Genomic DNA, 72,089 nt, shown 5'->3' with positions numbered 1-72,089 from the left:
GTAGGTCCTAATCCAATCTGACTGGTGTCCTTATAAGAAGAAGAAATTTGGGGTGGGGGTGGTGACTCATGTCTGTAATCCCAACACTTTGGGAGGCTGAGGTAGGAGGATTGCTTGAGGGCAGGAGTTTGAGACCTGCCTGGGCAACATAGTGAGACCCCCATCTCTATAAAAAATACACAAATTAGCTGGGCATGGTAGTGTACACCTGAGGAACCTGAGTGGGAAGAATTACTTGCGGCCTGGAGGTTGAGGCTGCAGTGAGCCATGATCGCACCACTGCACTCCAGCCTGGGCAAGCAAAGCAAGGCCCCAACTCAAAAAAAAAAAAAAAAATAATTTTAAAAAAGAGGAAATTTGGACAGATAATTAGGCACTAAGGATGTACATACACGGAAGAAAGACCACTTGGGGACACAGTGAGAAGGCTGGTCTCTGCAAGCCAAGAAGAGAGGCCTCAGAAGAAAACAAACCTGCTGACTCCTTGGACTTTTCAGCCTCCAGAACTGTGAGAAAATAAATTTCTGTTGTTGAAGCCACCCAGTTTGTGGTATTTCGTGATAGCAGTTCTTGCAAACTAATATGGTGGGTAATCATATTTCAACCTTGGGAAGATTTAGATTTAGGAGTAGAAATGTTTAAGAGGATATTATCTACAGTATTAATATTTTGTATTAATGTGTACATTACTTACTGTAAGTAGTTGTAATGTTTAAGAGAATTTGGTCTGTTGAAACTAGAGATCAGTCTTGTGTTTCCTAAACACCAAAGGGAGTAAGTGACTTACATTCTAAGTCAGATTCTTACTAAGATCTCTTTTTTTTTTTTTTTTTTTTTTTTTTTGAGGCAGAGTCTTGCTGTCGCCCAGGCTGGAGTGCAGTGGCGCAATCTCGGCTCACTGCAGGCTCCGCCCCCCGGGGTTCACGCCATTCTCCTGCCTCAGCCTCCCGAGTAGCTGGGACTACAGGCGCCCGCCATCTCGCCCGGCTAATTTTTTGTATTTTTAGTAGAGACGGGGTTTCACTGTGTTAGCCAGGATGGTCTCGATCTCCTGACCTCGTGATCCGCCCGCCTCGGCCTCCCAAAGTGCTGGGATTACAGGCGTGAGCCACCGCGCCCGGCACTAAGATCTCTTAAGAACTTAAAAATCACCATATTTATGTGTTTGATCTACTAGATTTGTATGCATTATTTAGGTTCCCAGGAAAGTTTTGACATTAAATTGAATAATTATTGATATTAAGAAAATAAATTATGTTAAATTTATAAATGCACCTTAAGAGGTTTTAAGGAGTTTATCTAATAGCATTTGTTAATAGAACCAAACAATATTTAAGCCTTCAAGTGGTTTTAAAATTTGCTATATTTCTGAAAGAACAACAAGAATTCTCAGTTGAACTTAAATCTTCAGGTAAACGAAGTTTTTTTTTTTGAGATGGAGTCTCGCTCGCTCTGTCACCCAGGCTGGGGTGCAGTGGGGTGATCTTGGTTCACTGCAACCTCTAACTCCCAGGTTCAAGCAATTCTCCTGCCTCAGCCTCCTGAGTAGCTGGGATTACAGGCGTGCGCCACCATGCCCAGCTAATTTTTGTATTTTTAGTAGAGACGGGGTTTCACCATGTTGGCCAAGCTGGTCTCGAACTCCTGACCTTGTGATCCACCCGCCTTGGCCTCCCAAAGTACTGGAATTACAGGCATGAGCCACCACATCTGGCAGTAAATGAAGTTTTTAAGTTGTAACTTTAGTAAACTAAATATTAATTTTTAAAGCTAAGTAACCTCTGAATAACCTTTTTTGATGAATAAAAGCCAACCTCAAGGGCATCAAAAGAGTCATCTATGTTTATATTTGAACTCTGTAACTTTTGAATAATGTGCAAAGCATGACCTCTGGGATCCGAGTGACCAGGTGTAATGGGGTTAAGTTGAATTCAAAGCTTGAACATGTAGCCTTCTTGTTTTCTGTAACTACTCTCTTCTTGTCCAGAAAGCCCCGTTTCCTCTGATGGGGAGATAGGGTGATGAAGTGAAGGTAGGTCACCAAACATAAACTTTCCAAGTAAAGGTAGCCAGAGTCTACTTTGGGGTTAACCTAATCTCTTTTGGGGAAATGCTCAGCGTTTTAGGCATTTTCTTCTCTCCTCTTCCCTTAGCCAAGATGGCCTCCGGGAGAGGGAAAGTTTATGCACTCACGTGGCATTGGTGGGGTTGTGGCTGGTTCACAGTGGGCTTTTGTTTGGCTCAGTGGGCACTTGCTGGGCTTTGGTTGCAGTATTTTGTCCCACTGAAACCAGGGCATTGGTCTCTGATGTCATCGCCTCCTCTTGACCTCCAGTGGCATTGTTGCATTGCCTCGGAGCTCTGCAGGCTGACTAGACCTTTTGAACTTTCCAGTTTTATCCAAAGCACACAGGAGGCCCCTACAAAAGAACACTTCCCAGGAAACCTTTGTCTCAGGAAATCTTTCCACGGTCTGCCTCTGAACTACTCTCTGTCCTGTCCTCTACTCCAGACTTTTCCCTTGTGACTAAGTTCTTGTCTCCTTGGACTAGGTCCTTTGTATCAGACAGAAAGCTGCCCTTATGTGGGTGGGGGCATAAGTCTCTCTTTGGTTCCACCCTATAACCCTGGGCCAGCTCTTCTTATTCTTAAGCAGAGTCCTGGATCTCGAGACCCTAGCCTGAACCTGTACCCCATCCCCATAATTTGAGTAGGTGAAGCAAAAATGAACCTGTACCCCATCCCCGTAATTTGAGTAGGTGAAGCAAAAATGATCAAATCTGGCCAGGCATGGTGGCTCATCCGTGTAATCCCAGCACTTTGGGAGGCTGAGGTGGGAGAACTGCTTGAGCCCAGGAGTCTGAGACCAGCCTAGGCAACATAGTGAGACTTTGTTTCCACAGAGAAACAACCCAATCTGTGAATGCCAAGATTGCTTAAGAATTCACAAATAGCATTTGAAAAAGATGTAGTTAGAATTGTTAGGAACATAAAAGTTATAGGATACTAATTCCTTTAAAATAAAATTGCAGGCCCCGGCGCGGTGGATCACGCCTGTAATCTCAGCACTTTGGGAGGCCGAGGCGGGCGGATCACAAGGTCAGGAGATCGAGACCATCCTGGCTAACACAGTGAAACCCCGTCTCTACTACAAATACAAAAAATTAGCCGGGCGTGGTGGCAGGCGCCAGTAGTCCCACCTACTCGGGAGGCAGAGGCAGGAGAATGGCTTGAACCCGGGAGGTGGAGCTTTCAGTGAGCCGAGATCGCACCACTACACTCCATCCTGGGTGACAGAATGAGACTCTGTCTCAAAAATAAACAAATAAATAAAATAAAATAAAATAAAAATGCAAAATTTCTTCCTAATTAACTTTTTTCTAACACTTAGGTTTGAGATAATTAGAAGAAAAGTTTACATATAGATTAGCGTCACTATTAGCCAAATAGTGCCTTTATAAAAATTACACAGAGGCCTTTTTCTCTGGTAGTGAGGTGGGGTGTGGCATACGGTCCTAAGCAGGACTCACAGCTTGTCAAGGCAAGAGGAGCACAGACTGGATTTTGGTCCCTACTCACCCGTCAGGTGGTTGCTTTTTGGTAATAAACATCCTGCCCAACCATACGAAGTGGCCTGATATAGATGATATTTATTAACTACATGACCTTGGGCAAACATCTCAGTCCTTAGAACTTTAGATGCCTCATATAACAAGTGAGAGGGGCTGACCTCTGAGGTCCTTTTTATCTACAAATACTATGCTCTACGGCATCAGTAATTTTTTTTTTTTTTTTTTAACTAAATGAGAGTCTTCACAGAAAGTAGAGGAAGTAAGTACCAAATGCTGACCACAAGAAGGAACTAGTCTGAGAAGTAGAAGTGACAGAAACCCATGGGAAAAAGTGATCAGGTTATTCTAGGGTTCATGATAGGGAGAGCTGGACATCATTAGATACATATCTGAGACTTTGGTAAGACACATCTAAAAATTTTTCCTAAATAATAAGATTCCCTGGACAGAGACTCCCAAAGGGAAGATGACAAGTGTTTGGGAGAAGTGCTGCAAAATGAAATCTCTATCTTCCAAACAGGATGATGTGGAACAGGAAAAAAAGGGGGAGAGTTATTTGAAGAGAGACACACTTGGCCAGGCGTACTGGTTCAGGGCACTTTGGGAGGCCAAGACAGGTGGATCACTTGAAGCCAGGAGTTTGAGACCAGCCTGGCCAATATGGTGAAACCCCATCTCTACAAAAACTAAAAATAAAATAAAATTAAAAAAATAGCTGGATGCTAATGCTTTGAGATGACAGACTTCTGGAACTGTGGATGTAAAGCCCGTAAACCTTAACATTAGTGTGTTCAGTTCCATGACATTTCATTAGCTTATGGCTTCTGCTCCAGAAACTCCCACCATTTTCCCATTGATAAGGGAGAGGAAGGGGGCAGTAAGAGATTATTTAAAAATAGTTGTGAAACTACCAAGGTCTGTGGTTGAGGGTTGGTTTTCTAACCAACCTTTGTCTAGTCTAGTCTAACCTTTGACTACAGACATCATATAAGGAACATGGTTGCCTCAGATCCAGAAGATATCAGGAAGGGCTGATTTGTCCAACACTATTTGACCAAACTGATTGCAACAGGATGTGGACGTGTTTTGCTATGAGTGTGTCCTAAAACATTGGAAAGAAACCCCACATCCTGTCACCCTCCCTGAGGGCAAGGACACTTAGAGTGGAGAAATCTGAGGTTTAACCTGTGCTGGGGATGATGACTGATACAACAAAGGATATAGGACGTCACCTAATGGATTTCAAAGATTGCTGATGTAAGATACACCAAGAACAAATGTTGGTGTCCTGGTAATAGAGCAGGGGACCCCTCGTGAGACCTGTCTTTGATCTTGGGAACACAAATCTTACATCATATTTGTGACTGTGAAGGCAAAAGAAATCTTCAATGATGAGGTCTGGAAATTCTGAATAGTCTATGCAAAGTATTAGAATTTCACAAGAGAAGACTTTGCTCAGAAGAGAAAAATGAGCAGGCACCAAGTGGTAATTCACAGAAGTGTCATTCCCATGCTCTTAACTCTCAAGTGTGTTTTGAGATCAGGAAACATGGAGTCCTTATTCTCACTGTGTCCCCTGATTTGAAGACGGTGATTAATTAAGATGTCATTCATGACATGGTGAACCATCTTGAGATATTTTAATATCCTGCCATCATGGGAAACCAGACCTACCTCTGGACTAATTATTGGGAGGGGATTGTGGGAAAGAATAATGACTGGGAAATAGAAATCTTTAAGATGCTCTTGAGCAGAACAAATTTCTCCTCCAATAAAGATGTCCATGTATTTGTATTTGGCATGGATAATACCATAAATTCTGTAACCCCAATTCTTCAGTATTAGCTCTTTGTGAAAACCTTCTTGGAAACAAGGTGATTTCACTAGATTGTGTTTGGGGGCTATAATTTTATGATCCTATGAAAGATCGTCCCCTACTTTGTTTGCCACTTCTGCCAATAAGACCTCTATGTCCTGTCTGCTCTCTTGTTCCCCCAAATAAAGCTGGGATTTCTGTACCATTAACTATCTGCCCAGCATATAAACCTTTAAGTAAGAAAGAAAGCTTCCTCTTCCAAAAAAAAAAAAAAAAAAAAAAAAAACACACACAAACAAAAGAAAATCTGAACTAGGAATAGGAATAGAGAGCTTTGGGACTTCTTGAGTACAATGACTAATAAAATATAAACATACTTGCTGTCTCCAGGGGGTTTATAATTAAAATCATAATGTATACTGACATTGTTTATCAGGCTAAAGACTATACTACTGGCAGGAATAGAATACTCTTTTCTTTTTTTGAAAATTATAAGTACTGAAAAATTTAACCAATCTTTATGTTCTAGTTACTACTTCTAATGAAGAACTGACAATTGTACATTAATTTAATAGTAATTTTAAGCATTGGATATGTTGATTTGTAATTATCAGGAGAGATTGAGATCGAGCATTTATGTTGGTATCTACATTACCAGAAATGATACAAAAATAGGGCTTTAATAAAATGAAGAAACTTTTTTTATTTATATGCACCTAACACAAACTGAGATCAGTATGTGCAACTTATGTCTCTGCCAAATTTATCCTCCTTCCAGCCCTACCTTGGAGAGGGGTAATCATCTAAAATTAAACTATTTGCAGACAATTTTTCTTGGAAATGTAATGCTAACAGAGGCAATTATTTTTCTTTAGGCTATAAAAAAACAACTTTTTATTTATTTATTTTTTTATTTTAAAAAATAATAGAGTGGCAGGGTCTTGCTGTGTTGCCCAGGGTGGGCTTGAATTCCTGGGCTCAAGTGATCCTCCCACTTTGGTCTCCCAAAGTGCTGAGATTACAGGCATTACTGGCCTAGAAAAGCAAATTCTGAAGAAGTACAATAAGACAAATTCCTTGCCAGCAACTAAATTTTAGAAAATATAGTTTTTAATCTCAGGTAGCTTGGGATGGCAGAAACAAACTGCCTTACTGTCTTTTCTTGAAATATACACTAAGAAACCTATATTCATAAGAAGAACTCTTTTAAAAGGGATAACATTTCATAAAAACTTTATTATTGAGTTACATTTAACATATGAGCTATAGTATTTTTCTAGAATTTTATATTTGTTTTTATTTTCTTCAGTTTCTTGGTTTTTGTTTTTGTTTTGTTTTAGTTTTTGGTTTGTTTGTTTTTTGTTTTTTTGTTTTTTTTGAGACAGGGTCTCACTCACTCTGTCACCCAGGCTGGAGTGCAGTGGCATGATCTCGGCTCACTGTACTCTCAATCTCCGGGGCACAAGCAATACTCAGCCTCTTGAGTAGTTGGGACTACAGGCACATGCCCCCACTCCTGGCTAATTTTTGTATTTTTGTAAAGATAGGATTTTGCCATGTTGCCCAGGCTGGTCTCAAATTTCTGAGCTCAAACAATCCTCCTGCCTTGGCCTGCCAAAATGCTGGGATTCCAGGCATAAGCCACCATACCCAGGCTATTTTTTATTTTCTTGAATATTAAAGGCATTCCATGACTATTGAAGTCAACTAGTTTAAGTCTAATGACCTGATTAAACTTAAATATTCACCAAAGTAAAAACAATTATTATTACCAAGATAACACCAATCTTTAAAAATCATTCCAAAAAATTAAAGGATCCACATAGCATCCCTGAAGGGACTATATTCAGCATGAGAGATGAAGTAGGGAATGTCAGGCCTCTGAGCCTAAGCTAAGCCATCATATCCCCAGTGACCTGCACGTATACATCCAGATGGCTGGTTCCTGCCTTAACCGATGACATTCCACCACCAAAGAAGTGAAAATGGCCTGTTCTTGCCTTAACTGATGACATTACCTTGTGAAATTCCTTCTCCTTGCTCATCCTGGCTCAAAAGCTCCCCTGCTGAGCACCTTGTGACCCCCCCACACCTGCCCACCAGAGAACAACCACCCTTTTTCCTTTACCTACCCAAATCTTGTAAAATGGCCCCACCCCTATCTCCCTTTGCTGACTCTCTTTTTGGACTCAGCCTGCCTGCACCCAGGTGAAATAAACAGCCTTGTTGCTCACACAAAGCCTGTTTGGTGGTCTCTTCACAGGGATGCAGTTAAATTTGGTGCTGTGACTCGGATCAGGGGACCTCCCTTGGGAGATCAATCCCCTGTCCTCCTGCTCTTTGCTCCATGAGAAAGATCCACCTACAACCTCTGGTCCTCAGACCGACCAGCCCAAGGAACATCTCACCAATTTTAAATCTGGTAAGTGGCCTCTTTTTACTCTCTTCTCCAACCTCCCTCACTATCCCTCAACCTCTTTCTCCTTTCAATCTTGGCGCCATCTTTCAATCTCTCCCTTCTCTTAATTTCAGTTCCTTTCCTTTTCTGGTAGAGACAACTCAGAAGATGCATTTTATCCGTGAATTGAAAACTCCAGCGCCGGTCACGGACTCGGGAAGGTAGCCTTCCCTTGGTGTTTAATCATTGTGGGGACATCTGCCTGATTATTCACCCATGTTTCAGAGGTGTCTGACCACGTGGGGATGCCTGCCTTGGTCCTTCACCCTTAGTGGCAAGTACCGCTTTTTTGGGGGGCAAGAACCCCCCAACCCCTTCTCTCCGTGTCTCTACCCCTTCTCTGCTTTTCTTGGGGGCATGAACCTCCCGACCCCCTTCTCTCTGTGTCTCTACCCTTTCTCCACTTTCCTGGAGGGCAAGCATCCCCCACCCCATCTCTCCATGTCTCTACTCTCTCTTTTCTCTGGGCTTGCCTCCTTCACTATGGGCAAACTTCCACCCTCCATTCCTCCCTCTACTCCCTTAGCCTGTGTTCTCAAAACTTAAAACCTCTTCAAATCACACCTGACCTAAAGCCTAAGCACCTTATTTTCTTCTACAATGCCGCCTGACCCCAATACAAACTCGACAATGGTTCCAAATAGCCAGAAAATGGCACTTTCGATTTTTCCATCCTACAAGATCTAAGTAATTCTTGTCGTAAAATAGGCAAATGGTCTGAGGTGCCTGATGTCCAGGCATTCTTTTACACATGAGTCCCTCCATAGTCTCTGTTCCCAATGCAACTCATCCCAAATCTTCCTTCTTTCCCTCCTGCCTGTCCCCTCAGTCCCAACTCCAAGCTTTGCTGAGTCTTTCCTCTTTCCAATCTTCCTTTTCTACAGACCCATCTGACCTCTCCCCTTCTCCCCAGGCTGTTCCTTGCCAGGCTGAGCTAGGTCCCAATTCTTCCTCAGCCTCCGATCCTCTACCTTATAATCCTTTTATCATCTCCCCTCCTCACACCTGGTTCGGCTTACAGTTTCGTTCCGCAACTAGCCCTCCCCCACTTGCCCAGCAATTTCCTCTTAAAAAGGTGGCTGGAACTAAAGGCATAGTCAAGGTTAATGCTCCTTTTTCTTTATCCAATCTTTCCCAAATCAGTTAGGGTTTAGGCTCTTTCATCAGATATAAAAACCCATCCCAGTTCATGGCTTGTTTGGTAGCAACCCTGAGATGCTTTACAGCCCTAGACTCTGAAAGGTCAGAAGGCCGTCTTATTCTCAATATGCATTTTATTTTATTACGCAATCTCCCAACATTAAATAAAGCTCTAAAAATTAAATTCTGGCCCTAAAACCCCACAACAGGACTTAAGTAACCTCACCTTCAAGGTGTACAATAATAGACTAGAGGCAGCCAACTAGCAATGTATTTCTGAGTTGCAATTCCTTGCCTCCACTGTGAGACAAACCCCAGCCACATCTCCAGCACACAAGAACTCCAAATACCTAAACCGCAGTGGCCAGGCATTCCTCCAGGCCTGCCTCCCCCAGGAGCTTGCTACAAGTACCGGAAATCTGGCCACTGGGCCAAGGAATGCCTGCAACCCAGGATTCCTCCTAAGCCATGTCCCATCTGTGCAGGACCCCACTGAAAATTGGACTGTTCAACTTACCTGGCAGCCACTCCCAGAGCCCCTGAAACTCTGGCCCAAGGCTCTCTGACCGACTTCTTCCCAGATCTCCTCGGCTTAGCAAGTGAAGACTAATGCTGCCCGATCACCTCGGAAGCCCCCTAGACTATCACGGATGCCGATCTTCAGGTAACTCTCACAGTGGAGAGTAAGTCTGTCCCCTTCTTAATCAATATGGAGGCTACCCACTCCACATTACCTTCTTTACAAGGGCCTGTTTCCCTTGCCTCCATAACTGTTGTAGGTATTGACGGCCAGGCTTCTAAACCTCTTAAAACTCCCCAACTCTGGTGCCAACTTGGATAACATTCTTTTAAGCATTCCTTTTTAGTTATCCCCACCTGCCCAGTTCCCTTCTCAGGCTGAGACACTTTAACTAAATTATCTGCTTCCCTGACTATTCCTAGGCTACAGCCACACCTCATTGCTGCCTTTTCCCCCAATTCAAAGCCTCCTTCACATCCTCCCCTTATATCTCCCCACCTTAACCCACAAGTATAGGATACCTCTACTCCCTCCTTAGTGACCGATCATGCGCCCCTTACCATCTCATTAAAACCTAATCACCCTTATCCCACTCAATGCCAATATCCCATCCCACAGCATGCTTTAAAAGGATTAAAGCCTGATATCATTTGCCTGTTACAGCACGGCCTTTTAAAGCCTATAAACTCTCCTTACAATTCCCCCATTTTACCTGTCCTAAAACCAGACAAGCCTTACAGGTTAGTTCAGGATCTGTGCCTTATCAACCAAATTGTTTTTGCCTATCCACCCCATGGTACCAAACCCATATACTCTCCTATCCTCAGTGTCTCCCTCCACAACCCATTTTTCTGTTCTGGATCTCAAACATGCTTTCTTACTATTCCTTTGCACCCTTCATCCCAGCCTCTCTTTGCTTTCACTTGGACTGACCCTGACACCCATCAGGCTCAGCAAATCGCCTGGGCTGTACTGCTGCAAGGCTTCACAGACAGCCCCCATTACTTCAGTCAAGCCCAAATTTCTCCCTCATCTGTTACCTATCTCAGCATAATTCTCCTAAAAACACACGTGCGCTCCCTGCTGATTGTGTCCGACTAGTCTCCCAAACCCCAATCCCTTCTACAAAACAACAACTCCTTTCCTTCCTAGGCATGATTAGTGCGGTCAGAATTCTTACACAAGAGCCAGGACCATGCCCTGTAGGCTTTCTGTCCAAACAACTTGACCTTACTGTTTTAGCCTAGCCCTCATGTCTGTGTCAGCGGCTGCTGCTGCCTTAATACTTTTAGAGGCCCTCAACATCACAAACTATGCTCAGCTCACTCTGTACAGTTCTCATAACTTCCAAAATCTATTTTCTTCCTCATACCTGCTGCATATACTTTCTGCTCCCTGGCTCCTTCAGCTATACTCACTCTTTGTTGTTGAGTCTCCCACAATTACCATTGTTCCTGGCCTGGACTTCAATCCAAGCTTCCACATCATTCTGGATACCACACCTGACCCTCATGACTGTATCTCTCTGAGGCAACTGACATTCACCCCATTTCCCCATATTTCCTTCTTCCCTGTTCCTCACCCTGATCACATTTAGTTTATTGATGGTAGTTCACCAGGCCTAATTGCCACACACCAACAAAGGCAGGCTATGCTATAATACAAGCCACCAGCCCACCTCTTAGAACCTCTAATTTCCTTTCCATCGTGGAAACCTATCCTCAAGGAAATAACTTCTCAGTGTTCCATCTGCTATTCTACTACTCCTCAGGGATTATTCAGGCCCCCTCCCTTCCCTACACATCAAGCTCGGTGATTTGCCCCCGCCCAGGACTGGCAACTCTGAATCCCTCTTGGAGTGGATAGATGATCTTTGCTGGCAGGGGACTCTCCAATAATTTTGCCCTGATGAAGTTCTATTCTTTACTTTTATACTCACTCTTATTCTCATTCCCATTCTTATGCCACCCTCTACCTCTCCCCAGCTATCTCCACCACACTATCAACCTTACTCATTCTCTCCTAGCTGTTTCTAATCCCTCCTTAGTGAACAACCGCTGGCTTTGCATTTCCCTTTCTTCCAGCACCTACACAGCTCTCCCCACCTTACATACAGACTAGGCAACATCTCCTGTCTCCCTACACCTCTGAACTTCAACAGCCCTCACCTTTACCCTCCTGAAGAACTCATTTACTTTCTAGACAGGTCCAGCAAAACCTCCCCAGACACTTCACATCAGCAAGCTGCTCTCTCCTCCACACTCACTTAAAAAACCTTTCTCCTTATATCAACTCTACTCCCCCCATATTTGGACCTCTCACAACACCAGCTACTATTCCTGTGGCCGCTCCTTTATGTATCTCTTGGCAAAGACCCACTGGAATTCCCCTAGGTAACCTTTCACCTTCTCAATGTTCCTTTACTCTTCATCTCCAAAGCCCAACTACACAAATCACCGAAACAATTGGAGACTTCCAGTTCAGTATTACAGACAAGCCTTCTATCAATACTGGCAAACTTAAAAACATTAGCAGTAATTATTGCTTAGGAAGACACTTACCCTGTATTTCACTCCATCCTTGCCTACCTTCCCCTTGCTCATCAGACTCTCCTCCCAGGCCCTCTTCTTGTTTACTTATACCCAGCCCCGAAAATAACAGTGAAAGTTTGCTCATAGACACTCAACGTTTTCTCATACACCATGAAAATTGAACCTCCCCCTCTACACAGTTACCTCATCAGTCCCCATTACAATCTCTGACGGCTGCCGCCCTAGCTGGATCCCTAGGAGTCTGGGTACAAGACACTCCTTTCAGCACTGCTTCTCATCTTTTTACTTTGCATCTCCAGTTTTGCCTCGCACAAGGTCTCTTCTTCCTCTGTGGATCCTCTACCTACATGTGTCTACCTGCTAATTGGACAGGCACATGCACACTAGTTTTCCTTACTCCCAAAATTCAATTTGCGAATAGGACTGAAGAGCTCCCTGTTCCCCTCATGACACCGACATGACAAAAAAGAGTTATTCCACTAATTCCCTTGCTTGTCGGTTTAGGACTTTCTGCCTCCACTATTGCTCTCAGTACTGGAATAGCAGGCATTTCAACCTCTATCATGACCTTCCAAAGCCTCTCTAATGACTTCTCTGCTAGCATCACAGACATATCACAAACTTTATCAGTCCTCCAGGCCTAAGTTGACTCTTCCGCTGCAGTTGTCCTCCAAAACCGCCGAGGCCTTGACTTACTCACTGCTGAAAAAGATTCTGTATATTCTTAAATGAAGGGTATTGTTTTTACCTAAATCAATCTGGCCTGGTGTATGACAACATAAAAAAACTCAAGGATAGAGCCCAAAAACTTCCCAACCAAGCAAGTAATTATGCCGAACCCCGTTGGGCACTCTCTAAATAGATGTCCTAGGTCCTCCCAATTCTTAGTCCTTTAATATCTGATTTTCTCCTTCTCTTATTCCGTTTAGTTTTTCAATTCATACAAAACCGTATCCAGGCCATCACCAATAATTCTACATGACAAATGTTTCTTCTAACAACCCCACAATATCTTCCTTTACCACAAAATCTTCCTTCAGCTTAATCTCTCCCACTCTAGTTTCCTACGCCACCCCAATCCCGCTCAAAGCAGCCCTGAGAAACATCGCCCATCATCTCTCCATACCATCCCCCAAAATTTTCACCACCCCAACACTTTACCACTATTTAGTTTCATTTTTCTTATTAATATGAGAAGACAGGAATGTCAGGCCTCTGAGCCCAAGCTAAGCCATCATATCCCCAGTGACCTGCATGTGTACATCCAGATGGCCTGTTCCTACCTTAACTGATGACATTCCACCACAAAAGAAGTGAAAATGGCCTGTTCTTGCCTTAACTGATGACATTACCTTGTGAAATTCCTTCTCCTGGCTCATCCTGGCTCAAAAGCTCCCCTGCTGAGCACCTTGTGACCCCCACCCCTGCCCGCCAGAGAACAACCCCCCTTTTTCCTTTACCTACCTAAATCTTATAAAATGGCCCCACCCCATCTCCCTTCACTGACTCTCTTTTCAGACTCAGCCCGCTTGCACCCAGGTGAAATAAAGAGCTTTGTTGCTCACACAAAGCCTGTTTGGTGGTCTCTTCACACGGACGCGCGTGAAAGGGAATTTGTCACAGAACATTCAGCAGACAGACTTAAAGAGGGAATTTTAAACTAGCTTTCAGAACCTAGGCTCAGACGCAGTACTCAAGTGAAGTCCTGCTGCAGATGACAACTGCAAAAGAAAATGAACATTGATTTTCTCCAAGTTAGACTCATTTATTTAGCTGTTACTCATAAAGTAGAAGCCAGGTAAGCTGTAGTGTTGATGCATACATAATTTGCAAAGAGTTGATAAATTCGGACAACAGCAGTGGGACTGCTTTATAGTTTCAAAAGCCTCTTAACATCTTCTCTGTTTTGAGTGCATCGTCTTCTCTAAGATGAATTATCTTCAGACCAAATTATATAAGTCAATCTGCAATGGAACAAGCTGGAGGAGATTTAGATTCACTATCTAAAGAAAAGCGTTCATTTGTTTAAAAGAAATACTTTAAACTGAGGGAATTCATCACCACTAGACCAGTCCTACCAGAAATGTTTGAGAGTCCTTCATCTAGAAGTGAAATTGTCAGGCCTCTGAGCCCAAGCTAAGCCATCATATCCCCTGTGACCTGCACATATACATTCAGATGGCCTGAAGCAACAGAAGATCCACAAAAGAAGTGAAAATGCCCTGTTCCTGCCTTAACTGATGACATTCCACCATTGTGATTTGTTCCTGCCCCACCTTAACTGAAGGATTAACCTTGTGAAATTCCTCCTCCTGGCTCAGAACCTCCCCCACTGAGCACCTTGTGACTCCCGCCCCTGCCCTAAGAGAAAAACCCCCTTTGACTGTAATTTTCCACTACCCACCCAAATACTATAAAACAGCCCCACCCCATCTCCCTTCGCTGACTCTCTTTTCGGACTCAGCCTGCCTGCACCCAGGTGAAATAAACAGCCTTGTTGCTCACCCAAAGCCTGTTTGGTGGTCTCTTCACATGGACGCACATGACAGAAAGGATGATGTCTACCATCAAGAAAACAGATAAGAGTGTAAAACTCACTGGCATAACAGATACATAAATGAGAAAGACAAAGGAATCAAATGTTACCACCACAGAAAACCACCAAACCACAATGATAAATAATGAAAGAGACAAAAGATCAATGAAACGAAAAGTTGGTTCTTTGCAAAGAAAAACAAAATTGATAAACTGCTAGTAAGAATAACCAAAAAAAGAAGAGATAAGATCCAAATAAACATAATCAGAAATGAAAAAGGAGACATGACAACAGACACCACAGAAATGCAAAAGGTCATCAGCGAGAATTATGAACAACTATATGCTCAAAAACTAGGAAACCCAGAGGGAATTGATTAAATACCAGGAAACATACTACCTTCTAAGATTGAACCAGGAAGAAACAGAAAACCTGAACAGACCAATAATGAGATTACATCAGTAATAAAAAGTCTCCCCACAAAGAACTGGATCACTTTACTGCTGAATTCTATCAAGCTTATAAAGAACTAACACTAATTCCTCTCAAATCATTCCAAAATATTTAAGAGGAGGGAAATCTTTCTAACTCATTCTGTAAGGCCAGCATTACCTGATACTAAAACCAGACAAGGACACAACAAAAAAAACTACAAGAGAAAAATATCTCTCAGGAACATAGATGTAAAAATCCTCATCAATATACTAGCAAACTAGATCTAACAACACATCAAAAATATAATACACCATGATCAAGTGGGATTTATCCCAGGAATGCAAAAAATGGTTCCACATATGCAAATCAATAAATGTGATACATTAACCAAAGGAAGGACAAAAACCATATGATCATCTCAATAAACAGAGAAAAACATTTGATAAAATTTAACATCCTTCATGATAAAAACTCTCAAAAAGTTAGGCATAAAAGAAACATACCTCAAAATAACAAAAGCCATATATGACAAACCCACAGCTAACATCATACCACCTGGGGAAAAGCTGAAAGCCTTTCCTCTAAGAACTGGAATAAGAAAATGATGCTCACCTTTACTATTCTTATTCAACATAGTGCTGGAAGTCCTAGCCTGATCGATTAGGAAAGAGGAAGAAATAAAGGCATAATCCAAGTTGGAAAAGAAGTGAAAGTGTCCTTCTTTACAGATTACATGATTTTATACCTAGAAAAACCTAAAGACTCTACCAAAAAACTCTTACAAATGATAAATAAATCCAGTAAAGTCGAAGGATACAAAAACCAATATAGAAAAATCAGTAGTGTTTCTATATAACAAGGATGAACTAACTAAAAAATCAAGAAAGCAATCCCGCATTTCCACCCACTTCCCCACCCAGTGCCACTCTGGCTACCCTGCACTCGCTCTGAGCTCCAGGCTCCTGCTAAGTTAGCGTCACCATGGTCTCCCTTTAGCCGCTCTCATGATTATCTACCCTGGCATCATCAGCCACAATAGTTCTCTAACATGTATAAGATTTGGGAGATTGCAGACAGGCTTGCCTGGAGGTGGAGGGAAAGATGGTAAGTAGGACGGAGGGTAACACTGATGACTTGTTCATTGGTGGAAATGCCTCTGCTGAAGGCGCCTAGGGCAAAGGTACCTAAAGCACAGTAATCACTGGGTGTTGATATTGTCAGGAATCTCACTTACAGGAAACCAGCTTCACAAAAGAAGCCTACAAGAAGTATATCAAAGATTACATGAAATCAATCAAAGGCAAGTTTGGAGAATAGAGACCAGAAAGAGTAAAACGTTCTGTGACAGAGGCTACAGAACCAATCAAGCACACCCTTGCTAATTTCAAAAACTCCAATTCTTTATTGGTGAAAACATGAATCCAGATGGCATGGTTGCCCTGCTGAACTACCATGAGAATGGTATGACTCCATATATGATTTTCTTTAAGGATGATTTAGAAATGGAAAAAAAATGGTAACAAAGTTGGCAATTACTTTGGATCTATCACCTGTCATCATAACTGGCTGCTGCTTGTCATCCATACAATACCAGTAATTGAGATGGATGGGGCTGATATAATCTTGAGCTCTTCATTTATTTTGACTCTGATTTATTTGGAGTGAAGGCAGTTTTTAAGAAAACTATGTAAGGTTGTCTAAAAATAAAATGTATTTAAACTAAAAAAAAAAAGAAAGCAATTCCACTTATAATAGCTAAAGAAAGAAATAAATAACTTACCTAGGAATAAATTTAACTGAGGTGAAAGACTTCTATAAGGAAAACTGTAAAATACTGATGAAATTGAAGAGGACACAAAAACAGAACAACATACCATGCTCATGGATCAGAAGAATTAATATTGTTAAAATGACCATACTACCAAAGCAATCTATAGATTCAATGCAATTCCTATTGAAATACCACTGACAGTCTTTTCAGAAATAGAAAAAAAAAATCCCTAAAATTGGTATGGAACCACAAAAGACTCTGAATAGCCAAAGCAATACTGAACAAAAACCAAGCTGGAGGCATCACACTACCTGACTTCAAAACACACTACAAAGCTATGGCAGCCAAAACAACATGCTATTGGTATACACATAGACATATAGAGCAATGGATCAGAATAGAGAACCCAGAAATACATCAATGTATTTACAGCAAACTGATTTTGACAAAGGCACCAAGGACATACACTGGGAAAGGGATACTCTCTTCGATAAATGATACTGAGAAAACTGGATAGTCATATGCATAAGAATGAAACTAGACTCCTATCTCTCACTACTTATAAAAATCAACTCGAAATGCAATAGACTTAAGCATAAGATCTGAAACACAAAACTACTAGAATAAAACATAGGAAGAATGCTTTGGGACATTGGCCTAGGCAAAGATTTTATGGCTAAGACTTTAAAAACATAAGAAACAAACAAAAAAAATAGACAAATGAGACTATATTAAACTAAAAAGCTTCTGCACTGCAAATGAAACAATCAACAGAGTGAAAAGACAGAGTGAAGAGACAACCTGTAGAATATGAGAATTATCTGTGAACTATTCATACATCAAGAGACTAATATCCAGAATATATAAGGAACTCAAACAACTCAACAGCAAAAATAAAATAAAACAAAAATACCCTCAAATAATCCTGTTAAAAAGCGGGCATAGGATCTGAATGGACATTTATCAAAAGGAGACATCCAAGCTGGGCACAGTGGCTCACATCTATAATCCCAGCACTTTGGGAGGCCAAAGCAGGAGGATTGCTTGGGCCCAGGAGTTCAAGACCAGCCTGGGCAACATAGTGAGACCCTGTCTCTACCAAAAAAAAAAAAAAAAAAGGCATGGTGGCATGGCCTGTGGTCCCAGCTATTTGGGAGGATGAGGTGGGAAGATCACTTGACGTGGTGCATGCCTGTGGTCCCAGCTACTTAGGAGGCTAACCCTGGGAGATCAAGGCTGCAGTGAGCAGTGATCATGCCGCTGCACTCCAGTCTGGGTGACAGAGTGAGACCCTGTCTCAAAAAAAAGAAGACATACAAATGGCCAACAGGTATTTGAAAAAAATGTTGAACGTCACTAATCATCAGGGAAATGCAAATCAAAGCCATGAGATAACATCTCACCCCAATTAGAATGGCTATTATAAAAAAGCAAAAAAAAAAAAAAAAAAATGCTGGTGAGGATGTGGAGAACCAATCAAGCACACCCTTGCTAATTTCAAAAAACAAAAATAAAAAACTCCAATTCTTTATTGGTGAAAATATGAGAAGATGAATTATCTTCTCACTGTTGGTGAGAAGACAATTTGTTACAGCCATTATGTAAAACAGTATGGCAGTTTCGCAAAAAACTAAAACTAGAACTACTATTTGATACAGCAATCAGACTACTGGGTATTTATCCAAAGGAAAGGAAATCAGTATATACAAGGGATATCTGTACCTTTGTTTTTTTGCATCATTATTCACAATAACCAAGATATGGAATCAACCTCACTATCCATCAATTGATAAACGGATAGGGAAAATGTGGTATATACGTGTGTATATATATATATATATGTATATATATAATGTGTATATATATGTGTGTATATATATATACACAATGAAATACTATTTGGTCATTAAAAAAAAACGGAAATCCCATCATCCACAGCAAAAAGAATAGAACTGAAGGTCATTATGTTAAATAAATTATAAGCCAAACACAGAAAGATAAATATCACATGTTCTCATTCATATGTGGGAATAAAAAAGGTGATTCATGAAGGTAGACAGCAGAATGACAGTTACTGAAGGCTGGGGAGGGTAGTGGGTAGGGAGATGAAGAGGATTTGATTAATGGGTACAAACATACAGCTAGACAGAAGGAATAAGTTCTAGTATTTGACAGCAGAGTAAAGTTACTACAGTTAACAATAACTTATATATTTCAAAATATCTAGAAGAGAATATTTGAAATATTCCCAACACAAAGAAATGATAAATGTTTGAAGTGACGGATATCCTAATACCCTGATTTGATCATTATACCTTGTATGCATGTATCAAAATATCACGCATTTGTATAATTATTATGTATCAATGACAAAATTCCTGAAATCCTAAAAAAAAAGTCCTTTAAAGAGCCAGTGAGGGTAAAGGATAAGACCAAGGTCTAACTCAAGCAACAGAAGATAGTTACAGAATTATTGTGCATCATTCTGGAGAAGAAGCCAAGTTTTTCCTAAGAGGGAAAAGAGGTGGAAAAGGAGGGAAGAGAAAAAGTTGGATAAGAAGAGAAGCAAGCAAGAGGATAGAATGCAGGACCAATCCAGTGGCTATGATCTGAATGTGTGTCCCAAAATCATATGTTGAAACTTAGTCACCAATATATAATATCAAGGGGTGTGTTCTTCAGGAAGTGATTAAGTCATGAGGGCTTTTTTCTTGTGAATGGGATTTATACCTTATAAAAAAGGCTTCGCACAGTATTTGCCCCTTTTGCCCTTCTGCCTTCCACCATGTGAAGACACAGTATTCAAGCTCCATCTTGGAAGCTGAGACTGAACCCTCATTAGACACAGAAGCTGCTGGTGCTTTGATCTTGGACTTCCCAGTTTCCAGAGCCGTCAGTATTGAATGCATGTTGTTACAAATTACCCAGTCTCAGGTGTTTTGTTAGCAGCAGAAACAGACTAAGACATCAGCCCCTAACATTTATGAGTTTTGGCCTGTTCATACTGGCTCAGGAGAGCCAATTGGGTCAATTCCACGTTCAATGACATCATGTGGATAGTGTGAAATCACCGATGGGTATTTATAATGTGTAAATTGACAAATGCTATAAATCAGGGCTCACCAATGCCGTCTTTCCTCTGGGAGCCTGTTTCCCTCAACACCTCTAGGTCTGGGGCAAGAAGCCAACATAACATTGGTCTGAATATTTATTTATTTATTTTGAGACAAGAGTCTTGCTTTGGACCTAGAAGCCAACATAACATTGGTCTGAATATTTATTTATTTATTTAGAGACAAGAGTCTAGCTTTGTCACCCAGGCTGGAGTGCAGTGGCGCAATCTTGGCTCACTACAACCTCTGCCTCCTGGGTTCAAGTGATTCTCCTGCCTCAGCCTCCCAAGTAGCTGGGATTACAGGTGCCCACCACCATGCCCAGCTAATTTTTTTTTTTTTTTGGTATTTTTAGTAGAGACAGGGTTTCACTATGTTGGCCAGACTGGTCTCTTGACCTTAAGTGACTTGTCTGCCTCGGCCTCCCAAAGTGCTGGGATTACAGGTGTGAGCTACGGTGCCCAGCCAGGTCTAAATATTTGTAACAAACTGTTAAATAAAATATGTTCTACCCTCACATCTTGACAAATATACTTTTATAATGACCTGGAAGGCCAGGTTCCTATTTAGAATTCTCAGACTCCTTGGGGTCTCCAGATTATGGAGACAGCTGGCTCCCTGGCTGCCCATCCCTGGTCTGAGGGCAGTTCCTCTTTTATTTCTACCTATGCCCCATCCTACACTGCAAAGGGCTTTGTGGACACATGTGTGGACACCTGATGCTGCATAGCTAAGCTCTAACCACACGCACTTCATAAAATGTGTCCCTTGGGCAGCCTTAGCCACTAGGGTTGTGTACTCCAGCTGTGTAGTCTGCCCTTAAGAGGACTTAATCAGGAAAGAGGATGTACTGGCCCTGTAAATAGGCTCCAAGTGGTTTGGACAGATAATTCTGCAGTCTAAGGCACCCAGACGTAGATGAATAGTATTCCATTGTATAGATCACTTTGGGTAATATGGACATTTTAACAACTTTAATCCTTCCAGTCCATGAGCATGAGCTATCTTTCCATTTATTTGTGTCTTCTTCTATTTTTCTAATGAATTTTTTACAGTTTTCAGTGTACTGATTTTTGTTGTTGATTTTGGATCCTACAACTTTACTATATTTGTTTATCTTAACAGTTTTTTGGTGGAGTCCCTGGGGTTTTCTATACATAAGGACATGTTATCTGCAAACAGATGTAATTTAACTTCTCCCTTTCCTATTTGGGGGATGTCTTTTATTTCTTTCTCTTGCCTAATTGCTGTAGCTGGGATTTCTTATACTATGTTGAATAGAGGTCGCAAGAATGGACATCTTTGTGTTGTTCTGATCTTAGAAGAAAGGCTTTCCATTTTCACTGTAGTGTATAATATTAGCTTTGAACAAAATCTGCATTTTAAAATATCTGTTAGATTCTTACTGGGAGATGTTGAAGGCCTCTAAATGTAAGAGGTAGGGTAGGGCTTTGTGTTGCTCTTCCCCCCAAACTCACTAAATGTTGGCATGTTACCCTGGTATCCAGCCCTAGATGGAATTCTGCTACCTCTGTCATCATTAGCAAGCAGGCATGCTCTTCTTACAAGCTCAGCTCAGTCCCTTAGGCACTGTATTGGTTGAGATAAGGAAAAGCTGCTGTAATAATAATACAGTGGTTTAAAGCAACAGTCCGAGGTGAATGTTCCAAGGTGGCAGGTGATCTGCTTCATGAGCCACTCAGGGGCTCAGGTTCCTTCCAACATGATTCTGCACTACTTTCTGGGCCTTTTGTTGTCTGCATAGCAAAGTTCTAGCCAACCAAATGGCAAGAAGGGAACAAGAATTCAGAAGAGGCATATTCATGTTCTTAAGGTGTAGACCCAGAAATCTAGGTATACATTCTTCTACTCACATGCCATCAGGTGAAACTTAGCCACATGACCACAGCTATCTGTTGGGTGAGCCGGATGGGTGGTGTAGCCAAGCACTTAGGAAGAAGAGGAGAATGGACTATTTGGTAGAAAACCGGTTGTCTCCACCATTGACACACTGCCAAGTATCTTGCAGGAAAGAATTAATCAAGGCAGATGCAATAATATTCTAGAGGCAAGTTAAGCTCACTTACTATTCAGAATAGGTAGCAGAATCTTCAGGTCCAAATCAGAGCCTGAGCCACAAAGACCACTCTGAAAAATATAGATAGGCTGCTGGGCTCATAAATTTTATGCACTCCTATACATATAAGGACACAGATTCTTCTACAGTATTGCTAATTAATCCACATATTTTATTTTATTTTTATTTATTTATTTTTTTGAGACGGAGTCTTTCTCCATCGCCCAGGCTGGAGTCCAGTGGCGTGATCTCAGCTCATTTCAACCTCTGCCTCCCGGGTTCACACCATTCTCCTGTCTCAGCCTCCCGAGTAGTTGGGATTACAGGCACCTGCCACCACATCCAGCTAATTTTTTGTATTTTTAGTAGAGGCGGGGTTTCACTGTGTTAGCCAGGATGGTCTCGATCTCCTGACCTCGTGATCTGCCTGCCTCGGCCTCCCAAAGTGCTGGGATTACAAGCGTGAGCCACTGCACCCAGCCTCACACATTTTATTTTTTTAAGTTTATTTTATTTTTTTAAAGATGAGGTCTTGCTATGTTACCCAGGCAGGATTCAAACTTCTGGGCTTGGCTGGGCATGGTGGTTCATTCCTATAATCCCAGTGTTTTGGGAGGCCAAGGCAGGAGGATCGCTTGAGGCCAGGAGTTTGAGACCAGCCTGGGCAACATAGCAAGACACCTTCTCTACAAAACAAAAACAAAACCAAACAGACAAAAACCTCCTGTGCTCAAGGAATCCTCCCACCTCAGACTCCTGATTAGGATCACACACACATGCCACTGTACCTGGCTAATTCACATATTTTAAACACCACACATTTTGCCAACTAAAAACTATTTCTATCATTTTAAAAGTATATTAACAACTAATACATTGAGATGGCAACAGTCAAACCACTTGTAATAGGTCCTCTGGAATGTGGAGACCTGAGAAAAACATTTCAAACCTATCCTGGAGAGTATATTCCTGATTAGGGCACTTCAAATGCTAAATTCCTATTTCTAGATTAAAAGTAACAAACACGTATATATCACATTGTCCAGGCCCTTGATACATATTGAAAACATTCACACCACACACACACACTCACATACACATGCACACACACAAACACATGTGTGTGCACACACACACACATGCACACAGGAAATACAGAAAACTATGCACGAAAATAGAGATGATTATTATCAGGTAGGGTCTATTTTGTGCAGGTATAAACATATAAATATTCCCAGAGGAATTTCATAATTCAGGATTTCATGAAGATGACAAAAGAAGTAAAGAATGACTGCATCTATTCTGAACTTTACCCAATTCTGGAGTCCTGATGTCAGTCACTACTTCTTACTTTCTAAGGCACTGATGGTAACAATTAACTTCTGTGGCCAAGGGACTATTTCCAGGATGGCCTGGATCCTCTTTTTGCCATCCCACACTGCTCTCACACCACACTGTTTGAGATGTCTACTTCCTGCATCTGGGCCCTTAGTATAAATGAAAGTAGTTCTTCCTTGCTTTGGCCCTGGCTCAAAATATAGCCCTCAACTACTGAGTCTTTAGCAATTCCTTTGCATCTGATTGCAGATGCAATTGAAAATTGCAACATAACTGCAATTGCCTTGCCTGTGAAAAGGCAGTATAACTGATGGTTGAAAGCAAAGATTCTTTCAGTTCCCTCATCTGAATAATGAGTTGGCAGATGTAAAGTGCTTAGGACAGCACCTGGCATGTAGTAAGTAGCACTCTATGGGTGCTAGCTGTTATTATTTCTCTATTATCTGTTTCTCCTGACAGACCTGTAAATAGTGGAACTTTGAATCTTCTTCATTTTATTTTATTGTTTTAATTAATTAATTAATTAATTTTTTTAAAGACAGAGTCTCACTCTGTTGTCCAGGTTGGAGTATAGTGAAGCAATCATAGCTCACTGTAACCTCAAACACCTGAGCTCAAGCAATCTTCCTGCTTCAGCCTCCCGAGTAGCTAGGACTACAGGCATGCATCGCCTCACCCAGAGAATTTTTAAATTTTTGTAGAAATGAGGTCTTGCTATGTTGTCCAGGTTGGTCTTGAACCCCTGACTGCAACGGATCATCTTGCCTTGGCCTCCCAAAGCTCTGGCATTACAGGTGTGAGCCACTGTGCCTGGCCTCCACTTTATTTTAAGAAGGAAACCACAGGTAAATACTCTTACACTTTATCACTCTTGACACTACCCTTCCACTAGGTAACCGCAGGAACAGGGTCAGATGGCTGCTGGGGTTGTTTTGAAACTTACATGATTAAGCCTGTGATGCCAGGATAAAAAAAAATTACTTTTCTCTTGCCTTTTATCTGTTGTCTGTCTTTTAGACATTTAACTATCAGTCTTCCTACATAAAGGAATAAATGGGTTAAAAAAAAAAAGTTTTTCCCATTCCAAGATGGCCAAATAGGAAAAGCTCTGGCCTGCAGCTCACAGTGTGATTGATGCAGAAGACGGGTGATTTCTGCATTTCCAACTGAGCTTCCACTGGTGATACCCAGGGAAACAGGGTCTGGAGTGGACCTCCAGCAAACTCCAACAGACCTGCAGCTGAGGGACCTGACTGTTAGAAGGAAAACTAACAAACAGAAAGGAATGGCATCAACATCAACAAAAAGGACATCCACACCAAAATCCCATCTGTAGGTCACCAACACCAAAGACCAAAGGTGGATAAAACCACAAAAATGGGGAGAAACCAGAGCAGAAAAGCTGCAAATTCTAAAAACCAGAGCACCTCTTCTCCTCCAAAGGATTGCCGCTCCTCGCCAACAACGGAACAAAGCGGGACAGTGAATGACTTTGACGAGTTGACAGAAGTAGGCTTCAGAAGGTCAGTAATAACAAACTTCTCCAAGCTAAAGGAAGATGTTTGAACTCATCGCAAGGAAGCTAAAAACCTTGAAAAAAGATTAGAAGAATGGCTAACTAGAATAAACAGTGTAGAGAAGAACTTAAATGACCTGATGGAGCTGAAAACCATGGCATGAGAACTATGTGATGCATGAACGAGCTTCAGTAGCCAATTTGATCAAGTGGAAGAAAGGGTATCAGTGATTGAAGTTTAAATTAATGAAATAAAGTGAGAGGAGAAGTTTAGAGAAAAAAGAGTAAAAAGAAATGAACAAAGCCTCCAAGAAATATGGGACTATGTGTAAAGACCAAATCTACGTTTGATTGGTGTACCTGAAAGTGACAGGGAAAATGGAGCCAAGCTGGAAAACACTCTTCAGGATATTATCCAGGAGAACTTCCCCAACCTAGCAAGGCAGGCCAACATTCAAATGCAGGAAATACAGACAACACCACAAACATACTCTTTGAGAAGAGCAACCCTAAGACACAAAATTGTCAGATTCACCAAAGTTGAAATGAAGGAAAAAATGTTAAGGGCAGCCAGAGAGAAAAGTCGAGTTACCCACAAAGGGAAGACCATCAGACTAACAGTGGATCTCTTGGCAGAAACTCTACAAGCCAGAAGAGAGTGGGGGCCAATATTCAACATTCTTAAAGAAAAGAATTTTCAACCCAGAATTTGACATCCAGCCAAACTAAGCTTCATAAGTGAAGGAGAAATAAAATCCTTTACAGACAAGCAAATGCTGAGAGATTTTGTAACCACCAGGCCTGCCTTACAAGAGCTCCTGAAGGAAGCACTAAACCTGGAAAGGAACAACCGGTACCAGCCACTGCAAAAACATGCCAAATTGTAAAGACCATTGATGCTAGGAAGAAATTGCATCAACTAACAGGCAAAATAACCAGCTAACATCATAATGACAGGATCAAATTCACACATGACAATATTAACCTTAAATGTAAATAGGCTAAATGCCCCAATTAAAAGACACAGACTGGCAAATTGGATAGAGTCAAGACCCATCAGTGTGCTGTATTCAGGAGACCCATCTCACGTGCAGAGACACACATAGGCTCAAAATAAAAGGATGGAGGAAGATCTACCAAGCAAATGGAAAGCAAAAAAAAGCAGTGGTTGCAATCCTAGTCTCTGATAAAACAGACTTTAAACCAACAAAGATCAAATGAGACAAAGAAGGCCATTACATAATGGTAAAGGGATCAATTCAACAAGAAGTGCTAACTATCCTAAATATATATATGCACCCAGTACAGAAGCACCCAGATTCATAAAGCAAGTCCTTAAAGACCTACAAAGAGACTTAGACTCCCACACAATAATAATGGGAGACTTTAACACCCCACTGTCAATACTAGACAGATCAGAGAGACAGAAGGTTAACAATGATATCCAGGACTTGAACTCAGCTCTGCACCAAGAGGACCTAATAGACATCTACAGAACTCTCCACCCCAAATCAACAGAATATACATTCTTCTCAGCACCACATTGCACTTATTCCAAAATTGACCACATAGTTGGAAGTAAAGCTCTCCTCAGCAAATATAAAGGAACAGAAATCACAACAAACTGTCTGTCAGACTACAGTGCAATCAAATTAGAACTCTGGGTTAAGAAACTCACTCAAAACCACACAACTACATGGAAACAGAACAACTTACTCCTGAATGACTACTGGGTAAATAACAAAATGAAGGCAGAAATAAAGATGTTCTTTGAAACCAACGAGAACAAAGACACAACGTACCAGAATCTCTGGTACACATTTAAAGCGGTGTGTAGAGGGAAATTTACAGCACTAAATGCCCACAAGAGAGAGCAGGAAAGATCTAAAATCAACACCCTAACATCACAATTAAAAGAACTAGAGAAGCAAGAGCAAACAAATTCAAAAGCTAGCAGAAGGCAAGAAATAACTAAGATCAGAGCAGAACTGAAGGAGACAGAGACACAAAAACCCTTCAAAAAATCAGTGAATCCAGAAGCTGGTTTTTAGAAAAGATCAACAAAATTAATAGACCACTAGCAATACTAATAAAGAAGAAAAGAGAGAAGAATCAAATAGATGCAATAAAAATGATAAAGGAGATATCACCACCAATCCCATAGAAATACAAACTACCATCGGAGAATACTATAAACACCTCTATGCAAATAAACTAGAAAATCTAGAGGAAATGGATAAATTCCTGGACACATACACCCTCCCAAGACTAAACTAGGAAGAAGTTCAATCTCTGAATAGACAAATAACAGGCTCTGAAACTGAGGCAATAATTAATAGCCTACCAACCAAAAAAAGTCCAGGACCAGACGGATTCACAGCCGAATTCTACCAGAGGTACAAAGAGGAGGTGGTACCATTCCTTCTGAAACTATTCCAATCAATAGAAAAAGAGGGAATCCTCCCTAACTCATTTTATGAGGCCGGCATCATCCTGATACCAAAGCCTGGCAGAGACACAACAAAATAAAAGAATTTTAGACCCATATCCCTGATGAACATCGATGTGAAATCCTCAATAAAATACTGGCAAACTGAATCCAGCAGCACATCAAAAAGCTTATCCACCATGATCAAGTTGGCTTCATCCCTGGGATGCAAGGCTGGTTCAACATATGCAAATCAATAAATGTAATCCATCACATAAACAAAACAAACAACAAAAACCACATGATTTTCTCAACAGATGCAGAAAAGCCTTCGACAAAATTCAACAGCCCTTCATGCTAAAAACTCTCAATAAACTAGGTATTGATGGGACATATCTTAAAATAATAAGAGCTATTTATGACAAACCCACAGCCAATATCATACTGAATGGGCAAAAACTGGAAGCATTCCCTTTGAAAACCGGCACAAGACAAGATGCCCTCTCTCACCACTCCTATTCAACATAGTGTTGGAAGTTCTGTCCAGGGCAATCAGGCAGGAGAAAGAAATGAAGGGTATTCAATTAGGAAAAGAGGAAGTCAAATTGTCCCTGTTTGCAGATGACATGATTGTATAATTAGAAAACCCCATCCTCTCAGCCCCAAATCTCCTTAAACTGATAAGCAACTTCAGCAAAGTCTCAGGATACAAAATCAATGTGCAAATATCACAAGCATTCATATACACCAATAACAAACAGCAAAATCGTGAGTGAACTCCCATTCACAATTGCTACAAAGAGAATAAAATTCCTAGGAATCCAACTTACAAGGGATGTGAAGGACCTCTTCAAGGAGAACTACAAGCCACTGCTCAACATAATAAAGGAGGACACAAACAAATGGAAAAACATATAGGAAGAATCAATATCGTGAAAATGGCCATACTGACCAAGGTAATTTATGGATTCAAGGCCATCTTCATCAAGCTACCAATGACTTTCTTCACAGAATTGGAAAAAACTACTTCAAAGTTGATATGGAACCAAAAAAGAGCCCGCATTGCCAAGACAATCCTAAGCAAAAAGAGCAAAGTTGGAGGCATCACACTACCTGACTTCAAACTATACTACAAGGCTATGGTAGCCAAAACAGCATGGCACAGGTAGCAAAACAGAGATATAGACCAATGGAACACAACAGAGGCCTCAGAAATAACACCACACATCTACAACCATCTGAACTTTGACAAACCTGACAAAAACAAGAAATGAGGAAAGGGTTCCCTATTTAATAAATGGTGCTGGGAAAAGTGACTAGCCATATGTAGAAAGCTGAAACTGGATCCCTTCCTTACACTTTATACAAAAATTTATTCAAGATGGATTAAAAACTTAAACGTTAGACCTAAAACCATAGAAACCCTAGAAGAAATCCTAGGCAATACCATTCAGGACACAGACATGGGCAAGGACTTCATGACTAAAGCACCAAAAGCAATTGCAACAAAAGCCAAAATAGACAAATGAGATCTAATTAAACTAAAGAGCTTCTGCACAGCAAAAGAAACTACTATCAGAGTGAACAGGCAACCTACAGAATGGGAGAAAATTTTTGCAATCTACCCATCTGACAGAGGGCTAATATCCGGAATCTATAAATAACTTATACAAACTTACAAAAATAAAATCCCATCAAAAAGTGGGCAAAGGATACGAACAGACACTTCTCAAAAGAAGACATTTATGCAGCCAACAGACGCATGAAAAAATGCTCATCATCACTGGTCATTGGAGAAATGCAAATCAAAACCACAATGAGATACCATCTCACACCAGTTAGAATGACAATCATTAAAAAGTCAGGAAACAACAGGTGCTGGAGAGGATGTGGAGAAATAGGAACACTTTTACACTGTTGGTGGGAGTGTAAACTAGTTTAACCATTGTGGAAGACAGTGTGGCGATTCCTCAAGGATCTAGAACTAGAAATACCATTTGACCCAGCGATCCTGTTACTGGGTATATACCCAAAGGATTATAAATCATGCTACTATAAAGACACATGCCCATGTATGTTTATTGTGGCACTATTCACAATAGCAAAGACATGGAACCAACCCAAATGTCCATCAATGATAGACTGGATTAAGAAAATGTGGCACATATACACTATGGAATACTAAGCAGCCATAAAAAAGGATGAGTTCGTGTCCTTTGCAGGTACATGGATAAAGCTGGAAACCATCATTCTGAGCAAACTGTCACAAGGACAGAAAACCAAACACCACATGTTCTCACTCATAGGTGGGAATTGAACAATGAGAACACATGGACACAGGAAGGGGAACATCACACACCAGGGCCTGTTGTAGGGTTGGGGGCTGGGGGAGGGACAGCATTAGGAGAAATACCTAATGTAAATGATGACTTAATGGGTGCAGCAAACCAACACGGCACATGTGTACCTATGTAACAAACCTGCACGTTGTACACATGTACCCTAGAACTTAAAGTATAATTTTAAAAAAAAGAGCAATAATTTTTTAAAAGAAAAATGTGCTCAGTGGCCAGCTTTTGAAAGAAAGTCTAAAAGAGAGTTCCCGACCTCCTGTGCATTAAGTTTATCTACATACTTACCTGTTCCCTTTAATAACTGTAGTTTTTGCTGGTGTTTAAATATTCTAAGAACTACATCTCCCAGAGTGTGTGGCAGAGTGGTGGCCTCTGTGCACCATCTGCACCCGTCAGAGGCGACAATGCAGTGGACTGTGAGCACCGTGGCCAATCGGGGTTTTCTCCTGCAGGCATTCCCTCCTGCCTTGTGTCATCCGCTTAGTTGTGCACAGACTGAGATACGTGGTGGTGACCCAGTGAAGCTGATGCAGAGTCTAGTGGTTGGAGACATTGCAGAGCTGAGGCCAAACCAGAGGACACTGTTGCTGTTTACCAATGAGGCTGGAGGCACCTTAGATGACTTGATTGTGACCAGCACTTCTGAGGGGCACCTATATGTGATGTCCAACACTGGCTGCTGGGAAAAAGACTTGGCCTTCATGCAGGACAAGGTCAGAGAACTTCAGAGGCAGGGCAGAGATGTGGGCCTGGAGGTGGTGGATAATGCCCTGCTAGCCCTGCAAGGGTCCCCTGTGGCCCAGGTGCTACAGGCCGGCACGGCAGCTGACCTGAGGAAACTGCCTTCATGACTAGTGCTGTGATGGAGGTGTTTGACGTGTCTGGCCGCCACCTTACCCACTGTGGCTGCACAGGAGAGAATGGCGTGGGCATTTTGGTGCCAGCAGCGGGGGCAGTTCACCCGGCATCAGCTCTTCTGGAAAACCCAGAAGCAAAGCTGGCAGTGCTGGCAGCTTGTGCCTGGAGGCAGGCCTCTGGCTGTACAGGAGTGACACTGATGAACACACTACCTCTGTGGAGGGCAGCCTCAGTTGGACATTGGGGAAGTGCCACTGAGCTGCTCTGGACTTCCCTGGAGCCAAGGTCATTGTTCCCTAGCTGAAGGGAAAGTGCAGTGGAGGCGTGTGGGGTTGATGTGTGAGGGGGCCCGATGCAGGCACACAGTCCCACCTGAGCATCGAGGGTCCATGATTGGTACTGTGCCCAGTGGCTGTCCCTTGCCCTACCTGAAGAAGAATGTGGCAATGGGTTACATGCCCTGCCAGTGGTCAGCCAGGGACAATGCTGCTGGTAGAGGTGCGGTGGGAGCAGCAGATGGGTGCAGTCAGCAAGATGCCCTTTGCGCCCATGAAATACTCTACCTCATGTGAGGATAGCTCAGGGCAGGGCCATCCCCCCCAGAAGTCTTGCCCTAGAGGGCATCCTACAAGGGCTTAGGCAGGAAGCTGAGGCAGAACTCACTGGGGGTGGGCAGCTAAGGGGGAGGTTGGTTTTAGTTGTCTGGTTAAGGGGGCCATACCACCTACTCTCTCCACCCAACCCATGGCCACTCCAGCTCCAGGACCCTGTTTCTGAGCGACAGACCAGCCCATTCAATGTCTTCTTTCGGTCCATGATCCCACTGACCCACTCTAGCCTGATGGAGGGAAATGAGAAGCTCTGGTTCTGCTATCTCTCCCATTCTGCCAGGTGCCGGCTGTGGAACAAAGGCTCACCTTTTTTTTTTTTTGAGACGGAGTCTCGCTCTGTCACCCAGGCTGGAGTGCGGTGGCGTGATCTCGGCTCACTGCAAACTCCGCCTCCTGGGTTCACGCCATTCTCCTGCCTCAGCCTCCTGAGTAGCTGGGACTACAGGCGCCCGCCACCACGCCCGGCTAATTTTTTGTATTTTTAGTAGAGATGGGGTTTCACTGTGGTAGTCAGGATGGTCTTGATCTCCTGATCTCGTGATCCACCCACCTCGGCCTCCCAAAGTGCTGGGATTACAGGCGTGAGCCACCACGCCCGGCCAAAGGCTCACCTTTGTGGGGAGGATAAAACCTGCCCAACCTGCCTCACCTTGGTTATTCGCATTGCAAGGAGTCATTACCATGGGCAGTATGGGCTCAGGCCACCCCTTCCAGTTTGCTTTCCATAAATGCAAATTGTCCCTACTGTGAGTCAGGAATGACTCCTAACTCGCAGTGGGGCTGCTGTAAACTTGGGGATGGTTGAGGGAACACAGACGCAGTCTTCCACGCTCCCCAGTTGGTCCAGCCTGCTGCCCAGAAGCAAACCATGGCAGGCTCACCACCGGTTCTGTGCCACAGGGCTGTTGTAGGACAGGCTGGGCTTCCTCCTGGACTCACCTTACCCTGGGCTGACCTTTGCCCCTGGTATCCAATAATGGCCTCCACTAAATCCTGAAAAAAAAAATTAAACACACTTCCTTCTTAAAAATAAATATTCTAAAAATTCTGAGGAAATTATTATTATTATTATTATTTTGAGACAGGGTCTCACTGTCACCCAGGCTGGAGTGCAGCGGCACGATCACGGCTCACTGCAGCCTCAACCTCCCAGGCTCAAACGATCCTCCCGCCTCAGCCCTGAAAGTAGCTGGGACTACAGGCATGCACCACCACATCTGGCTAATTTTTGTATTTTTTTATAGAGATGGGGGCTCATCATGTTGTCCAGGTTGGTCTTGAATTCCTGGGCTCAAGTGATCCTCCTGCCTCTGCTTCCCAAAGTGCTGAGACTACAGGCATGAGCCACCACACCCAGCCATAAAGTTAATTTTTTATTTTTATTTTTTTCATAAAGTTATTTTTAACTCAGGTTTATTTACAAAGAAAATGTATGACAGACCTTATGTAGTTCTGGGCCATGAGGCTGCTTCAATGAACTCTCCATCTATTGAGCTTATGGTAAATGTTCCACCATCTTCTAATTGGAATCCACACTAATGGCCAAATAATATGTAGACTCGAAAGTATGTATGCTTTTCTTTTTTTTTTTTTTTGAGACAGAGTTTCACTCTTGTTACCCAGGCTGGAGTGCAATGGCACGATCTCGGCTCACCGCAACCTCCGCCTCCCGGGTTCAAGCGATTCTCATGCCTCAGCCTCTCAAGTAGCTGAGATTATAGGCATGCACCACCACGCCCGGCTAATTTTGTATTTTTAGTGGAGACAGGGTTTCTCCATGTTGCTCAGGCTGGTCTCGAACTCCCGACCTCAGGTGATCCACCTGCCTCGGCCTCCCAAAGTGCTGGGATTACAGGCGTGAGCCACCGCACCCAGCAAAAGTATGTATGCTTTACAAAATATTACACTTATATTAACACACCTGATTCTATCCTGAAGTAGAGCCAAAAGTCCCCGTAATCTGTTTAATAGATTCAAAATAGTAGAGAGAAAATCTGAGCAAATCATCGTACTGTTTTGTTTTCCTCCCTCCCAAACAATGCAGCAGCTGAGTGGTGGCTGGATTGCCGGATTCTGGGGGTGCTGGTTTGCCCAGTATTTTCATAGTTGAGTGCAGATACTCCCATGCCCTGGCAAACCAGGTTTGCTCACCCTAGCTGGGGAATAAGCAGGCCTTACATGCCCACCTAGGAAGGTCTGAGTTTATCAGTACAGTAGCATCATGAACAAACAGTCACCAGGTACAGCTTCCTAGAAGCCTCTTTTCTCAGAGAAGAAAAGACAAGATAATCGCCCCCCCTAAAATGGCAGATTTGCCACTGGATCCAGTTGCCTTGTGTTTTCCTCATCACTCACACTGTGGTGGGTGTCAGCTGGAGTTCCAGGCCCTCCAGACCAGGGTTGAGGGTTTTTTCACCTTGTACCCCAAGGAGGTAAAATAGAGTAACAGTCAAGAGTGGAGGCTGCGACTCCTGACCACCTACGGTCAAATCGCTGCTCTGCGCCTTCCTTAGGAGTGGTGGCTTTATAATTGTCAACTTAGCTGGACTGAACTACATGTCTCACAATTCTCCTGCCTGCATGGCTCTGGTTAGGGTGGGCCACCAGAGACATTCTTCAATCAAGACCCTCTGCATCTGTAAATTTATTAAGTCTGAAAACTGGGTAAAAGTCTGTGACTTTCTACTATGATGATGCAAGCTACATTTTTGACTACCCATCCATTTTGTTCCTAGGAACACTGTGATCAGTTACCACCACAGATCTTTGTGAGCTAAGGCAACTGGTTAGCAATATGTTCCTGCTGCCCTGTATTGTAAATGTGTCCATGCTTCTTGTCTTTGGTGGTTAAATGCAGTCACTTTGACTCTGCCTCTCTGGGATTCCATCATCCCCATTGAAATCAGGAAGCCTCTCTCAATGGTTGCACTCCTTACAGTCACACCTAGCCTGCAAAGGAGACACCCACAGAGCTTTTCCATTCTGCAGGTGCCTTAGTGCAGGGAGTTGTCTCCTGACTCTTTTTCTGAAACATGCTGGGGGCTGGGTGTGCAGGTTGCACTTGGTAAATCCAGTCCTATGTGCCTATCTCCCTAAGCCTTTGGAGTCTCTCTTCCATATTGTGACAGGAAAGCTGTCTAGTTAAAGTGCACTCATATGAATGAATTTAGCCTGTTCTAGTGTTCTATCCCACTATTCTCATTCGAACATCTTTAGGATGCACTTCCACACATGTTCCCCAGGTCTCTGAAGACACACATTAGAAAAGTGTGGCAATTCTTTTGGCGTATAAACTATTTCTTCCTGGGTCATGGTGGGTCCCTGTCCTACTGGAACTTGCTGAGATTTGGCAATAATCATGAGTCTAGTGGCAACAAGGGGTGGTTGTGGTAGATTTAGAGAAGAATGAGTAACTCCTTTTAAGGCATCTGTCCCCAGATGAGCTTATCACAGATATTTAAGCAGAGGAAGGCTAGTCTTCTACCAAGAGCAAGCTACTTCCACAGGAGAGGGAAGCTCAAAACTATACATTCAACTATTGTAAGTCAGCAACCCTCACTCTTAAATTTTATGTTTAATTTTTTAGCAATATCAGCCCTCTGGCTGTGAGCAATAAAAGATTCTTTTAGGGCTATCCTCAAAGCTCTGTGGTCCTCTAACAATGACTTGAGCTCAGAGTTAAAGGATTTGGGTTTGTCATTTTTCTGTTAGTACTCAAGTATGCTCAGAAAAATCCGTCTCACAGCACATTCCTTACAGTCATCATGTACTGCCATAACAGTTAGTTGCAACTGCCATTTGGGCTCCTAAGACACTTGCTTCAGTTACAACTTCATTACAATTAGCCACAAGCGCTAGCTTGATGTGTGATGTCCCTGCATGCCACAGGTCACTAGCTTCCCATTTCCCATTGCTAAGGAGCTCAGCACTGTGCTGAACTCCAAGGACGGGGTCAGCCCTCAAATCCCATCTCCGCAGGTCTATCTCCTAGGACTACTCCCAGCACCATTTTGTGGCAGTTGGATTCTGTATTAGTCCAGAATCGGAGTATAATTTGAACAGGGAAAGTTTAATAAATAGAATTATTAACTAGAGGAGGGGAATAACTAAAAGGGGTAAGCAGAATGCTAAAGAATACTCTAGAGCTGAGAAAAGTACTTGAGGAAGAAGCAAACTTGGAAGGGATTCCTCTCGTCAAGCTGGAATTCAAGCTTTGCTGGAGAAGGTGTGGCTGCAGTCCACTGGAGGGTGGACAAGTTTGCTGGGTTGACCCAGGCCAGAGCCAATCTAAGTCACTGGACAGGCAGGTAATATTCTTCTAGGGAGCAGGGGGACGGAGGCTGGCCAGAAAACCACAGTTAGGACTAGCAAGTGGGAAACATGCCTCTGGGACGCACGTGAGAAGGCTGGCAAACCACTCCAAGGTGTAGGAGAGGGCTGAGGCTAGCGGATGGACCTGTGCAGGGATTGAGAGCATCAAGAACCCCTTTACTGACTGCTTGTCATGAAGCCTGGTGTTAGGAGGGCTGCAGCCAGGTGGTCACAGAGCTGGAGCTGGTGGCTTGCCAAGGGACTGTGCCCTCTCTGTGCACACTGGTATGTTAGTTTGCTAGGTCTCCCACAACAAAGTACCACAGACTGGGGGGCTTCAACAACAGAATGTATTTCCTCACAATCTGCAGCTAGAAGTCCAAGATCGAGGTGTTGGCGGGGCTGGTTTCTTCTGGGGGCGTCTTTCCTTGGCTTGTCTTCTCCCAGTGCCTTCACATGTTTCCTTTTGTGTGAGTCTGTGTCCTCATCTCCTCTTCTTGTAAGGACACCAGGCATATCAAATTAGGGCCCACACTAGTAACCTCATTTAACCTTAATCACCTCTTTAAAGACCCTATCTCCAAATACAGTCATATTCTGAGGTACTGCAGGTTAGGATGTCAACATGAATTCGGGGGGACACAATTTAGCCTGTAATAGTTGGGGAGGAGCATTACTGGATGTCCCTGCCATATGTTGCTTACAGCCAGGAGCAGAGAAGCAAGAAGCAAATGGAAACACGCCCGACCAGGAAGAAGCCCCTTCCTCCTGCAGGGTCCCTTCAGCGCCCTCTACTGAAAAATTCTGACATCCCGCTCACTGCAAAGGAGAAAAGTCTACAGGATTCAACTCCACTATTGCAGAGTAGATAATGAAGGACGGATTTAGAGCTGAGAGGCAATAAATTAATAACAAGCACACTGGTTCTTCAGCTTTCCCAGCATTTCTGTGAGTTTTCTAATGTCCTCTAGAGAAAATGTGTGCCTAAACTGACTGGTTTACAACTGAGAACACTGGCAAATTTGTAGTTTCCCACTTTTTTTTTTTTTTTTTTTTGACAGTAGTTGTGCATTATGGTACCTTCAAGTTCTCATTTTGGGAGAAATAAACAAATTTTCCCTGGAATTTTACTATTATGATAAGTATAAATTAAAATTATCTCCATTTAACATGGCATGGTAATGGGCTATGGAGACAAGACCAGAAATCTAGCTTTCCTGTTGTTCCTTGTATCTGCCTGGTTCGTCCCTGTTTCAAGGCTGATACACTTGCTCTTCCTCCTTCCTGGAACTCTCTTCCGTCAGGTATTCACATAGCTTCCTCCATCACATCAATTAAACCTCTGTTCAACTGTCACTCGGAAATCCTTCCTTAGTACTCTATCAAAAATAGCCTCCTTTCCCCATAACTCTCTTTCACCAGGTTTTAGTTTTCTTTATAACAACTTACCACTACATTATATTATTTAAAGTAGCCTATGCACTTATTTACCTACAGAGTTACTCACTTATTATTAAAATGCAAGTTCTAGGAGGGTAGGGATATGTCTTGTTTACTGAGCTATCCTCAGAACCTAGAATAGTGTATGGCATATAATAGGTACTTGATAAATATTGATTAAGTGAAGGGCTGTAGGTTTCAGAAAAGAGTTGGTTTTTCCAGAACACAACTCCATATGCAGGCATATCTACAGCAATGAAAATTTAGCCTCTAAACTTAATTAGGATGGCAACAATATAATTCTGTTTTGATTATTCTCACCCTAACTTGGTAAAAATGACTTTTGTTCACTTTTTAAAAATTGTGGTATAGTTAGCATACAGTAAAATTCACCTTTTGTGTGTGGGTACAATCCTAAGAGTTTTGGCAAATGCCTATAACTATGTAAAACCACTGCAATCAAGATATAGAACAGTTCCATCATCCTCCAAAATCTCCTCCATCCCTTTTGTAGTCAGATACTCCTCTGACCTCCAGTCCCTGGCAGCCACTGATCTGTTTTCTGTACTTATAGCTTTGCTTTTTTCAGATTATCACACAAATGGAATCATGTAGTATATAGTTTTTTGGGTCTGCCTTCCTTCACCTAGCATAATGCATTTGAGATTCATGCATTTTGCTACATATATCAGTTGTCTGATCCTCTTTATTGCTGTATAGTATTTCATTATATATGTACCATAGTTTGTTTATTCTTTCACCAGCTGAAGGACATTAAAGTTTTTTTTTTACAATTTGGGATTATAATGAATCAAGCTATTATTAACATCATGGACAGGTTTTTGTGTGAACATGTTTTCTTTCCTCATGGGTAAATACCTAGGAGTGATTTTACTGGGTCATATACTCAGTGCATAGTCAATGATAAGAAATTGCCAAACCAGGCCGGGCACGGTGGCTCATGGCTGTAATCCCAGCACTTTGGGAGGCTGAGGTGGGCAAATCACTTGAGGAATTTGGGGTGGGTGGTCCCAGCTACTTGGGAGGCTGAGGCAGGAGAATCGCTTGAACCTGGGAGGTGGAGGTTGCAGTGAGCCAAGATCACGCCACTGCATTCAAGCCTGGGTGACAGAGCAAGACTCTGTCTTAAAAAAAAAAAAAAAGAAATTGCCAAACTGTTTTCCAAAGTGACAAAACCACTTTGCATTTCTACCAGCAATGTATAAGAGTTCCAGTTACTCTACATCTTCACTACCACTTGCTATAATATGGGATGGCTATGGACTATGGAAACAAGACTAGAAATCTGGCCTTCTTGTTACCCGAATCTGCTTCATTCATCCCTATGTCAAGGCTTATGCACTTGCTGTTCCATCTTCTTGGAACATGTTCACGTGTGTTAGCGTAACTTCCATTCACATTTTATTTTAAAGGAGAGCCTATCTATGCACACATAAAGACCAGCTAAAAACAGAATGAAGAAAATCAGAAACATGAATACATGAATGAGAAAAAATTATAAAATTGTATGCCTTTCCCTACATTCTTCCATGTTTCAGAGATCTTAACAATTTTCAATTAGTAATTAATCTGTGCTAAAAACTTTTTTATTTGTAACATGTTTTTAAGTGGATTTGTTTAAAATACTCAGTGTGTATTTTGACCAGGCATGGTGGTTCATGCCTGTAATCCCAGCACTTTGGGAGGCCGAGGAAGGCAGGTTGCCTGAGGTCAGGAGTTCGAGACCAGCCTGGCCAACATGGTGAAACCCTGCCTCTACTAAAAATAAAAAATTAGCCAGGCATGGTTGCATGCACCTGTAATCCCAGATACTTGGGAGGCTGAGACACGAGAATTGCTTGAACCCTGGAGGCAGAGGTTGCAGTGAGATGAGATCATGCCACTGCACTCCAGCCTGGGTGACAGTGAGACTCTGTCTCAAAAATAAAATAAAATAAAATAAAATATTTAGTGTGTATTTTTAGCAGTATTTAAAAAACATTGATCAGAGCCATAAACTTCCTCCAGATTATAAAGTGTTAAAGTGTCTTTAACACTTTCCTTTCTTCAAGGAAATGATGTAAACTGAAAGCAATTTATGTTTATGAGGCATTCCTGCAATGGAACATGACCTTTGATCCCAATAATTCTTTCACAGATGTCGCTTAAGTATAAAGCAAGTAAAAGCCATGATTATTTCAGTTTGTTACTATGCCAATGCCGCCTAAGAAAAAAATTACTAACTTGAATTTTCAAGATTGTTGAAGAGTTTTAAACGAGGTAAACAAATATAAATCTAGTTAACATTTGCATGCATTACTTTCCATTTCTTTACACTGAATTTATACTTTATTAATGGGTAGAATATCCCTAGATATGTGTGTGTATATATATATATACACACACATATCTGTCCCCTAGGCTGAAGTGCAGTGGTGTGATCTTGGCTCACTGCAACCTCTGCCTCCTGGGTTCAAGCGATTCTCCTGCCTCAGCCTCCCAAGTAGCTGGGATTATAGGCACCTGCCATCACGCCAGGCTGTTCTGTATTTTTAGTAGAGACGGGGTTTCACCATGTTGGCCAGGCTGGTCTTGACCTCCTGACCTCAGGTGATCCACCCGCCTCGGCCTCCCAAACTGTTGGGATTACAGCCCTGAGCCACTGTGCCTGGCCTTATTTTTTTATTTTTTGACACAGGTCTGAGCCACTGTGGCCAGTGGGATATCCCTTTTAAAATTCATCTATAATTTTTTTACAAATTCTCCAATTTTGTCCCCACCTTTCCCCCACCCCTCTAAACTGACACCATTTAAAAAACTCAGGCTTAGAAACTGAATGTTAAAATTGTTCTCCTGAAATAGAACCTGAAAAATCAGCTTCCTCTTTTTTTTTTTTTTTTTTTTTTGAGACGGAGTCTCGCTCTGTCACCCAGGCTGGAGTGCAGTGGCACCATCTCAGCTCACTGCAAGCTCCGCCTCCCGGGTTCATGCCATTCTCCTGCCTCAGCTTCCCGAGTAGCTGGGACTACAGGAGCCCGTCACCACGCCTGGCTAATTTTTGTATTTTTAGTAGAGACAGGGTTTCATCATGTTAGCCAGGATGGTCTCGATCTCCTGACCTCATGATCCGCCCGCCTCGGCCTCCCAAAATGCTGGGATTACAGGCATGAGCCACCGCACCCGGCCTCAGCTTCCTGTTAAGTGAACAGTTCCTCATAGATGGTTTCCGGAAAGACAAATCTTTTGGAGAAGAAAAAGAGTGCTAAAAATGCCTGAAGGCAATGAATCACATACTGTGCTGTTAAAAGCTTTATATACGTGATTCATTCTACAAATATTTTTTGAGAACTTACTATGTGCTAGGCAGTATTCCAGACCCTGGAAATAAAGTATGATGATTCAAACAGAAAATATCTGTGCCCTCATGAAGTTAGGTTCTTGTTAGTGAGGACACACAACAAAGAAAATAAGTAAAACAAATTACAGTCATGTGCTACACAGCAATGCTATAGTCAATGATGAGCCACATATAGGACAGTGGTCCCATAAGATTATATTGTATTTTCACTGTACCTTTTCTGTGTGTTTTTTTTTTTTTTTAGACAAGTTCTCACTCTGTTGCCCAAACTGGAGTGCAGTGGTGCGATCACTGCAGCCTCTACCTCTTGTGTTCAAGTAATCCTCCCACTTCAGCCTCCCAAGTAGCTGGGACTACAGCCATGCACCACCACACCCGGCTAATTTTTGTATTTTTTGTAGAGATGGGGTTTAGTCATGTTGCCTGGGCTGGTCTTGAACTTCTGGGTCAAGTGATCCTCCTGCCTTGGCCTCCCAAAGTGGTGGGATTACAGGTGTGAGCCACCACACCCAGCCCTTTTCTGTGTTTAAATATGTTTAGATTCACAAATACTTACCATTGTGTTACAATTACCTACAGCATGAAGTACAGTATGCTACGCAGGTTTGTAGCCTAGGGGCAATAGACTATATACCACATAGCCTAGGTGTGTAGTAGGCTAGACAATCTAGGTTTGTGTACATGAACTCTATAATGTTTGCACAGGGATGAAATTGCCTAATGATGCATTTCTCAGAACGTATCTCCATCTGTAAGTGACACATGACTGTATATGTTTTAATATGGAGAAAAATAAGGCAGTGAGAGAGAAAAAAAGTTTGTGTAATTGTGTGTGTTAAGTTTTAGAAAATGAAGACAATGGTTTCACTGAGTTGGTGACTTTTGGGCAAATACTGAAGGAGGTGAGGAAGTAACCATGGCAACATCTGGGAAAGCATTCCAGGAACCCCAAAGAGGCCAGAAGGCTGCAGCGGCACTGGCGAGGGAGGGAGTGGAAGAAGAGCCAGAAGGCAGCAGGAGCCCGCGCACTGAGGGTCCTTTGGCCATGCTAAGGACTTTGGCTTTACACTGGGAGAAATGGGGAGGTATGGGGAGGTTCTGAGTTAGAGGAATGACATACGCTGGCTTTGGTTGTAGCAGGATCAGCCTGGCTGCTATGGTGAGGACACATGAAAGTGGGCAAGGGAGAAGGAGGGAGACCAGTTAGGAGGCTAATGCTTTAATCCAGTGGGGAGAAGATAGGGACTTGGGCCAGGGTGGCAGCTGTGGAGGTGGCAGGAAAAGATTAGATTCTGCATGTATTTTGAAGGTAGAACCAATAGGCTTTTCTAATGTCTTGAATATGGAACGTGGGAAAAAGGAGTCATGGTTGATTCCAAGGTTTTGGTCAGAGCAAAAGGAAAAGTAGATGCCATTAGTGAGATGGCAAGAAGGGTGGGAGGAGGAGGTTTAAGGCTGAGATCAGGAGTTCAGTTTTGAACATATTGAATTGGAGGTGCCTATTTGGCATTCATGTTGAAATATCAAGTAGGCAGTTCAATATTCAATTCTGCCAAGTGCAAGTTCAAAAGCAAAGTTTAGGCTGGAGGTACACATTTGGGAGTAATCAGTATACAGATGACATTTAAAGTCAAGAGTTTAGATGAGATCATTTTCTCATGCAATTCTTAAAACACCAGCATGAGGTAGATATTATTTTAATCCCCATTTTAGATATAAAGAGATAGGCTGGAGAGGTTTAAATAGTTCACTCTAAGTCATTCAGTTAGTAACTGTAGGGACTCCAATGTTCATTCTTATCTCTAAGAGATAGTTTTCAAATTGGGCTCTGTGACAATCCTAAAAGAAAGGAAGGTTCAGTTTAAGGGGACTGTCTCTGATTTCCATCTGTACGTATTTGTTGGGGTTTTATGTACAATTTTATTTGAAAAAAAAAAAAGTATTTATGCTGAATGGGGCGACTCACGTCTCTAATCCCAGCAACTTGGGAGGCTGAGACAGGAGGACTGCTTGAGCCTAGGAGTTCAAGACCAGCCTGGGCAACAAAGCAAGACCCTGTCTCTACAAAAAGAAAGAAAGAAAGAAAGAGAGAGAGAGAGAGAGAAAGAAAGAAAGAAAGAAAGAAAGAAAGAAAGAAAGAGAGGTGCAGTGGCTCATGCCTGTAATCTCAGCACTTTGGGAGGCCAAGGTGGGTAGATCACTTGAGGTTAGGAGTTGGAGACCAGCCTGGCCAACATGGTGAAACCCCGTCTTTACTAAAAATACAAAAATTAGCCAGGCATGGTGGCACGTGCCTGTAATCCCAGCTACTGATTCTGAGCTTTTTGAAGATAGAAACTGTCTAAGTCATCTCTGTATTTGCAGCAACTAGCCTGTGCCTGCACACAGATGTTCAACAAATGTTTAATGACTGTCTGAATAATATATATTAATTGGAACAACTATAAAAATGTTTAATGTTACCTTCTCCATGGAAGAGATAGTTCAGTAGAAAGCAAGAAATCCAAAATCCCATCACAATTAATAACACGATGATCTTATAAAATGAGAGCACAAGTCTAAGTATGTCAGATATCAGATCTTGGGGATATAATCAATGAACGAGGCAGCACACATCAACAACAACAATAACCAAATGGGCAAAGACATGAAGGCAACTCACACAGAAGAAATAAAAATGCTCTAAAAACATTTTGAAAAAGATCAACTACTTTAGTGATCACAGAGTTGTGAGTGAAACCACATATTGTTCTTGCCTATGTGTCAAAGTTTTAAAAATAGTATCTCTTCATATTGGCCAAGGTCTGAGAAAGAGGCTCTCATGCACTGCAATTAGCAATGTGTACCTTTCTGTAGGGTAATTTGAGAAAATGAATCCAAAACCTTTAAAATGTGCATACCACCATACTCCACCCTCCACACCTACCCTCCAATCCCTGGAAATGTACATGCATATACACAAAGACATTCTGCTTCTAGGATTTTTCCTACAGAAATATTCACAGATATGCCCAATGATACAAATCTATTCATGGCCCTAGTGCTTGTGAGAAGGAAAAAATGCAAATATTGAAATCCTATGTGTTCCATGATAGGATTAATTAAATTGCAGTGCATACATATGATAAAAACCTATGCAGCCAAAAAACACCAATGTATTGAAAGAAGCATTAATGACATGGGAAAATATTAAGTGAAAAAAGTAGATTTTACAAAAGAAGTATAGTATAACCTCTGCCTCCCAGGTTGAAGCAATTCTCATGTCTCACTCACCCTCCTGAGTAGCTGGGATTGATTACAGGTGCGTGCTACCAAGCCCGGCTAATTTTTTTTGTATTTGTAGTAGAGACAGGGTTTCACCATGTTGGCCAGGCTGGTCTCGAACTCCTGACCTCAAGTGATCCACCTGCCTTGGCCTCCCAAAGTGCTGGGATTACAGGCATGAGCCCCCATTCCTGGCCTGATTAATTTCTAAAGTTAAAAATTAGTTACTGTATGCCAGCACCTATATTAAATGTGTTGCATAGTCTCTAAATTATACATTAACCCTAAGAAATAGGTGTCACCATTGATACAGGGCAAATGAACCCCAAAGTGGAGCTTAGTCCACGAGGGTTCTTGGCTTTGCCCAGGAAAGAAGGGCAAAGGGCAAGCCAGAGACAGAATAAAACAGCTTTATCGAAAAGGCAGTGTTATGCTGCAGTGTTGTTAAGAGTTGTGACTGCTCCTGCAGAGCAAGGCCACCTGGTGGGCAGAGAATAGCATTACTTATATTCTGAAATAGTTTTGATGATATGTACATGAAAACGCTTTTATAATGTTACCTCACATAGTCAACTTTTTATGTTGTTGAACAGCATTAATAATTTCTCTTTTTTTTTTTTTTTTTTTTTTTTTTTTTGAGATAGAGTCTTGGTCTGTCGCCCAGGCTGGAGTTCAGTGGCGCGATCTCGGCTCACTGCAAGCTCCACCTCCCGGGTTCACGCCATTCTCCTGCCTCAGCCTCCCAAGTAGCTGGGACTACAGGCACCCGCCTAATGTTTTATATTTTTAGTAGAGATGGGATTTCGCAGTGTTAGCCAGGATGGTCTCGATCTCCTGACCTCGTGATCCACCCGCCTCGGCCTCCCAAAGTGCTGGGGTTACAGGTGTGAGCCACTGTGACCGGCCAGCATTAGTAATTTCTAATGGTTGCACCTAACACCAGGTCTGACAAGTAACTCTAATGTTAGTTCACCTGATATACAAAAATTACAAATGTTTACTGAGTGCTTACAGTGTGGTATATTGGGGACATTTCAATAAGACAAACAACGTCCCACTTATCATGAAGTCTCCATTCTCGCAAGGGAAGACAGAGAATTTTTAAATCCATGAGAAAGGTATTAGGATTATACCTATTTGAGTATTTGAGCCACCGAGAGGTCAGGGAACTTTCCCAAGATCACCCAACTGGGAGGCAGGTGTTACAGTAGATTCCAACCCTGGCAAGCTGTCGTCATGATAGTGTTCTTAGTTCCTGCTCCACTGGCACCCACCAGCCCAGAGAAAGAACCGGCCCAGAGGGTGGAGGGTGTACTTTGAGTTGGAGGAAACATTAGGATGAGGCCAGATTATAAAAATCAGGTACAGTCATTAAACAATTTAGCAAAGAAATCCGGGAAGAGGGAGGGGCAGCGCTTGTGATGTGGTATATTGGGGATATTTCAATGAATAAGACAAACAAGGTCCCACTTACCATGAAATCTCCATTAGCAGGGGAAGACAGAAAATTTTGAAATGCATGAGAAAGGTATTATGATTATCCCTGAGTGAGCCACAGAGAGGTCAGGGAACTTGCCCAAGATCACCCAACTGATAGGTGTTAAAGCAGGTTCCAACCCTGGCAAGCTGTGGCTGTGACTGGCATTCACAGCTCCTGCTCCACTGGTACCCACCAAGTGCTCTGGAAATTCAGAAGGCAGGTCAGTTAGAGCTGGAATAGTTGTATTCATTTACTTTTTAGACCCTGTAGCTCCCATCCTATCTCCACTCCATCATGAAATTGTGGTCGATAATTGTCTACAGTTTAAAAAGTTCTTTCACATGATTTCTATTGAAAAACTCACAGTGACTTTGAAGCAGAAGAGTAGGGCAAAAGCCCTCCCCGCTGAATAAATTCCCAAGGCAATGCTGGTCATTTCAACTATCACAAACTCCTGGCAATGATCCTTTCAACTCTCCCAGGGACTGACACTCCTGATCTAGATGGATGACTACTGTGTGTCTTTCCAACTCGAGTTGTAAGTCTGTGATTCTAGAGACTAATAATCTACCTCATCATTTTTTCTTTTTTAAAAATCTGTTCCTTACCCATTTATAGTATTTTTTCAGCGTTTCTACTGGGAGAAGGAAGGAAAAATGAAAAAGAACTAAAATAATTCAATTATGTTTAAGCAGCTTTTTGAGAATAAGCTTTTTGAGCGTGTATGAACTAATGTTATGTTCTCTTGTCCCATGGATCACAAAAAAGCTGCAGGATTTTTAGTGATTTTAAAATTTGTTCCATTTTTAACTTTCATAAACTAAGGAGAATGTTGTAAAATTGAAGTACATTGTACTCACCCTTCTTTAATTGGAACCAGTGCAATGGGTTAAGATGTTTTAAGCATTTTAAAATATAGGGTCGTATCTGTAAGAAAACAGAAATCAACATAGATTTAAACTGTCTATTCTGTTAAAATCAAAGCCAATCATATTTCCTCAAAAGTCGGGTACTATGTTCCTAATTCTTCTCCCCTTCAACTCATTGCTGCTATAGCAAAGTTACAGCTGCAACAACTGACCCAAGTCATTTTCAGTGGCTCAGTATTTGCTGAGTAAACAGTTAAATAATTTTTCCTATGCTTATCAGTGCCTGGTATATGTAAATGATGTTAGCTGCATCATCATCTTCATCGTCATCATTGTCGTCGCCATCATCATGCAATTTTATATTTACTGCTGCCCACACCCACATACACAAATGACGGTCTGCCCTATAGCCTACTGTCTATGAGAGCAATTTAAATCAAGTAAGGTATATTTTAGGTTGCTAATGTTAAGAGCTGAAGAGAAAAAAAAAAAAAACAAGGGGATAGGAAGTATGGGTGGTATTTGTATGTTAGATTTTTGAAGATGGCCAAGAAAAGCCTCTTAGAGAAGGTGACATTTAAGAAGGGTTCTGCAGTGAAGGAGTAAGACATGATCTGGGGAGAACTTTCCAGACAAAGTGAACAGTAAATGCAAAGGCCCCGGGGTAGGAGTCTGCCCAGCCTGTTTAAGGAACAGTGAGGCCAGTGGGGCTGCAGGTGTGAGTGTGAGAAGTCAGACATGAGGCCAGATCATGGGGGGCCTGGAAGGTGGTAGGACTTTTGTTTTGTACTGAGTGACCTAGGGAGATCCTGGAGGGTTCTGGGGAGAGGAATGACATGACCTTACTCAGGTTTTAAAAGAATTACTCTGGCTACTGTGTTGAGAACATTGTGAAGGTGAGGGCAGGTAAAGGAAAAAACAGTAAACATTTAAATATCACTATCCTATAAACTATAATGGGATAAGATAAAAAAGATACAGACAGAAAATCAAGGTAGTCTCTGGTGACTGCCCACTTGTTTGTTCTGGTCACTGTGACTGCACACAGAGACCAAATCTCCCAAATAAAAGTCAGGGTTGGTAAACAGTGGTACATGTGGCTATAATAGCTAAATACTTCTATTTGCTTATTTAAATTCTCCTAAAACATAAAAAAACAGAATTGGTTTCCTAAATTACAGTTTTTGGCAGTGACTACAGGTCACAATAAAGAACAGTAAGCTCCAACTTTCCATGGCTTTTATTTTTCCCTAAAAAAAAAGAGTCCATTTTCTTATACAGACATTCATTTATGTAAGACCCACATCAGGCTTTTTCTAAAGTGCCAAAACCCGTACAATCCTCATAACTTCAGGTGAGAATTATAATGGGCAGAAGAGTGTATCAACTAAAATACTCAAGGCCATCTCATCTCAAATCCTGAAGAGTCCCTGGTTTCTGTGACAAGGGGGAATTTTGCTAGCAAATAATTGAATTAAAATCCAGGTAAATATGCTCTAAATCTTCATCTTCAGGTTCTTAATTCTTTAACATATTGTATCAGATTTTGTATTCAAATTTAATTATATTTTGTAAAAAGTTTTAATAATTCCTAGATAAATTTCATTCATTAATTTTCTATTTTATTCTCTATACTCTTCTTTGTTGTATCTGTCTTCTTCTCTTTCCACAAATTCCCAAAGACAATCCCTAAAAAAACTATTAGTCCCAGTGTTCGGTTGGAGATAAATTTATTCCAACAATCCTCAGGTCTGTGGATGTCTAGAGTGTAAATCTGCAAGAGAGGAATACAAAGTTATATTAATACTTAGTCTGGACTTTGGGTCATAACAAACATGTTAACACAGAGGAGAAAACAGCAAATACAAAAAATACAAATATAAAAAATGAAAAATTAGCTGCGCACGGTGGCACATGCCCGTAGTCCCAGCTACTCAAGAGGCTGAGGTGGGCGGATTGCTTGAGGCCAAGAGGTCAAGGCTGCAATAAGCCATGATCACCCTACTGCACCCTCCTAGCCTAGGTGAGAGAGTGAGACTCTATCTCAAAAAAAAAAGAAAAAGAAAAAGAAAAATTTACCATATTTTTCACTTGGAATCATCCAAGCTGTTTCCTAAGAACTTTGGTTGAGGGTTGCATGAATGCTTGTGAGGCAACCCATACTATTTTTAGTTCTAACTATTTAGAAAGTTCTTCCTTACACTGACTTATCTAACATCTGTCTCCCTGCAACTCCTACCCTCCAGTTCTGGTTTTAGTGTCTGGAGCAAAGTTTCTCAATGGAGAACAAGTCCCATTTGGGCAGGACAACTCTCTATAATGCAGGACAATCTGGTGCAGCACAAGATACTGACTGTATCTGGCCATCATCCATATAGTCACCCCTCCTAGTTTATTATGATAACCAAAAATGCCCTCCCACATTTCTAAATCTCTCCTGTTCAGGCACCTACATTTAGGGAAGGGGAGCTAGAGACCTAAATCTGTTGCTAGTAATCTAGAACAAGTGTACTCCTTTTTCCCCATGGTAGCCCTGCAAATACACTAAGGAAGTCTCATGTATGTTCCTATCTTCCTTAGGCAGGGGGGACTATTCTTTATTATGTGGTCTGCAGACTTACAATTATCATGAGTTCCTTTCTCTTTAAATACTAAAAGGCTACGTCCATCTTTAAACACTGTATTGAAAACCAGACAGGGAGGCCAGGCGTGGTGGCTCATGCCTGTAATCCCAGCACTTTGGGAGGCTGAGGCTGGTGGATCACTTAAGGCCAAGAGTTCGAGATCAGTCTGGCCAACATGGCGAAACTGTCTCTACTAAAAAAATACAAAAATGAGCTGGGCATGATGGCATGTGCCTGTGGTCCCAGCTACTAAGGAGGCTGAGGCACGAGAATCGTTTGAAACCAGGAGGCGGTGGAGGTTGTACTAAGCCAAGATCGTGCCACTTCACTCCAGCCTGGGTGACAGAGGGAAGACTCTGTTTCAAAACAAACAACAACAACAAAAAACTGGACAGAGGACCATAAATGCGATTTAAAATATAAAGTGGGCTCCAAGTATTTCTTTTTTCTTCCTTTGTTTTTGAGACACAGTTTCCTTCTGTCACCCAGGCTTGAGTGCAGTGGCACCACCTTGACTCACTGTAACCTCTGCCTCCTGGGTTCAAGTGATTCTCTGCCTCAGCCTCTCGAGTGGCTGGAATTACAGGTGCACACCACCATGCCCAGCTAATTTTTGTATTATTAGTAGAGACAGGGTTTATCCATGTTGGCCAGGCTGATCTTGAACTCCTGACTTCAAGTGATCTGCCCACCTCGGCCTCCCAAAGTGTTGGGATTACAGGCGTGAGCCACTGCGCCTGGCCGAGTATTCCTTATAATATTTGTGATTGTCTTAATAATTTTTGCCTTCCTGTACTATTTAATATTCAGGTGTTTAAATATTAACATACACCCATTATCCAGACCAGACAATCAAATGACAATGTCAGCCCTCATGGAGCTGAGCTATGACCAAAAAGGGATGCTGAGAAATTCTGAAGGGAAAAATGGTGACATCCTGGAGAGTCACCAATTCACCTTTTAGTTTTCACAGTGAGGAAAACAGCGGAGGGGACACAGCATATGGTTTACTTTACAGACATCAAATTCTGATTTCCTTCATACCATGTTATGTGAGTCTTGCCTATACTGATAGTAATTGGCAATAATCTGTATAAAATCAGTCATCTAAATACAGCTTCATGAATACCTTCTTTTTTTTTTTTTTTTTTTTTTGAGATGGAGTCTTGCTCTGTCGCCCAGGCTGAAGTGCAGTGGCATGATCTCAGCTCACTGGAACCTCTGCTTCCTGGGTTCAAGTGATTCTCCCGCCTCAGCCTCCCGAGTAGCTGGGATTACAGGTGCCCGCCACCATACCCAGCTAACTTTTATATTTTTAGTAGAGATGGGGTTTTGCCATGTTGGCCAGGCTGGTCAAACTCCTGACCTCAGGTGATCCACCATGAATACCTTTTTGATTCTGTTTAATGAAAATAACAATAACACTGATATAAAAATATAGTCAATTTATTAGCAAGTGATTTAATCAAAACTAGATTTAGTTCATTCATTTACAAGTCAACAATGTAGATTCTCAACAAAAGTTTCTGACAGGTAGGGGATGTGGTGTGGGTGAATATCCTGAAATGACAGCTTCCTGCTCTCTACGGGCAGAACTTTGACATGTTCCGCATTTCATGTCTTATCTGGCTTTGGTCTTTATGCCAGCAGAAACCAAATTTATGAATAATTAGTCTACTAACCATCACTAGAAACCCAGATTTTTTTTTTTAAAAGCTTTATCTGTCAGTTTGCTTTTAGAGTAATTCAACTCAAACCACAAGCTTCAGATATCACTGAAATTTTTCCAGACATGAATCAGAAGTAATTCCAGGAAAATCAGAGGGGAAAATTTGGATTTAGGCCTATATTATTTTTTAAAAATAATATACCTTGGCTGAGGTTGGTAGCTCACACTGGTAATCCCAGCACTTTTGGGAGACCAGGGCAGGAAGATTGCTTGAAGCCAGGAATTTGAGACCAGCCTGGGCAAAATCTCAAGACCCCATTTCTACAAAAAATTAAAAAATTAGCCAGGAATGGTGGTGCATGACTGTAGTCCCAGCTACCCAGGATGCTGAGGTGGGAGGATCGCTTCAGCCCAGGAGTTAGAGGTTGCAGTGAGCTGTGATTGCACCACTGCACTCCAGCCTGGATGACAGGCTGGACAACCGTTTCAAAAAAAAGTATAAAAATAAAATAAAATACTATAGCTAGCTTTCTTATAAGTTGAGGCCGGAGGGCAGGGGGGTCTGTTAAAGGTAGTGCAAGCCAAGTAGATGTTTAAGAAGTTCCTTGCCAGGTAAACACAGAGGGCATACGGTTTAAATAACTTTTATAATTTATACCAATGAAATATGAGGGACAAATAAGAAAAAGGTCAAACCTGGTGAGTCAGATGGGCTCCTACAGCACCCAGTGCAGCGTAGTAGGGAGCAGTCTGTCCACTGTTCACACCCACTAGGCTCAGTGCCCCCAGCATTGCAACACTAAAGCCGCTGAGCCACGGCTTGGTATTTTCTCCGAACCGCAGAGCCGTTGACTTAAGACCAATCAAAACATCATCTCTTTTGTCCTAATATCAGAAAGAAAAATAAACTGTTTTTTGAGATTTAGTTCACACACCATAAAATTCACATTTTGAAGTATCAGATTTAGTGTTTTTTAGTATATTCACAAGGTTGTGCAACCAATTACCACTAACTACTTTCAGAAGAAATTGTCTTTTAAAGAACATGCAGATATACCATAAGCGGTGAAAGATGACAGTAACTCAGAAACAGGCTGATCAGTAATGAATGTGCAGGCCAATCAAAGCTAAACACCACTGCTAAAATCACCATCCAGCTTCATTTCTATATACCATTATATTTGTTATAATCCTATAATGACTTTTAACTATATTTTTAGTGTTGGGATTAAAATTAAGCTCTAATTCTTCCCATAGCTCCTCTCTACCTCAGAGTTCTCAAATCTCAATAATCTCCTATACATTTTAGTTTCAATCTTGCAAAAGTCACAGATGTAGAAAAATGCTCACTTACCACCTAACCACATCCACTCATTTTCCACTTCTAGCCCAATCTATCCCTTGCCTTTCCTATCAAATCCTGTTTAGGTAGAGCTAGGTCTTGATGATATAGCCACATGTAGCTGCCTGGTTTCTCCCAGCAAGTTTACCTGTAAGCATCTCCATATACTGTTGTAAATAATGATGGTCATGTGGTATCAGTGGCTGCATGCTGAACTCTCTGCACTGACCTACCGGCAGACAGCAACCTGACAGCTCTCTTTTGGGGCCCAAATCCAAATAACAATGACTGTGGGTGTTTCTGTTTTTCCTTTCATACTAGAATCACCTTCAGGGTGCAAACTGTGTCTATAGTTACCATGTGAACCACAAAAGTGCCAATGAGTATGTGGTGTTTTCCTGAAGTTGTTAATCTAATTGGAGTACTGGTATCCTAAGCACTCATTCCAGACCTTACTGCAAAAAGTACAGGCATCTCTTCTAACCTGTAAGTCAAGTTTCACTTTGGAAGTAAGACTGATTACAGATCTGCCTTTTCATGATACTACAAATGTAGCAGGGCATAGGGGGTTTAGTGGAAGAAAACAGAATGAAATCCAGACATATTCTTCAAGTAAATGATTGAGAATACATAATCATATTTCAGAAAAATACTGAGAAAAACTTTGTTGAAAAGTTTATAAATGCATTCTCAGAACATGTACTATCAAATCATCACACTGTATACCTTGAATATGCATAATTTTATTTGTCAATTACTCCTCATTAAAGCTGGGGGAGAGTTTACAAATGTAAAAGAAAAAAATGAGTTTTTAAAATGGAATTTATCAAAAAGGCAATATCAAAAGCTATAAAAATGCATATAATCCTTTAAGTCAATAATACCACTTCTAAAAATTTAACTGAAAAACTCCTATTCAAGAAGTATTAATGATTAGAACAATATTACTTACAATTGTGAAAACTCAGAAACAACTTAAGTAGCCAAAAACAGAGAAACTGTTAAATTTTTTTCAATTATGGTACATCAAATTTATGGCATGTTAAATTGGGGCATGGACTATCTCATAGTCCACAGTCTTAAAGAGACAACGACAAAGAATTGGTAAAAATATGGGAAAATGTTCACTAACTATACCAAGTAAAAAAGTTGCATAATTCAATGATTAGAGGGACAGGAGAATGTAGTGGTTAAAAGCAGTCTCTGAACACGGGTTCGAATCGCAGTTCTGCCACCCACTAACTGTGTGACATGGACAAATACTTCTTCACATATTTCCTCTTCTGTTAAATGAGGATAATGTAAGTACTTTCCTCAAAGGCTGTTGGGGGATTAAGTCTGTAAAGTACTTAAAACAGTGACTGGCATATAGTAAATACTACTTTATTGCTTGTAAATAAAATAAATGAGTTGAATTTTGGTAAACACACATAAACATAAAAAAAATTTTGTTGGAGCCATGGAACTGTGAATGACTTTCTTTTTAGAAAAAAAAATTCTTCCTCCTTAATTTGGTTCTTAAAGTTCTTAAAAAACAACAACAAATTTTAGAAAAAAATGCTTTCTCCTTAATTTGGTTCTTTAAAAACAGCAACAACTAAACCAAAGTTAAGAAACGATAATTTCTTTACCTGATGGGCATAAATAGTATCATATATTAGTGTCCACATAACTCCAGAAAAATAAAGAGGCAGGCAAACAGATGGATCACAGGAACCCTTGATAGCAGACCATCCAAGTAACGCTCCCCAATTAAATGTCAAGCCTACAATTAGCAAAACACAAAAAGGGGGAAAGTCTATATGTACTTTAGAATCCTAAAGGGAAGGAGTGGCATCAGAGCGCGTTCAGTGCTCCTGGGTATCAGACTCTGTGTGTGCTGCTTTCTGTGGGTTCCTTCCTCAAACCCTTTCAACTCTCGGTGGTAATTATTAGCTCCATTTTACAAAAAAGAAAACAGGCTCAGAGAGGTTAATTAACAACTAAAGTAACAGAGCTAATAAAAAGAATAATATCCCCTAATTAAGTAAATAGGAGGTTTAAAGAGAAGATTTATCCCCCCTAGTATGGTGCACGGCACTACCAATAACAGTAGATGCTGGGATCTGAACTTACATCTATCTGACTCAAAAACCCATGTTCTTTCTGTTACCACTCTGCCTCCCCTATCAGCTACAGAAACATGAATATACATAGGAACACTGATTTATTCCACAAGGGAATCATCTCTGAGGACTGTAAACAAACACCTACATGTTGACAGCTCTCAAATCTCCACTTGCAAGCCTGATAACTCTCCTAAGCTCCAGACTGCATACTGAACCGTCTGCTGGACTTCTCTGCCTGCAAGTTGCTCATGTACCTTAAACTCAATGTGTCCCAGATCTCTCTTCTCAGAAACCCCTTTTCTCCTCCTATATTACCTATTTCTACTCATGTCCCCTCCTTAACTGATTAAGTGCCTCTCCTTTGTGGTCCCATAGCACTCCTGCCTGCCACGTTGTACTGCAATGACCTGTTTATCTGTCATCTCCATCTCCACCTCCTTAAAGATGGTCAGTGTGTTTTAGTCATTTTTATTTCCCCAGTACCTGCTGCAATTGCTGGCACAAAGTAAATGTAGGGGTTCGGCAAATGTTTGAAGTAAATATACCAGCTTCTTAATATTATCTTATAGATAGGAAATGCTTATATTGAGAATATAATTTCAAATTTAATAAAGAGAACATTCAATGAGAGGATCTTAGAAAAAGATAAATATTCTACCACAACTTTCCCGCACATCAGGCTCACATCAATTTCTTGAGTTGCTTTTATTTCTTTCATTCACTGAAAAAAATGATTCAAAGAACTAGAATCATTCTAGGAATAGAATAGAAAAGTATGGGAATAGATATTTTTGCAACAGATTCTGATACCTGCTTACCTAACTATCTTCCTTTCTTTTCACCAACAAGTATGTGTTCAATACCTACACCGTGCCAAGTGCTATGCTAAATGCTGGGCCACAATTTATTAACCGGAGACCATAGCAAGCTCTCAACATATTCTTGGTTGAATTAATGCTGCTGAAATGAGTAAGTGCCGGATTAGAATCCTATGGTAGCCCAGAAGAGACGGTCTAACTTATTCCTGAGAGGCTTCACAGAATACGAGCTGTCTAAGCTATCACATACACTTTAACCCTTGTTTTCCTGCCACAGAGTGCTTCCTACCCCATTCTCCAAATTCTTCAGGGCATCTAGATCAAACATTTTTTCATGACATATCTAGATTTTTAAAAAACCATTTCAGAAATCAATGGCCAGGTGTGATGGCACACATCTATAGTCCCTGCACTTTGGGAAGCCAAGGCAGGCAGATCGCTTGAGCTCAGGGGTTTGAGACCAGCCTGGGCAACATGGCGAAACACTGTCTCTACAAAAAATACAAAAATTAGCCAGGCAGGGTTGTGAATGCCTGTAATCCTAGCTACTCAGGAAGCTGAGGTGGGAGGATCACTTGAGCCTGGGAGTTCAAGGCTGCAGTAAGCTGAGATGGTGCCACTGCACTCCAGCCTGGGCAACAGATCAAGACCCTGTCTCAGAGAAGAAGAGGGGAGAGGAGAGGGTAGGGGAGGGGAGGAGTGGGGGAGAGAGGAGAGGAAAAAAAAATGATGATGATGATAACCCTAATAAATATGCAATATTTCTTAGCTAATAAAAATAGCTAACTGCTCTCCTTTAAAATATGAAAATCTACTATTGGTTAGGAAAATTACATGACTGATTTGTCATTTCATCTTTACCTATTTACCTATCTCTCCATAAAAGTGTAGTTTGCAAGTATCAAAGGAAATACTTTTAGTTATTTTAAGCTCACCCAAGGCTAGTTGAGGCCAGTATGTAATTCTTTTCATTAGTGGGTAGGTGATGACAAGAAGTAAGGATCCTGCTCCCAGAGCTATACTGAAAAGAGGAAAAACGATTACAGTGATTATTACCACTACCTCTTAGAAACCATGAAATACTTTAAGACAACGACGTAAGTAATACTGATTGGAAAATATATTTTATCTTAAATTATATTTTATGTAAGTTATCTTCCTAGACTTTGACTTTCCCTATTATAAAGGATGAGTAGAAAACTACTTTAAATATTATAAAACAATCAAACAAAATAATAGCTAACACATACAGTACTATCATGTATTAGGCACTATTCTAAGTGAATCACACTTGTTAATTCATTATAATCTTCACAATGACTCCAAAAGGCAGGTATTATAAAGTTTTATTCTCTTCCTTTTTTGCAGATGGGGAAACTGAAGCACAAAGAAATTAAGTAGTTTGCTAATTGTCATATAGCTAATCACAGAAGAGCCTAGATTCAAACCTAAGGCAGTCTGGCTCCAGAGTCCAACCTATCAACCACCAAATGTTAACTACCAAATGTTACTGCCTCTCTGAACTGTTTGCAAACATTAAGGCATCTAATAAACTGGGATGTCCTAACTAATAATTAGAGTCAAGATATCCCTCCTTATATATATGATGCAGTGTTACTTTTCTAGAACAAAGGAAACACCTATGAAAATGTGATAAAATAAGATGTTCTTAGGACCTCAAAGTTTATCTAACACTACCCCTTCCCGAAATAACCTTCCAAAGGTATTTTCATGTAATTGATGCTATCAGGGCAAGGCATGTAAAGTAACTCTTTTTGTCTTTCTTCTCTCCCATTGAAGCACTTTGTAAACCGCAATCTGGTAACACAAAAGTTTCGTTTTGTCTTGTTTAAGAGATATAGGAATGAGTCCTCCCACTTCTTTCTTCAATCATTGATTACTAACACCACCCCGGGAAAGATATTGTTCCTCTTTTTGCAAAATGAGTATAATCACTCATTTATATATACAAATGAGTCCTCCCACTTTCTTCAGTTATTGATTAGTAACACCACCCTGGGAAAGACATAGTTCCTCTTTTTTCAAAATGAGTATAATCACCTCTGCTTGAAGTCTACTTTAGAGATACTGTCAACATAAATAAAATTATACATTTATGTGTGGGTGTATACACACACATCCATGCACACACTTAGAAAACCTATGAAATTGCCTTGTGTCCCTTAGGGAATGTAGTACAAATACTGAAGGTGGTTCAAAACAAATTAAATGTTCATTTCTTAACTCCTTTGGCTGAAAGCATTCTTGAAGCAGATTTAAAAATGTGTGGTGAGTTACTTACACTTGCTAACTTACAGATGCTTAATAAGTAGCAAATGAACAACTTTGTGATACAGATATTTCATTTTATTCCTACTTTCTCCATTTCAAAGGAGAGATTTTACACACGATGTGGAAAACGTTTAATATACCTGTAGTAATTTAGACACAGAAGAACACCCAGTGCCAAGGTTAGCTGTCCCCCAAGAAAAACAAAGGACTGAAAAGTGGAAATGTCTCCAGCGGCTATTGGACGATTGGCTGTTCTTGTAACCTTAAAACATAAAAACAGATACCTTAGCTTCATGTAATGACTCAATCATTTATTTAAACATTTAATGAAGAGACTGGCCCATGGTAGGCACAAATATGAATGAAGAGAGATATCAACATTTTAAGTACTGTCAGGAATCAAAACTTCATATTTAAAATAGCTTTGAAAAGAACTAAAAATTCCCATCACTCATCTCTTTTCTCCCATCCCCATCTCTAAACAAACAAAACAAAGGAACTTCCTGGCTGGGTGCAGTGGCTCAAGCCTGTAATCCCAGCACTTTGGGAGGCTGAGGTGGGAGGATTGTTTGAGGCCATGAGTTCAAGACCAGCCTAGGCAACATAGGGAGGCGCTGTCTCTATTAAAAAAAAAAAAATTAGCCAGGTATGGTGATGTGTGCCTGTAGCCCCACCTATTGGGGAGGCTGAGGTAGGAGGATTGCTTGAGCCTAGGAGGTTGAAGCTGCAGTGAGTCATGATTGCACCAAGCTCTCCAGCATGGGTGACACAGCAAGACCCTGTGTCAAACAAATAAATAAAAAACAAAGCAACTTCCTTATCAGCTATTTAGCTATAACATGTTCAATTTCCACAGAGAAAGCCTAAAATATTTATGAACTGGCACAATCTCAGCTCACTGCAACCTCTGCCTCCCGGGTTCAAGCAATTCTCCTGTCTCAGCCTCCCAAGTAGCTGGGATTACAGGCATCTGCCACCACGCCTGGCTAATTTTTTGTATTTTTAGTAAGGACAAGGTTTTACCATATTGGCCAAGCTGGTTTCGAACTCCTGACCTCAAGTGATCCGCCTGTCTCGGCCTCCCAAAATGGCAGGATTATAAGCGTGAGACACGGTGCCCAGCCCTTTTAATCTTCTTAACGGCATCCTTAACAGATAAAAATTTGTTGATGAAGTGCAAATTCAATTTTTCCTCTTATGGGTTGTGCTTTTCGTATTTCTCACAGCTTTCAAGATTTTAAAATTTTCCTTAGTTTTCAGAAGTTTGACTATAATGTATTGAGGTGAGGATTCTGTGTGTTTATCGTGTCTGGAGGTTGCTCACCTTCTTAAATATGTAGGTTTATGTCTTTTGCTAAATTTGGGGCTTTTATAGCCAATATTTCTTCAACCATTTTTCAGCCCCAACCCCGTTCTCCTGTTTTTCCAAGACTCATGAAACAAATATTAGATCATTTGTTATAGTCCAAAGGTCTTCAATTTTTCAGTCTATTTTCTGTTTTCCAGATGGTGTCATTTCTATTATTCTATCTCCAGTTCACTGATTCCTTCCTCTGTCCCCTCCATTCTGCTGTTGGGCCCATCCACTGAATTATTATTACAATTATTATATCTTTCACTTCTAAAATTTCCATGTGGTTCTCCTTTATATTTTCTATTTCTTTGCTGAGAGGTGGTATTTTTCATTTGTTTCAAGCATGTTTGTAATTGCTCACTGAAGCATATTTATGATTGCTGCTTTAAAAATCTTTCTAAGAAATCCTAACATCTCTGCCATCTCAGTGTCGTTCATCTGCTGATTGTCTTTTTTTCACTCAAGTTGAGATTTTCCTAGTTCTTGGTATGACAAATGATTCTTAACTGAAATCTGGACATTTAAGTATTACGTCATGAGACTATGAATCTTATTTAAACCTTTTATTTCAGTTGACTTTTTTTGACACTGCTCTGGCAAAAGAAGGGGGTGGGAGATGCTGCCTAATTGCCACCAGCTGGGGTTACAAGCTCACTTCCCAACCTGGTTTCCACTGGCCCCTGCCAAGGGGCTTTTTTTTTTTTTTAAATTATTTTTTATTTTTTTCCTGTCTGTGCCCAATGACATTTCCAGATTTCTGGCTTCTTCAGTTCCAAGTCTGGGATATATGAAGAAAAACAAAATCTAGGAAATTCTTTGGGTCCTGAGGTCCCTAGCCAGTCTGCCACCTTTTCTCCACAGTCCTCTTATGTTTGTTTTATGTATAATGTCCAGGCATTTTAGTCATACTTAGTGGAAAGAATAGGGAAAATACATCTATTCCATCTTCCTGGAAGCAGAAGTCAAAATCTATGTAATTAGTTTTAACTCTAGTCAAGAGTGTGAGATGTAAATGTTTAGGGGAGAGTCTGTCTACCAAATAAGATAAAGCAATTTGGAATTTTGCAGTTTGCCTTCAAATATTTAAGCTCAAATGTTCACTTATCTAAACAGACTCATGCTTCATAAACTGTTACTAATTTATGGCACCATTTTTCATTTTCTGGAAGGCTTATACTAAGCTAGAAATTTTTTAAAGTGATGAACTACTATTAACATGTTCAAGAATTATCTTGAAGTGATATATGCCAGAAGCCTCATTCATAGAGTGTACAGAATAAAACTGACCAGGATGTGTGAACCTCCAAATCAAGAAAGTGTGTATCTCGTATGTTTGTTGGTTGCTTGTTACGTCTTCTTTTGAAAAATGTCTGTTCATGTGTGTTGCCTAGTTTTTAATGGGGTTATTTTTTTCTTGTTGTTTGAGCTCCTTGTAGATTCTAGACATTAGCCCTTTGTTGGACGCATTGTTTGTAAATATTTTCTCCCATTCTGTAGGTGGTCTGTTTGTTCTGTTGATTATTTCTTTTGCTATGCAGAAGCTTTTTAGTTTAATTAAGTCTCATTTGTCTATTTTTTTTCTGTTGTGTTTCCTTTTGGGGACTTAGTCAGATATCATTAATCATCAGAGAAATGCAAATTAAAACCACAATGAGATACCATCTTCTATGCCAGTCAGAATGGCTATTAGAAAGTCAAAAAACAGATGTTGGTGAGGATGTGGAGAAAGGGGAACACTTATACACAGTTGGTGGGGCTGTAAATTAGTACAATCTCTATGGAAAACAGCATGGAGATTTCTCAAGAACTAAAAACAGAACTACTAATTCAACAATCCCACTAGTGGGCATCTATCCCCAGGAAAAGAAATCATTTTGCCAAAAAGACACCTGCACTCATACATTTATCACAGCATTATTCACAATAGCAAAGTCGTGGAATCAACCAAAGTGTCCATCAATGGATGACTAGATTAAAAAATGTGGTATATATACACCATGGAATACAAGGCCATAAAAAAGAACAAAATCACGTCATTTGCAGTAACATGGATGGAACTGAAGGCTATTATTCTTAGTGAAATTACTCAGAAAGTCAAAACCACATGTTCTCACTTATAAGTGGGAGTTAAACAATGGGTACACAGAGACATAGAGAGTGGAATAATAGACACTGCAGACTCCAAAAGGTGGGAGGGTGGGAGGGGAGTGGAGGATGAAATACTACCCATTAGGTCATACTACATATGGGTACACTAAAAGCCCAGACTTCACCACTACACACTATATCCATATAACCCGACTGTAACTGTACCCCTAAATCCATAAAAACAAAAACATTTTTAAAGAAAAAAAAAAAAGGACAGTGTGCATCTCTTGGCAAATCAAGGCATCTCAGTTGTGTCAGAGAAATGCTTTACCATACAGCTCCTGCCACTCTTCTACTACTACACCCCATATCCTCCAGCCACACGCAGACCATGTAGTTGCTGCTATCAAACACATACTCATCTCACAGCCATGCCTCTGGACCTGCTGTTCCCTCTGTCTAGAGAAACCTTCACCCTCTAGCCCATTCTTTTTTTGCCATCCTATTCTTTCAGAGTTCAAAGGTCACCCCGGCCTGGAAAGTTATCTCTAACTCTCTCCCTTAGGTTGAGGTAAGTGGTCTTCAGCAAGTTCTCTGGTGAACACTATTCTCAAAAGACTTCTACTGTTTTATAATAACTAAACCCTGAATGTCAAGAATGTTGTATTTCATCGATGCAATCCTAGAACCTGCCACTGGGTCTTCCACATAGCAAGTACCAATAAATGTTTTTGAATTAAAAAATATATTAATGGCCAGGCGCGGTGGCTCATGCCTGTAATCCCAGCACTTTGAGGAGCCGAGGCAGGTGGATCACCTGAAGTCGGGAGTTCAAGACCAGCCTGACCAACGTGGAGCAACCCCATCTCTACTAAAAATACAAAATTAGCCGGGCATGGTGGTGCATGCATGAAACCACAGCTACTCAGGAAGCTGCGGCAGAAGAATCACTTGAACCTGGGAGGTGGAGGTTGCGGTGAGCCAAGCTCGTACCACTGCACTCCAGGCCTGGGCAACAAGAGTGAAACTCCGTCTCAAACACACACACACACACACACACATATGTAACACTATTCTATTAACTAAAAATTATTACAGGTATGCCTTGTGTAAGGAAAATTCAGACTACATAAAAGGTAAACTAGGAGTGATTATTAACTTCATATAAGTTTATATAAGATTATTCACTTTTTATAATTCAATGTGGGTTTCTTTTAAAATCAAATTTCAATTGATTATTTACTCAAGCATTTAATGATCTTGTACTAATTATGGCATAGTTGCTAAGATAAAAAGGCAAATAAGATGGCCCCTTTCCTTGAGAAAATAACTGTCTGTTGAAGAACAAAGAAATAATCATACACACGCATTAGAACAGGTACAAAAAAAAATCCAGAGAAAAATAATGCATCAAGTTCTTAACTGAAGTTTTCTCTAGGGGATAAGAGGAGGAGATAAGGACGATTTGCACTTTTCATTGATTACAATTCTATATTATCTACATTTTTCAGAACAAGCATGTATTATTTTTCTAAGGAGAAAAAATGGGTAGTTATGTTTTTAAAAGAAACAATTATAGGAAACGCTAACAAGGGCTGCCTTGATTCACTTGATTTACGTAAGAATAGTTAGGGCTCTAAAATACATCTCAGAGGAAGGGATGACAGATCTTTTGACACTTGAAGGTTCAGGATGGATTTTTCACTTTCACTCCTAACCTTTAACTCCCTCACCCTCAGTCTTCCAAATTCTCGATTCACTTTATAATAATAAATTACACACCTTGCCCCTGGGGCCACTCTTGCGTTGAGAAAGGAAGTATTGTACTCTGCACTTTGCAATACCAGCTATTCAACTGATCCTGGCACTTTCCATGCTGGATTTCTGTGGTCACTGAATGATCTTGTTGCTTTATATGGCATTCAAAAGTGATACCACTATGTTATTCTGCAGAATTGAGAAGAGCCTCTCTATTCCTTTTCAGGATGAAATTACCTTTTTATCATAGTTCTGGTCCCACATGTCATTAATAGTGCAGCCTGCTCCACGCATCAGAATAGCTCCAGTGCCAAAGAGGGAGAGCATGTACCAATCTGGAAAACAACCTGGTTCAGCTGCCAAACCAATGCTCCAGGTACATGGTAAATACAGCAGCCAGGTTCCTAAGCAAAAATAAAAAGACAAAAAAGGTACAAATTTAAGTCAGTTAACTGTCTTCATTTGTTTAAACACCACATACCAAAGAAATAAAGAACACTATAAGTCAAAAAAAAAAAATGACAAAACCGAGAAAATAAATTTGTAACTCAAATCACAAAGGACCTCTTACTATGCAGAGTGCCTAGAAGAGATCAACTGTCCAATTAAAAAATAGACAAAACACATAATAAAAATTCACATAAGAAGAAATACAAATGGCTCTTATACATATGAAAAGATACTCAACTTTGAGAAACACACATGAAAACTACATTGAGATAAAAATTTTCACCTATCACTGGCAAAACCCAACATCTGACAACACACTCTAGGGAGCTGAATACTCTTATGTATTTCTAATGGGTTACAAAATGGCCCTACCTTTGTGAAGGACAACTTAAAAATTGTTTATTGTGTGTTTATATGTGTATATAAATATATATATGTACCTACATATAAAACATTCATACATGAATGCTAATATGCTCAAAGACTGTGTCATGAAGAACACACTAGAAACATATAATAATGGTTGCTTCTGGGGAGGGGAACTGCGTGGACAGGAGACAGGGGTAAGAGACTTGCCTTTCACTCTATACCCTGGCACCTTCTGAATATTGCATCATATAGACACATTACCTATTCAAAAAAGTTAGCAAAAATTTCCTTTACTATTGTTAGTACAATATACTAAGATGGTCTAGTTTTTTTTTTTTTTTTTTTTTTTTTTTTTTTTTTTGAGACAGCGTCTCACTCTGTCACCCAGGATGGAGTACAATGGCATAATCGTAGCTCACTGTGGCTTCAAACTCCTGAGCTCAAGTGATCCTCCTGCCTCCGCCTCCCTAGTAGCTAGAACTACAGATGCAAGCCACAATGCCCAAGTAATTATGTTGCCCAGGCTAGTCCCAAACTCTTGGCCTCAAGTAATCTTCCCACCTTGGCCTTCCAAAGTGCTGGGATTATAATTGTTAGTTTTTTTGTTATTTTGAACTGAGTACTTTGCAGCTACATGTACAAATGGGGTTAGTTCTTAGTACTTAACCAATAAACTAGATGAAATTAAGACAAAAGCAAATAGATTATATAAAAGACTTCAAATATGAACTTTAATATTCTACTTCTAAAAGAAAGTCTTTCAACTGATGTTTGGATATGCTGTCTATTAGATAAATTCTGAGCTTTCTTTCCCTATTGAGGGATACAAGAGAAAAGGGATTTGGGGCTAAAGAAGGTTCAGATCCTGAAGAAAAATGGTCAAATGACTAAAGTCCCTGTAATCATGTTTAAGCTTCACTAAGTTTAAGCTTTATTCATTTAGACATATTTATGAAGCATATACTCTATGCCAGAACTGTGCTAAGAACTGGGAATACAATGGTGGCTAAGAGAAAGGTGGCTTCTGCCTTCATGCAGCTCGTAAATCAAAAGAAATGCAGTTAAACAAGCAATAACAATAAAAGATCAATCCAACAACAGGACAAGAACAGGGTCCTACAAAGGCATAAAACAAAACTATCTAAGTTAGTTAGCTAGTTTTGGGAGGAGGGAGAGAGGAATCAGAGGGTCTTTTCCAAAGGGGATCTAAATTTACACAACAGAAAAGTCAAGGAGAAGCCTCAAGCTAAAACCTTGAGAAATGGTCAGTCCAGACCTGAATTCAGGTTGTCCTGGACAGACTCATACTTGGTGTACTCCACAGTAACAATGGCTAACATTTATGGAGTGTTCATAAAGTGTCAGGCAGTGTTCTAAATGCTTTATATGTCTAAACTTATTTAATCTTCAATGACATCTTTATATTAAACTTATTTATTCATATATTTATATGAGAGACAGGGTCTGGCTCTCTTGCCAAGGCTGGAGTGCAGTAACAAGGTCATAGTTCACTACAGCTTCTGACTTCTAGGCTCAAGCAATACTTCTGCCTCAGCCTCCCAAGTAACATCTTTACATAGTAGGTACTGTTAATAACCCTATCTTACAGATGAGGAAACAGATAAACAGAGTGGTTTAAGTAAAACACAGTAGGTTTAACTACTTTCTTTACCCTGGAGCTATGAGTATAGTTCACAAGGGACAGAGGAATAGCTGATCCTATCCTCCTAGGCTAGAGAAGAAAGAATACCACTTCACAGCTATTATTTCCTGGTACAAATAGAACTGAAGGTTCCACTAAAAAGAAAAAAATTCTAGACAGAAAGACGTGTAACCACCTATAGTGTTTTATGTCAAGAACAAAACTTCCTTGGACAAAAATCTGTATTCACTTACTGATAGGAATCTGTAGAGCTCCCCTACAGATGACAAGGGTTCCTACAGTGAAGGGGAAAGTAAGAAGACTTCTCAGTTCTACGTCTGCCACTTGTAAGTTGAGTGACACTAGACAGTAAAGTATCTTAAGGCTTAAGTCTTCGTTTCATCTGTAAATGAGGGAAGAGAACAGCTACCTCACAGAGTCGTTATGAGATGACAATATTAATGATGTTATGACAACAATAACAGATGCATGGCACTTACTGTACCAGGTGGTTTCACAGAACACTTTTGACTCTCACAACAAGCCTATGAGACAGGCACTATTTTTATTACAACCATTTTACAAATACAGAAACTGATGCAGAGAGGGAGTAATTGTGCCCAAGACCACACAGGTAAAAAAAGGCTAAGGTGGTATTCCAACCCAGACGGTCTGGCTGCAGTCTGTGTCCTAAGTCCAATGCTGTCACTCTGTACTCCCTAAATCTCTCCATACACTTCAGTTTCACCTGTTCTTTTGTCCCTACTGATTCCTCGCAACATTTTTTTTTTTGTCTTCCATATGACACTTTCATTCCCCATACTTTTCTGTGAAGAAAGACGCAGAGGTAGCAAAGACAAGAGACAAGTAGATTGCAAAAAGAAATGTTTCGTGTAGAAAAGGGAAAAACTCTATGGGAGATGAAATAAAATGAGCAAGTTCTGAGGGGTGATGGACAGATCAAAGACAGATGATCTTTAAGACAACATAATCACCCATAAATGTGGTAAAACAAAAAATTACACTTCCAACTTGGTGGAAAGAGTGCCACCTGCCGAAACTTTCTGGCATAAGGTAGTCAGCCCATTTGAAAGAAGCCGTATTGCCTTCTCAAAAACAATGAAACCTACTATTGATCAGTGAAGGTAACAAGATATAACTTCAACAAAGTAAAACAATGAACATACAATTATCCCACAAAATAAGAATTTAAATAAAGAATTATCAAACCTGGAATTCTACTCCTGTCAATTATTGTTTCTGGCGTATGGTAGGGGTTCAAAATACATTTGTTGAGTGAATTCTAACATAGTACTATTTAGTTTTCTGAAAAATCCTGTAATGATCACCTTATTTAGAACCACACCATGCAGGCTGTTATCTTCCTAACATACACAATCTGTAAGTACAATTTTCTCCATTCCCCACTTCTAAGATAATAATGGCTATTTCTTCAGCACATATTATGACAGGCACTGTTCTAAGCACTTAACATATATTAATGAATTTTCATGACCTCATAAAGTCCATATTATCATTAATAGTATCTTCATTTTACAGATGAAAAACGGATGCCCAGAGAGGTGAAGTAATTTAACCAAGGTCCCTCAGATGAGCAGGGTGGAGGTTCACATCCGAGAGGTCTGGCTCCAAAGTTTTGCTCATAACCCCTTTGTTGCCTTCTGTTACATGGCGGAAGGTCCAGCCATTAAGATAGAAGCCAGAGGTTTAACTGGGGAAATGGGAATAATGGCAGATGTTCATCTATAAGGCTACACTGCCACTCCATGCCACAGACTCCCAGAACAGAATTACAGTCAGGCTTCAGATTGGAACTGGGCTTGGAAATGTATGCTTCTCAACGTGAATCCGGCCCCAAAACGCATAGGGGTCATACACAGCCTCCCAATGATGGCACGGCTGTACCTATCATTCAGTAGGCTTTTATGCTTTGATAGCTGATTGTTATAACTTAGTGCTCTAATCCCAAATAGGTTGTGAATAAATCTAGAATACCAAAAGCAAGGCCTAATTCGGGTCTTGTATGGGCAAAAGTGGAGTAAATATACCTAGGCCTTTGAATACATCTCCATACACTGCAAAGGCAAATGTCATCATCTAGATTGGCTGGAGCTCATCCTTCACTTCTTCCTCCACGCTATCCAGCTTCTTCAGATACGTTCTTGTCTAGTCTCGTTTCCCATTTTCCACACCCACCTGGTGTTCCAGGTCAGGCTCGTATTCTTAGTGTTCTAACACTCCACCCTTGGGTCTTTGCAAAAATACTTCCTGCACTAAGATCTCTTCCCTGCTCTGCAAAATCAACTTGTCCTTTGGAGTATAACTTCTTCTCGAAACTTTCCAGCAAGGGATCCACAGTAATTTCTCTTTTTCCTGTAGCACTTCCTATCTGCATCACTCATATTTGATCCATATTTTCCTAGCTCACCAAATAGTCTTTTTTCAACTAGTCCAGAGTTCCTTGAAAGCAAAGAGTTTCCATAGCTTTTTCTATCTCTATGGCCGGACAATGTAGAAGGAACTTATTAATTCACTTAACACTACTGAAGAAGCCAATCAATCAACAAGCGCATAAGGTCAGTGGTGAGTGCTATTAAGAAAAATTGCGGATAAAGCGATAGAAAGTGAGGTTGGTAGGAGTTAATTAAAATAGGAAGGTTAGGGAAATCTTCCTGTCGGGGGCGATTGTGAGCTGACAAGCAATCCGTAAGCGCTGTCCCTGCTGCGTTCAAATGAATTAAATCTTTGCCTTATGGGTGATGCAGGTAAAAGATCTCCGACTCAGCATCAAAACAGAGTTCTTCAGGTCTGGCTCTGACGAGGAGCCTTAGTTTCCTCAGCGTCTTAACTGTCTTAATTATTGTGGGCCTTATAAGATTGCGGAGAGGATCAAACATTCTAATAAATAAAGGAGGGCCACGAGAACGGAACCTTCCGCTTGAGTCACCATTTAAACAATTATTTGTGGAATGAGAATTATCTTTCCCGCTTCAGGTGCTCAGGATGCAGACAGACGTGAAACTGGCGGGTCCTTTAGGAGACTGTCCCGACTGCGTGTCCCGAGGTGACTCGCCCCAGAGCGCACGGCAGCCGGCAGCCAAGCCCAAGCTTTCAGGCTCTCATTTCCATCACGCCCCGGCCGGCCGCCGCGGACAGCTCCGCGGAGCCGACTCGGAGGCTGCTACTTGCAAATTCCCGGGCTGCCCGCCCGCCCGCACTCACCAATGGGCTTGTCCAACCGCATGAGGCGCAAGTACGGCTGCAGGGGGCGGGGCGCAGAGTCCACCACCGCCGCCGCCGACAGGCTGAGGTGGCGCCCGCGCGGCTCGGGACAGGCGGAGGGCTGCAAGTCACCACCGTGGGGCGCGCCAGCGGCGCGCGCCAGGGCGAAGGAGCGGCCCCGCCAGCCCGGCAGCCACGCCAGTGCCACAGCCCGCAGGCCCCGCGCGAACCCCGCGGCTCGCGAGCCCAGCATGGCGCTGGTGAGGCCGGGACGAGCTCGGATTGACGTCATCCCCGGCAGGCATGCGCAGTGGCATTCGCAGGATGCAATCCAAGTCGGCCAGGCTGGGCCGCGGTGTGGGCAGAACCTTGCCTCATCCTTACTTGTGAAACAGGGGTCATCGTGGTCGCTTACTCTAAGGGAGGAATACTTAATGAAAAAGGAATTTCTATTGGCAAAAGGCAAAAAAATTACAGTAAATTTAGTTGTAATTTTTTACAACTCGATCTCGATGGACTTTGTGGTTCCATTATTGGGCCACACTCAGAACGAGGTCTCTGAGGAAAAAACAAAAAATAGAATCGGGCAACACCTTATTCCATAAAATAGAATAAGTATTCCAAAGAGTCGAGCGGAGGAAGTTGGCTTTATAGACAGAAAAAGGGCTGAAGAAAGCAGAAGCAGAGAACAAAAAGCGGATTGGTCACTTCAAATTACTTTCATTGCGCGGCGGGGACAGGGAAACAACAATAGAGAAATAACGGATTGGCTAACATTAGGTTACTCCAGGTTAAGGACTAAAACAGGAAACTTAATTGTCATGACGATTGCATTTTGAAACGGCCTGGTTGGAAAATTGGCTGTTGTCTCTCTTTCCTGACTTCTCAGAATGTCAGATACAACTTAGTTTTAGTTTGGTGACTTGGAACTTTAGCATGGGTGACTCTTGATTCTCAGTCTGATCTGTTGGGACCTAGTGCAGGAACTTAGTTCAAAACAATGGCCCCCTATAATTTAACCCTATTATCAGCTGTCTCCTTAAAATGAATAGTGTTTATTCATATGGAACAGTTGTACCAGGAAAAAAAAAAAAAATCTTTGAAAAACCTACTGAATCCAAAAGAAGAATTTGCATACACATTTAGCCATTTTAAAACAAAAAGGGCACCAAGTGGCCACATACAAGACTGTAAATTAAAATCGCATTCAGGGTTAAGGGATGTTCATTACACAAGTGAAAATTTTAAATTTGACAGCCCTTCAAAGGAGTTTTTGTAATCAGCAGACAACCAACATGTGTGATGATAAGAACCTGAAGCTGAAAAGTCTGGTCAGCACAGAGTCTTGCTCTGTCATCCAGGCTGGAGACCAGCGGAGGGATCACGGCTCACTGCAGCCTCCACCTCTTGGGCTCAATCGATCCTCCCATCTCAGCATTCTAAATATCTGGGACCACAGACACGAGCCACCGTGGCTGGCTAATTTTTTTATTTTTCGTAGAGACGAGGTCTCACTATATTGCCCAGGTTGGTCTTGAACACCTGGGCTAAAGAGATCCTCCTGCCTCAGATGGTCAGCACTGTTACTCATAAGCAACTCTGTATATCGCTGTGTGCCAGGCACTTTACATGTATCAACTCATTTAACCTCTCACTGAGTAACCCTAGGCAAGTGACTCACTTGGATTTTAATATTCTAGGAAGTTGACTTAGTCTTTAGGCTCCTTTCTGTAAAACATGTACAATGATTCTGTGACTTCTTGCACGGCTCAAGTACAGCAAGTTGGATATCTGGCCACTTTGGTGTAATGAGGCGGGGGGTACCTAGCCTTTCTCCTGCCTGCAAAGAATAAAGGCCAACAGGCAGTTTAGTAACACTCCTAGTCATTAGATTGGAGATGATTTAGATCTGACCTAAACCTGAAAAGGGTGTAATATCAGCCATGTATTGTATCCATGACTTTCCAATTTAGGTCCAAACTCTTTGTTTAAAAAAATATATTAAGAATTTCAAGATGGCAAAAGCAGGACATTAAACCAAGTACAAGGTCCTTCTTAGCGTAGGCCCTGGGTGACTGCACAGGTACCGCTGATGCTGACCCTGCCCAAAGGTGATTCAATCCTAAGATATTTGGTCCAATTAAAGTGCACAGGAAACTGAGATGGGTACCCACATGTCACTCTGCTAATTTGTAGGACAAGAGAACAGTCACTTAGAGTAACTTTCAGGAGTCTCCTCTAGACTAATGCCAAGGCACAGTACGCCCTTGGGAAAGCCGTTTAACTGCTGCAAACTCCTCAGAAAAGGCAGGGACTAGGCTTTCCCTAAAAGGGCCTGTAAGGCTCCGATTCCTCATTTTGGATTGGGCAGAAACTCGTTTTGCTTTAAACCTATTACCCACAGGAACTGAAATGGTTAATTTTACATGTCAATTTGGCTAGGCCATAGTGCCAAAACGTTTGGTCAAAAATTATTCTGGCCAGGTACTGTGGCTCACACCTGTGATCCCAACACTTTGAGAGGCCAGGGTGAGAGAATTGCTTGAGCCCAGGAACTCAGGACCAGTCTAGGCAACATAGTGAGACCTCATCTCTACTAAAAATTCAAAAACTAGCTGGGAATAGTGGCATATGCCTGTGGTCCCAGCTACTTGGGAGGCTGAAGTGGGAGGATTGCTTGAGCCCCTGAGGTTGAGGCTTCAGTGAGCCATGATCATGTCACTGCACTCCAGCCTGGGTGACAGAGAGAGACCCTGTCCCAAAAAAACAACAAACCTCTTTCATCTTTTTTTATGGTGGCCAGAAGAATGAATTACAATGACTGACAAGGCTTTGGAAACAAGACAACCCCTCCCCACATCACAAGGACTGAGAAAGGTAATCAAATGGATTTTGCAGTATGTTCGAAGGTGGTAAGTGGTATGGAGAAAAGAAGAGTAATGGGGAAAAGTAGGGACAGGCTGTATGTATACTTAATATGGTAATTGGGGTGGTAGGGCAGCCCTGATCTCACTTTCTCAAAGACTTGAAGGAGGTAAGGGAGTAGCTATGAGAGATCTGAGGGAAGAATATCACTAGATACTCTTAGAGGGATGGCTAGTGCAAAGGCCCTAAGATGGGAGCAAGCTTGAAGTGTTTTCTTAATAAGAGCAAGGAGGCCAGTGTGGATAGAGTAGAGTGAGCAAAAGGGAGAGAGATCAGGGATGAGAGCAGAGAGGACTAGGGACCAGTTTGTGTGGGGTCTTATATACCATGGTAAGGACTTTGGCTTTTCTCTAAGTGAAATAAGAGGGAACCATTGGAGGACTGTGAAGAACAGAGACATGACCCGACTTCTATTTTATTTTATTTTTCTCTCATAGTTCTTGTCTCATACTGACTTATATTTTAAATAATTACTCTCACTACTGGGTTGAGAGTAAACTGTAGGCAAGCAGTGAGATAAGTAGGGATATTAGTTAAGAAGCTTATGAAGCTCAGGTTGGTAGCTCATGCCTGTCATCTCAACATTTTGGGAAGCTGAGGCAAGATTGCTTGAGCCCAGGAGTTCAAGACCAGCCTGTGCAACAAAGTGAGACCTCATCTCTACAAAAATCTTTAAAAAAATTAGCTGGGCATGGTGGTGCACTCCTTTAGTCCCAGCTGCTCAGGAGGCTGAGGTAGGAGGATCACTTGAGCCCGAGAGGTCAAGGTTGCAGTGCACACCACTGCATACCAGCCTAGGTGACAGAGCAAGACCCTGTCTCAAAAAAACTAGACAAGTAAACCATTATTCTGGTTGTTTCTATGAAGGCGTGATATGGTTTGGCTGTCCCCACCCAAATCTCGTCTTGAATTGTAGCTTCCATAAATTCCCACCTGTCATGGGAGGGACCCAGTGGGAGGTAATTGAATCATGGGGGCAGGGCTTTCCCATGCTGTTCTTAAGATAGTGAACAAGTCTCACAAGATCTGATGGTTTTATAAAGGGGAGTCCCCCTACACAAGCTCTCTTGCCTGCTGCCACGTAAGACGTGCCTTTGCTCCTCCTTCAACTTCATGATTATGAGGCCTCCCCAGCCATGTGGAACTGTAAGTCACTTAAATATCTTTCCTTTATAAATTACTCAGTCTCAGGTATGTCTTTATTAGCAGCGTCAGAACAGACTAATACAGTAAATTGGTACTGGTATAGTGAGGTGCCGATGTAAAGATACCCAAAAATGTGAAAGCGACTTTGGAACTGGGTAACAGGCAGTTTGGAGGGCTCAGAAGGCAGGAAGATGTGGGAAAGTTTGGAACTTCCTAGAGATTTGTTGAATGGCTTTGACCAAAATGCTGATAGTGATATGGACAGTAAAGTCCAGGCTGAGGTAGTCTCAGATGGAGATGAGGAACTTGGGAACTGGAGCAAAGGTGACTCTTGCTATATTTTAGCAAAAAGACTGGTGGCATTTTGCCTCTGCCCTAGAGATTTGCGGAACTTTGAACTTGAAAGAGATGATTTAGGGCATCTGGCAGAAGAAATTTCTAAGC

At 41.4% G+C, this 72,089-nt stretch overlaps 1 protein-coding gene and 2 pseudogenes across 1 annotated transcript; 2 read left to right on the top strand and 1 right to left on the bottom strand.

Annotated features, from left to right (window-relative positions):
- Positions 1-16,033: 16,033 nt before the first annotated feature.
- On the top strand, positions 16,034-16,549 carry LOC116476504 (translationally-controlled tumor protein-like; annotated as a pseudogene).
- Positions 16,550-30,030: 13,481 nt separating this feature from the next.
- Positions 30,031-31,123, top strand: LOC116476499 (aminomethyltransferase, mitochondrial-like; annotated as a pseudogene).
- A 15,916-nt stretch (positions 31,124-47,039) lies between these two features.
- On the bottom strand, positions 47,040-68,196 carry COQ2 (coenzyme Q2, polyprenyltransferase). Its single transcript, XM_032148480.2, has 7 exons — positions 67,575-68,196; positions 62,108-62,274; positions 56,811-56,932; positions 55,314-55,399; positions 53,084-53,217; positions 50,807-50,995; positions 47,040-47,591 (listed from the first exon to the last, which is right to left on the bottom strand). The coding sequence occupies exons 1-7, from the start codon at positions 67,864-67,866 to the stop codon at positions 47,427-47,429; spliced, it is 1,155 nt and encodes a 384-aa protein (XP_032004371.1). The 5' UTR covers positions 67,867-68,196; the 3' UTR covers positions 47,040-47,426.
- Between the last annotated feature and the right edge of the window lie 3,893 nt (positions 68,197-72,089).

The sequence above is a fragment of the Hylobates moloch genome, unplaced genomic scaffold, assembly GCF_009828535.3.
Source record: "Hylobates moloch isolate HMO894 unplaced genomic scaffold, HMol_V3 SCAFFOLD_2, whole genome shotgun sequence".
Lineage (NCBI taxonomy): Eukaryota > Metazoa > Chordata > Mammalia > Primates > Hylobatidae > Hylobates > Hylobates moloch.
The sequence above is the reverse complement of the archived record's forward strand: the minus strand, read 5'-3'. Positions and strand labels throughout refer to the sequence as shown.

Coding starts and splice junctions, on each gene's coding strand:
- COQ2 (XM_032148480.2), bottom strand. CDS start 67,866: ATGACGTCAATCCGAGCTCGTCCCGGCCTCACCAGCGCCATGCTGGGC. Junction 56,933..62,107: donor ACCAGAACTATGATAAAAAG/GTAATTTCATCC, acceptor TTATGTTTTAAG/GTTACAAGAACAGCCAATCG. Junction 50,996..53,083: donor ATACTATTTATGCCCATCAG/GTAAAGAAATTA, acceptor TTCTGATATTAG/GACAAAAGAGATGATGTTTT.